This window comes from Heterodontus francisci, chromosome 22, assembly GCF_036365525.1.
Source record: "Heterodontus francisci isolate sHetFra1 chromosome 22, sHetFra1.hap1, whole genome shotgun sequence".
NCBI classification, from domain to species: domain Eukaryota; kingdom Metazoa; phylum Chordata; class Chondrichthyes; order Heterodontiformes; family Heterodontidae; genus Heterodontus; species Heterodontus francisci.
Genome location: NC_090392.1, coordinates 23,243,717 through 23,315,805, shown reverse-complemented (window position 1 = coordinate 23,315,805; position 72,089 = coordinate 23,243,717).

Genomic DNA, 72,089 nt, shown 5'->3' with positions numbered 1-72,089 from the left:
GCCTCTTTCCTCGTTGGACCAGAAATATACTGATCTAGAAACTTCTCCCATTCACACTTCAGAAATTCTTCCCCTTAGATATTAGGATAATTAAAGTCCCAATTCTAATTCGATTTCAATACTCTCTGCAATTTCCCTGACACTCTGGTCCTCTCTATCACTCCTAGTAGTTGCTGTATGATAGAATACGTCAAGTAGTGTGGTGGTTCCTCTATTGTTTCTTTGCTTCAACCAATTAGATTCTGTCCTTGACCCTTCTCGGATTTTCACTCTCTCTCGAGTACTAATATTCTCCTTGATCAATACTGTCACCCTTCCTCAATCCTTTCCTTCTCTATCTTTCCTGAATACCTTGTATCCAGGAATAGTCAATACCCAGTCCTATCTTTTTTGACCCACATCTCCATTATCGCCACACCATCATATTCCCACTTGGCGATCTGTGCCTGTTACTCACCAGCCTTATCCACACTCCACCATTCACATACCTGCACTGTCAACCGCATCTAGATCCTATTGCATTCCATCTTACTATTTGGGCCAGGTAATATATTGCTATTTCTCACTCCAGTATTACCAGTCTCACACAATTCTTCGTGCATCTTGTTTTTTGCTTTTGTAATGTTAAACCTTGTTCCCATCCTCTGCAAACTCTGTTTAAACCTGTCCTTTGAACTGCAGTCCATTAATATAAAGTGGTTACTCATAAATCCACCAAGGAATTCAGCAGTACTTGCACAGAGTAGAATATGTGGAACTCACTGCCAGATAGTGTAATTGAGGCAAATAACAGATGTTTTCAAGAAAAAAATACAAGAATAAATGAGGGAGAAGGGAACAGAATGGTACGTTGATAGGATTAGAGGTTGCAGGTCAAGTGGTATGATGCAGATAAGGAATATTCACACAGATATAGAACAGATGGATGAAGGGTTTGTTTCTGTGTTTTAAATTGCATGTGAATAAGAGGAAATTATTTCCACTGGCAAATAGCGTGGATATCAGAGGGTGCAATTTTAATCGAAGTGAGAAAGGAACATAAGGTTATTCAGGGAATGCATTGCCTGGAATGAAGGTGGAAACTAATTCAATAGCATTTTATGACCAAGAATTGAATGTAAACTTCTAAAGGAAAAATGCAGGTCGAAGGAGGAAGAGCAGGACAGTTGGACTAAATATATGAATCTCGTAAAGAATGTGCAAATGCACGATAGATTACAAGTACTTCATTACCATTGTTACCCGTTGTTAAGACTGAGGTGGGAGGAGTTCACTGTTTTTCTGGATCCACTTATCCAAGGGTCACAACATATGTTTAGATTTTTCCCAGTTGCCAGTATTTTCTTTTAGAGATACAACACTGAAACAGGCCCTTCGGCCCACCGAGTCTGTGCCGACCATCAACCACCCATTTATTCTCATCCCACACGAATCCCATATTCCGAATCATATCCCCATCTGTCCCTATACTTCCCTATCACCTACCTATACTAGGGGCAATTTATAATGGCCAATTCACCTGTCAACCTGCAAGTGTTTTGGCTTGTGGGAGGAAACCGGAGTACCCAACAAAAACCCACGCAGACACAGGGAGAACTTGCAAACTCCATACAGGCAGTACCCAGAACTGAACCCAGGTCGCTGGAGATGTGAGGCTACAGTGCTAACCACTGCGCCACTGTGCCGCCCATGATTTAGGGTCCATATTAAAATAACACCTCATTGGTAATAATCACTGATTACATTGTTATCTCAGTCATGCACGGATTGGCAATGGTTCAAGAAGATTAGAGAATTAAATGTGTGGCTCAATGAGTGATTTGGAAAGGAGGGGCTTTGATTCATGGGGCACTGGGGAAAGAGGGAGCTGTTCCATTGGTATGAGCTCCAGTAAATCCAGGCTGGGATCAATGTCCTGGGGAATCGTATAACTCAGGATCCGGGCAGAGCATTAACATAAAAGGGAGGGGGAGGATTTAGCTGAAGGGAAATTTAGAACTCGAAGGCGAAAAGTCGAGGCAACAGAACAGTGTCGGGATTTGGTTACAGACAGCAGAGTGGAACAGGAAGGGTCAGAGGGTTTAATACTACAAGCTCATCAGGGAATACGTTCCGTGTAAAGATAAATAATAAAACAATAAAATGAAAAGCCCTTTCTCTAAATACGTGAAGCTTTCATAATAAAATAGGTGAACAAGTGGCATAAATAAGATTAATTGTTCAGATCTAATGGCCCTTTAGCTCCCGCGATAGAGCCTGAGTGGTTGAAGGTATCACCAGGCACAGTAGGGCAAAGGGATGGACCATTAACATGGGTGTTAGAGCAAAAGAGAGTTGTGAGTGAAGAGTGGGTTTTAGTAGGGCTGGAGAATTTTACTGATATTGAAAGTCATATGGAAGGATCTCCAAAGACCGTAACTTTACATTCGATGTTTTGGAGGTCTAGAACTAAATGAAGTTCAACAAATATATGCTTGTTGGAGCAGAGGAGCTTGGTTGTGACAGGATGTGGACAGCAGAGTTTTAGCAGAGCTGAGGTTTGCTAATCTTGTAAATGGGATGTCGACCAGTCGGACATTGGATAGAGCGAGTCTGGAGATGACAAGAACAGGGATGGGAGTTTCAGCAGCACGTGGACTGTGGACTTTGACGTTATGGAAGTAGGTGGTCTTTGTGATGAGAGAATATGAGTTCCTGATGCTCATTGTGGTGTCGAACGGGAAGCCAAGGTTACAAACATTATAAATCTGGCTGAAACAAAGGCCAGGAAGTAGATGTAGAGAGTGGAAGATACAGAGTTTGTGCTGTGGACTCGGAGATGGTGGCTGCTGTACTCCCAATGTTTAACTGGAGGAAACTGAATCATAAATATTGCATGTCCTTCAAGCAATCTGAAAACCAGTGGCAGTGTAAGGGTTGGGTGTGGTAATGGAGAGGTAGAAATAGGTGTCGCAGTTTACATGTGGAAGCTGACTCTATGTATTCTGATAATATCTTCAAAGGACAGCATGGAGATGGGAAATAACAGCTGGAGGGCGAGAGTAGATCCTTGGAGGCTCCAAGTGAAAAGTGAGGTTATTGGACTGCGGATAAGAGTAGAACCATACGAGGACAGTACCAGTCAAATGGCGAATGGATCAGAGACATTGAAGGAGAATAGCATGGTCAACGATGTCAAAGATTACAGAGAGATTGAGGAGGTCATGTTGAGGGATTGCGCACCACAGTAACAGTCACAGAAGGTGAGATGTTTCACTTTGTTTGGGACCATTGAGTATTGTAGCAGGGGTGGAAACTGGATTGAAGAGATACAAATATGATATTGTCAGAAGGATGGACACGGATTTGAGAGGAAAGGCAGGTGCAAGATGGGTTTGTAACTTCGTAATAACAGTGGGTTGTCCCTTGACTTTTGAGGAAGGTGTGACAATAGTTGTTTTGAAAGGGGTGGGGAAAAAGGTGACAATAGAGACACATTTCAAATATCTACTAATATGGAGACCAGGAACAGAAGCGGTTATTATTCGAGCGGAAATAAGCTCAAGGCTGCAGGAGGTGGATTTCATGTACTAGACAATTTGCATAGAGATATTCTATGAGTGAAGGAGACAGTAAGGGTACCTGCAAAAGCTGGATGTTTCCCTAACAGTTGAATCCATTTTGGACTCTTTTTAAAGAACATATTCTCTGTATGGATAACTTTTCTAACCATGTGAATTTGTTCTTGATAAAATAAAGTTTTCATGCATTGATCCAATGGTGAATTGTAATGATTGTCAGAACATCCTTGCCTGAGGTCGTTCTTCGTGTGCAGAAGATGTAATATAGTGTCACTGTTCCTTTATGACAAATTAATTTCATGATGTTTGATGTTGTACAGTTGCTGTAACTCCATAAATCCAGCAGGTAAATTGATGTCAGAATATTTCCTCTTGTATAATTTCATGTACACACATTAATCCATATTTAATATTCTGGTAATTATACATCAGTATCCAAAATGATGTTAAAGATAATCAGTCTTCTCATAGTCCTTCACTTACACACGAGAATTTGAGGAATATAAACCTATAAGTCCTGCGCCAGATTGATGTCCGTTACTTGTTATTGACACAATTTCCCATTCAGTGTAAACAAATATTTCACCCCATTCTTCAGCTCCTCTCTGAATTTCCTGTGTGTCAGTCCATAGATACAAGTGTTTGTGCAGGAACTGAGAAGCAACAACATGTATCCAACCTGTTGCATAACATATATCTAATTACTGTAATATTTGTCAGTGTATCTCAAGTTTACCACCGGCCAGTTTAGCGAATAGACAATAAATGTCATCCACAATAGTATGAAAGTGACAGAAATAGTGAAAAGTAAAATCATGGATTTCCTCCGATTCTTCACCTCTGGATCATTCTGATTCTCACTGTTGCTCCGGAGTCTCCTACGAACTCCATTTGCCATTAAAATGTGTCTGATGGTCAAAGCATTGAACAACAGAATTAAAAGGATTGATAATAGAGGGGTGATGATGCTGTCGAAACACATATAAACCCGCCACAAGGGGGAGGTGAGGTAATCAGCTGTTCCAACACAATACCAAGACAGGTTGTCAATTATAAATACAGGTTCACCTCCAAAGTAAAAGGGAAAACTCCAAACACAGCTCACCACAAACAAGATGGCGATAACCACAGTTGCTGTTTTCTCTGTGTTATATTTTGATTGTAGCTTCTGACAGCAAATTTTTACAAAGCGATCAAAAGTGAAGGCAACAGTAAACCAGACAGAACAGTGTACAGCTACAATAATAAAAACAAAATACTGCAGATGCTGGAAATCTGAAACAAAAACAAGAAATGCTGGAATCACTCAGCAGGTCTGGCAGCAACTGTGGAAAGAGAAGCAGAGTTAACGTTTCGGGTCAGTGACCCTTCTTCGGAACTACAGCTACAATATATGTGACAATGTTTACCATGCACACAGGAGTTATAACCAGGAAACTAACTGGAAAGTACATGATATTAATCCGCTGTAATATCACATGGATGATAATCATCATTAGATCCGCCACTGCCATGGCCACCAGATAGTGAGTGATACATTTGGAGAGACCGCACTTTCCTCGAGACAAAATCACAATCGCCACCAAGTTAACTGTATGAAACGGAAAACATGAAATTTACCTAGACAGTGCCACAAAATATTTGTAAAGAACCATTTAGAGACAAAGAAGAAAATATGCATTTTACAGTTCTGAATTAAATGTTTGGTGTTCAATGACATTGACATTACTGAATCTCCCACCATTGAAATTCTGGGGTTACCATTGACAAAAAACTGGATCAGCCACATAAATACTGCAGCTACAAGAGCAGGTCAGAGGCAGGGAGTTCTGCGGCGATTAACTGACCTGCCCCCCCCCCCAATGCCTGCCCACCAACTACAAGGCAGAAGTCAGGATTGTGATGCAATACTTTCCACTTGCCTGGATGGGAGCAACTCCAACAACACTCAAGAAGCTCAACACCATCCAGGACAAAGCAACCCACTTGACTGGCACCTCATCCACCACCTTCAACATTCAATCCCTTCACCACCGACACACAGTGTCAGCAGTGTGTACCATCTGCAAGATGCACTGCAGCAACTCACCAAGGCTCATTTGACAGCTTCCAAACCAGCAACCTAGAAAGACAAGGGCAGCAGATACATGGGAACACCACCACCTGCAAATTCCTCTCCAAGATCCACACCATCCTGACTTGGAGCTATTTCTTCACTGTCACTGGGTCAAAATCCTGGAACTCCCTTCCTAACAGCACTGTGGGTGAACCGACACGCCAAGGACTGTGGCATTTCAGGAAGGAAGCTCACCACCTCAAGGATACTTAGGGATGGGCAATAAATGCTAGCCTAGCCAACGATGCCCACATCCCATGAACGAATAAAAAAAAAAAGTGGAAACGTCCTTCTAACATCCACTCTTATTGGGTGCTGGAAGTTGCCAAGTTGGAACCGGCTCTTCCATGTTCCTTGACAGTGACCGCTACCTAACCTGAACCCACCCAACTCGATGACATGTCGGGGTCAGGTTGGGTCACTCTTCCGAGTCTGGCATTCAGCCTCGGGCTGGGTCGGACACAGTGACAGCCAGGACGCCAAGGTGGGGTATGTGCATTTGGACTCCGCACTGGTCTGCAGTGAACGATTTCATCCAAGGTCGAGCACAACCCCTTTAATTTAAATAACTTTCTTCCGGTGGTCGGGTTGGGCGTGGAAAACATTCGAAGGACTCAGGTCAGATGTAGTTCTGTTTGGCTCGAGTCGGGTTTCGTTTGCAGACACAAGCAGGCCTTTAGCGACCGCAGGCTTTCTGACAGGCCTGAAAATGCACCAAGTATTTCATTGTGCTGAACCAACAGCCTTTTTCTGTACGCTGCCCCGTCAAAGTCTTCATCTGAGTCCTCTGCAGCAGAACACGTATGTGACCTCGCCCTCCAGTGCATTGGTACCTGTGCTACCCTTTCCCTTGTGGCTGGTGTCTCACCACATTCAGATCTCACCTATGATCAATATCTGAGTTAATGGCTGTGAATGTGATATTGACTGACAATATTTCAATGTCATCAGTTTCCTGCTGCACTTGGACTTAACGCGCCCATAACATTGTCTGGCCAGGTGACAGTTCTTGGGTAGCTAAAAGGAGAAAAGCACAAGGGTAGGAGATTGAGAAGGAAAGCAAGTGGTGCATATTTACACTATCTGCGGCTTGTAAATCAGAAGAGATTGTGGGATGAGGGGGAAGTGGGATGTCAGAAGGTGGATTAAGTCGGAACATCTGCTATTATTTCAGCCCCATCTCTGGCCATGACTTTAGTTCTGGCTACCCCAATAATTGCAAGCACTGTCTCCTCCGTCAAGGTGAAGACATACAGCCGAGCCTATACCCGCCGGTTCGGTGCTGCAGTCCCCAGTTATACCCCACCTTGCCATGCAAGATAGAGGGAAGTGTTTCAGTGAGTGTGGTGCAATGTACCTGTCATTGATGAATAGCTGGCAGTGTGTGCAAGCTGTCAGGTGTGAATGTGAGGCTTGAAACTGTGTGTGAGGGTGAGGTGAAGTTTATGAAAGGTAGAAGTCTTTGATCAAGAATTTTGTTGAGTGAGTGCAGGGTGGTGGTGAATGGAGGAGTGTGTGAGGCTTGTTTTGAACGCTGGACTTTGGAGCATGACTGTTTTAAAAACTTGTTTTAATTTTGTTTAAAATGGAATTAGAGAAATCAGGTGACCTTACATCAATGCCACTTAAAGACAAGGATCTTGGTTACCAGGACAACAAAGAACCTAGAAAAAAGACCTTTATCTAAACAAGCAGAGGCATCTTAACATACAAAGATAGATTTGTTAAAGGGATACTGGCAAGTTCCTTTAGTACCCCAAGCTAAAGAAATATCAGCTTTTGTCACACCAGACGATCTTTACCAGCGCCGAGTGATACCATTCGGGCCACAAAAAATGCTTTGGCAACGTTTGAGAGACTAATGAGACAAGTGGTAGTCAGTGTTCCTAACTATAGTTTATTCTGATGATGTGCTGGTATACAGTTTATTCTTGGAAGGAACACTTAAACCAGCTAGAAACTCGGTTTTAAAAAATTACAAGAAGCTCATTTAGTGGTAAATCTGGCTAGAAGTGAATTTGCAGAAGAGAGAGTGACCCACCTTGGGCATATAGTAGGCAAGGACAAGTGTTGCCAAGAAAGGTGAAAGTACAAGCCTTGGTGGAGTTCACTACCCCAAAGGCATTTAAACGGTCATTGGATAGACATATGGATGAAAATGGAATAGTGGAGGTCGGATGGGTTCACAGGTCGGCGCAACATCGAGGGCCGAAGGGCCTGTACTGCGCTGTAATGTTCTAATATAATAAAGTAACTGAATTTAAAGAACTGCTTATTGGTGTCATTGACATCTGCAGCAAAAGAAGATAAAATGTGAAAGGAATTGTTGATCTCAGAAAGAGAAATGGATACGGAGGTTAAAAAAAAAGTACTGACTTTTTTTCTGGAGAATTTTGACATCCAGAACAGCAGTGTCCACGAAAATAATCATCTGCAGACCAACTCTGCCCTGTTGGGTTACAGTCTGGACAACATGGAGAGTACACTCTCACCCTGTTGGGTTATAGTCTGGACAACACGCAGAGTGTACTCTCACCCTGTTGGGTTATAGTCTGGACAACACGCAGAGTGTACTCTCACCCTGTTGGGTTATAGTCTGGACAACACGGAGAGTGTACTCTCACCCTGTTGGGTTACAGTCTGCACAACATGGAGAGTGTACTCCCACCTTGTTGGGCTATATTCTGTACAACATGGAGAGTGTACTCTCACCCTGTTGGATTATAGTCAGTACAACACGGAGAGTGCACTCTCACCCTGTTGGGTTATGGTCTGTTCAACATGGAGGGTGCGCTCCCACGCTATTGGGTTATAGTCTGTACAACATGGAGAGTGCACTCTCACCCTATTGGGTTATGGTCTGTCCAATATGGAGAGAGCACTCTCACCCTGTTGGGTTACGGTCTGTTCAACATGGAGAGTGCACTCCCACGCGATTGGGTTATAGTCTGTAAAACATGGAGAGTGCACTCTCACCCTGTTGGGTTATAGTCTGTACAACATGGAGGGTGCACTCCCACCTTATTGGGACTGGTCTGTTAAATATGGAGAGTGCACTCTCACCTTGTTGGGTTATGGTCTGCACAACATGGGGAGTGCACCCTCACCCTGTTGGGTTATGATTTGTCCAACATGGAGAGTGCACTCTCATCGTGTTGTGTTGTGGACTGCACAACATGGGGAGTGCAGTCTGAAGGTATTAGTTTATTGTCTGTACAACATGGAGAACGCAGTCTCGCCCTGTTAGTTTTTGATCTGTATAACATGGAGAGGGCACTCTCATTCTGTTGCGTTATAGTTTGTACAACATGAAGCGTTCACACTTGCCCTTTTGGGTTCTGTTCATTGCAACATGAAGCGATCACGCTTGCCCTTTTGGGTTCTGTTCATTATAACATGGAGAGTGCACTCTCACCCTCTTTTTAAACATTTACTGGGCAAATTGCAGAATGTAAAAGTCATGTTGGCTAGATTGTGCATTGTAACAAAAATCCATTCCTTCCACTTCCAATCTGAAACAAAATCGATGATAAACTCAAATCCACACGGACAAGAGAAATATCTGCACTAACTACACATCAAAACATGAAAAAAGTTAGAATACAATAATTCCTAGTTTCCCCATGTTTCACGTGTAACCCCCATGAAAAATATCAGCACATTTAAAATTGCGAATTTAGTTTTGATCTGAAGTCCGTGCAGATTCTCAGGAAGAATTTCTATTGTATACATAAAAGGGAATTGTAGTTTCAATGTTTTCTGTGGTAAAAATTCAAAAATTGTTCCAATTCTAATTGAGAAATCACATCAGGGAAACAAGAAAATCATTTGGCATTTAAATCACACTAATAACACGAAAATTATAACATTGATGTTCAACATTCACTGTATTACTTCACTGTCTGACCAGGAATACTGATGTCTGCAAGAATCGGGCAGGAAATGAGCTCGACCCGAGAAATCACAGGGTATTCCACTTCTTGTGCGAAACACCAATGTAGAGACTTCTTCAGAGGGACACTTATTAATAGCACAGAGCAACCTCCATGGGGACAGTCGTCTCAGGAATGTCTGCAGGGATATTAGTTACATTCTACTGAGCAACCTTACGAATGAAACATTGTTGGTTGTGTGTGATGCAATATAGTCTTCAGAGGATATGGAAAAAAAGATAATTTTAGAAATTCCTTTTAACTTCCTTCAAAGCACGATTTGCAAATTATTTTGTTAAGATCACAGGTGTTGATGAGGTAGAACAATCTCAGGAACAATAACACTGGTGTTGATGAGGATGAACACTCTCAGGAACGATAGTCCTGGTGTTGATGTGGATGAACAATCTCAGGAACAATAGCCCTGGTGTTGATGTGGATGAACAATCTCAGGAACAATAACTATGGTGTTGATGTGGATGAACAATCTCAGGAACAATAGCCCTGGTGTTGATGTGGATGAACAGTCACAGGAACAATAGCCCTGGTGTTGATGTGGATGAACAATCTCAGGAAAAATAACTATGGTGTTGATGTGGATGAACAATCTCAGGAACAATAGCCCTGCTGTTGATGTAAATGAACAGTCTCAGCAACAATAGTCCTGGTGTTGATGTGGATGAACAGTCTCAGGAACAATAACCCTGGTGTTGATGTGGATGAACAGTCTCAGGAACAATAGCCCTGCTGTTAATGTAAATGAACAGTCTCAGCAACAATAGTCCTGGTGTTGATGTGGATGAACAGACACAGGAAAAATAACCCTGGTGTTGATGTGGATGAACAGTCTCAGCAACAATAACACTGGTGTTGATGTGGATGAACAGTCTCAGAAACAATACTCCTGGTGTTGATGTGGATGAACAGTCTCAGCAACAATAGCCCTGGTGTTGATGTGGACGAACAGTATCAGCAACAATAGCCCTGGTGTTGAAGAGGATAAACATTCTCAGGAACAATAGCCCTGGTGTAGATGTGGATGAACAGTCTCAGGAACAACAGCCCTGGTGTTGATGTGGATGAACAGACTCAGGAACAATAACCCTGGTGTTGATGTCGATAAACATTCTCAGGAACAATAACCCTGGTGTTGATGGGGATAAACATTCTCAGGAACAATAGACCTGGTGTCGATGTGGATGAACAGTCTCTGGAACATTAACACTGGTGATGATGTGGATAAACATTCACAGGAACAATAACCCTGGTGTTTATGTGAATGAACAGTCTCAGGAACATTAGCCCTGGTGTTGATGTGGATGAACAGTCTCAGGAACAATAGCCCTGGTGTTGATGTGGATGAACAATCTCAGGAACAATAGTCCTGGTGTTGATGTGGATGAACAGTCTCAGGAACAAAAGCCCTGGTGTTGATGTGGATGAACAGTCTCAGGAACAATAGCCATGTTGTTGATGTGGATGAACAGTCTCAGGAACAATAGCCCAGGTGTTGATGTGGATGAACAATCTCAGGAACAATAGTCCTGGCGTTGAAGCGGATGAACATTCTCTGGAACAATAGTCATGGTGTTGATGTAGATGAACAGTCTCAGCAACAATAGCCCTGGTGTTGATGAGGATAAACATTCTCAGGAACAATATCCCTGGTGTAGATGAGGATGAACAGTCTCAGGAACAATAGCCCTGGTGTTGATGTGGATGAACAGACTCAGGAACAATAACCCTGGTGTTGATGTGGATAAACATTGGAAGGAACAATGTCCCTGGTGTTGATGTGGATGAACATTCTCAGGAACAATAGTCCTGGTGTTGATGTGGATGAACATTCTCCGGAACAATAGCCCTGGTGTTGATGTGGATGAACAGTCTCAGAAACAATACTCCTGGTGTTGATGTGGATGAACAGTCTCAGCAACAATAGCCCTGGTGTTGAAGAGGATAAACATTCTCAGGAACAATAGCCCTGGTGTAGATGTGGATGAACAGACTCAGGAACAATAACCCTGGTCTTGATGTCGATAAACATTCTCAGCAACAATAGCCCCGGTGTTGATGTGGACGAACAGTATCAGCAACAATAGCCCTGGTGTTGAAGAGGATAAACATTCTCAGGAACAATAGCCCTGGTGTAGATGTGGATGAACAGACTCAGGAACAATAACCCTGGTGTTGATGTCGATAAACATTCTCAGGAACAATAACCCTGGTGTTGATGGGGATAAACATTCTCAGGAACAATAGACCTGGTGTCGATGTGGATGAACAGTCTCTGGAACATTAACACTGGTGAAGATGTGGATAAACATTCACAGGAACAATAACCCTGGTGTTTATGTGAATGAACAGTCTCAGGAACATTAGCCCTGGTGTTGATGTGGATGAACAGTCTCAGGAACAATAGCCCTGGTGTTGATGTGGATGAACAATCTCAGGAACAATAGTCCTGGTGTTGATGTGGATGAACATTCTCAGGAACAATAACTCTGGTGTTGATGTGGATAAACATTCTCAGGGACAATAGCCCTGGTGTTGATGTGGATGAACAGTCTCAGGAACAATAGCCCAGGTGTTGATGTGGATGAACAATCTCAGGAACAATAGTCCTGGCGTTGAAGTGGATGAACATTCTCTGGAACAATAGTCATGGTGTTGATGTAGATGAACAGTCTCAGCAACAATAGCCCTGGTGTTGATGAGGATAAACATTCTCAGGAACAATATCCCAGGTGTAGATGTGGATGAACAGTCTCAGAAACAATAGCCCTGGTGTTGATGAGGATAAACATTCTGAGGAACAATAGCCCTGGTATCGATGTCGAAAAACATTCTCAGGAACAATAGCCCTGGTGTTGATGAGGATAAACATTCTCAGGAACAATAGCCCTGGTGTTGATGTTGATGAACAGTCACAGGAACAGTAGCCCTGATGTTGACGTTGATGAACTATCTCAGGAACAATAGCCCTGGTGTTGATGAGGATAAACATTCTCAGGAACAATAGCCCTGGTGTTGATGTGGATAAACATTCTCAGGGACAATAGCCCTGGTGTTGATGTGGATGAACAGTCTCAGGAACAATAGCCCAGGTGTTGATGTGGATGAACAATCTCAGGAACAATAGTCCTGGCGTTGAAGTGGATGAACATTCTCTGGAACAATAGTCATGGTGTTGATGTAGATGAACAGTCTCAGCAACAATAGCCCTGGTGTTGATGAGGAAAGACATTCTCAGGAACAATATCCCTGGTGTAGATGTGGAAGAACAGTCTCAGGAACAATAGCCCTGGTGTTGATGTGGATGAACAATCTCAGGAACAATAGCCCTGGTGTTGATGTTGATGAACAGTCTCAGGAACAATAGCCCAGGTGTTGACGTTGATGAACTATCTCAGGAACAATAGCCATGGTGTTGATGAGGATAAACATTCTCAGGAACAATAACTCTGGTGTTGATGTGGATAAACATTCTCAGGGACAATAGCCCTAGTGTTGATGTGGATGAACAGTCTCAGGAACAATAGCCCAGGTGTTGATGTGGATGAACAATCTCAGGAACAATAGTCCTGGCGTTGAAGTGGATGAACATTCTCTGGAACAATAGTCATGGTGTTGATGTAGATGAACAGTCTCAGCAACAATAGCCCTGGTGTTGTTGAGGATAAACATTCTCAGGAACAATATCCCAGTTGTAGATGTGGATGAACAGTCTCAGGAACAATAGCCCTGGTGTTGATGAGGATAAACATTCTGAGGAACAATAGCCCTGGTATCGATGTCGAAAAACATTCTCAGGAACAATAGCCCTGGTGTTGATGAGGATAAACATTCTCAGGAACAATAGCCCTGGTGTTGATGTTGATGAACAGTCACAGGAACAGTAGCCCTGATGTTGACGTTGATGAACTATCTCAGGAACAATAGCCCTGCTGTTGATGAGGATAAACATTCTCAGGAACAATAGCCCTGGTGTTGATGTGGATAAACATTCTCAGGGACAATAGCCCTGGTGTTGATGTGGATGAACAGTCTCAGGAACAATAGCCCAGGTGTTGATGTGGATGAACAATCTCAGGAACAATAGTCCTGGCGTTGAAGTGGATGAACATTCTCTGGAACAATAGTCATGGTGTTGATGTAGATGAACAGTCTCAGCAACAATAGCCCTGGTGTTGATGAGGAAAGACATTCTCAGGAACAATATCCCTGGTGTAGATGTGGATGAACAGTCTCAGGAACAATAGCCCTGGTGTTGATGTGGATGAACATTCTCCGGAACAATAGCCCTGGTGTTGATGTGGATGAACAATCTCAGGAACAATAGCCCTGGTGTTGATGTTGATGAACAATCTCAGGAACAATAGCCCTGGTGTTGACGTTGATGAACTATCTCAGGAACAATAGCCCTGGTGTTGATGAGGATAAACATTCTCAGGAACAATAACTCTGGTGTTGATGTGGATAAACATTCTCAGGGACAATAGCCCTGGTGTTGATGTGGATGAACAGTCTCAGGAACAATAGCCCAGGTGTTGATGTGGATGAACAATCTCAGGAACAATAGTCCTGGCGTTGAAGTGGATGAACATTCTCTGGAACAATAGTCATGGTGTTGATGTAGATGAACAGTCTCAGCAACAATAGCCCTGGTGTTGATGAGGATAAACATTCTCAGGAACAATATCCCAGGTGTAGATGTGGATGAACAGTCTCAGGAACAATAGCCCTGGTGTTGATGAGGATAAACATTCTGAGGAACAATAGCCCTGGTATCGATGTCGAAAAACATTCTCAGGAACAATAGCCCTGGTGTTGATGAGGATAAACATTCTCAGGAACAATAGCCCTGGTGTTGATGTTGATGAACAGTCACAGGAACAGTAGCCCTGATGTTGACGTTGATGAACTATCTCAGGAACAATAGCCCTGGTGTTGATGAGGATAAACATTCTCAGGAACAATAGCCCTGGTGTTGATGTGGATAAACATTCTCAGGGACAATAGCCCTGGTGTTGATGTGGATGAACAGTCTCAGGAACAATAGCCCAGGTGTTGATGTGGATGAACAATCTCAGGAACAATAGTCCTGGCGTTGAAGTGGATGAACATTCTCTGGAACAATAGTCATGGTGTTGATGTAGATGAACAGTCTCAGCAACAATAGCCCTGGTGTTGATGAGGAAAGACATTCTCAGGAACAATATCCCTGGTGTAGATGTGGATAAACATTCTCAGGGACAATAGCCCTGGTGTTGATGTAGATGAACAGTCTCAGGAACAATAGCCCAGGTGTTGATGTGGATGAACAATCTCAGGAACAATAGTCCTGACGTTGAAGTGGATGAACATTCTCTGGAACAATAGTCATGGTGTTGATGTAGATGAACAGTCTCAGCAACAATAGCCCTGGTGTTGATGAGGAAAGACATTCTCAGGAACAATATCCCTGGTGTAGATGTGGATGAACAGTCTCAGGAACAATAGCCCTGGTGTTGATGTGGATGAACATTCTCCGGAACAATAGCCCTGGTGTTGATGTGGATGAACAATCTCAGGAACAATAGCCCTGGTGTTGATGTTGATGAACAATCTCAGGAACAATAGCCCTGGTGTTGACGTTGATGAACTATCTCAGGAACAATAGCCCTGGTGTTGATGAGGATAAACATTCTCAGGAACAATAACTCTGGTGTTGATGTGGATAAACATTCTCAGGGACAATAGCCCTGGTGTTGATGTGGATGAACAGTCTCAGGAACAATAGCCCAGGTGTTGATGTGGATGAACAATCTCAGGAACAATAGTCCTGGCGTTGAAGTGGATGAACATTCTCTGGAACAATAGTCATGGTGTTGATGTAGATGAACAGTCTCAGCAACAATAGCCCTGGTGTTGATGAGGATAAACATTCTCAGGAACAATATCCCAGGTGTAGATGTGGATGAACAGTCTCAGGAACAATAGCCCTGGTGTTGATGAGGATAAACATTCTGAGGAACAATAGCCCTGGTATCGATGTCGAAAAACATTCTCAGGAACAATAGCCCTGGTGTTGATGAGGATAAACATTCTCAGGAACAATAGCCCTGGTGTTGATGTTGATGAACAGTCACAGGAACAGTAGCCCTGATGTTGACGTTGATGAACTATCTCAGGAACAATAGCCCTGGTGTTGATGAGGATAAACATTCTCAGGAACAATAGCCCTGGTGTTGATGTGGATAAACATTCTCAGGGACAATAGCCCTGGTGTTGATGTGGATGAACAGTCTCAGGAACAATAGCCCAGGTGTTGATGTGGATGAACAATCTCAGGAACAATAGTCCTGGCGTTGAAGTGGATGAACATTCTCTGGAACAATAGTCATGGTGTTGATGTAGATGAACAGTCTCAGGAACAATAGCCCAGGTGTTGATGAGGAAAGACATTCTCAGGAACAATATCCCTGGTGTAGATGTGGATGAACAGTCTCAGGAACAATAGCCCTGGTGTTGATGTGGATGAACATTCTCAGGAACAATAGTCCTGGTGTTGATGTGGATGAACAGTCTCAGGAACAATTGCCCTGATGTTGATCTGGATGAACATTCTCAGGAACAATCGCCCTGGTATTGATGTGGAAAAACATTCTCAGGAACAATAGCCCTGGTGTTGATGAGGATAAACATTCTCAGGAACAATAGCCCTGGTGTTGATGTTGAGGAACAGTCACAGGAACAATAGCCCTGATGTTGACGTGGATGGACATTCTCAGGAACAATAGCCCTGGTGTTGATGTGGATGAACAGTCTCAGGAACAATAGCCCTGATGTTGGTGTGGGTGAACATTCTCAGGAAAAGTAGCTCTGGTGTTGATGTGGATGAACAATCTCAGGAACACCAGCCCTTGCGTTGATGTGGATGAACAATCTCAGGAACAAGAGCCCTGGTGTTGATGTTGATGAACAGTCTCATGAAAAATAGCCATGGTGTTGATGTGGATGAACAATCTCAGGAACAATAGCCCTGGCGTCGATGTTAATGAACATTCTCAGGAACAATAGCCCTGGTGTTGATGTGGATGAACAATCTCAGGAACAATAGCCCTGGTGTTGATGTTGATGAACAGTCTCAGGAACAATAGCCCTGGTGTTGATGTGGATGAACAATCTCTGCAACAAGATCCCAGGTGTTGATGTTGATGAACAGTCTCAGGAACATTAGTCCTGGTGTTGATGAGGATATACATTCTCAGGAACAATAGCCCACGTGTTGATGTTGATGAACAGTCTCAGGGACAATAGCCCTGGTGTTGATGTGGATGAACAATCTCAGGAACAATAGCCCTGGTGTTGATGTGGATGAACATTCTCAAGAACAATAGCCCTTGTGTTGATGTGGACGAAGATTCTCAGGAACAATAACCCTGTTGTTGATGTGGATAAACATTCTCAGGAAAAATAACCCTGGTATTGATGAGGACAAACATTCTCAGGAACAATAACACTGGTGTTGATGTGGATGAACTGTCTCAGCAACAATAACCCTGGTGTTGATGTGGATGAACAGTCTTAGCTACAACAGCCCTGGTGTTGATGTGGATGAACAGTCTTAGCAACAATAGTCCTGGTGTTGATGTGGATGCACAGTCTCAGGAACAATAGCCCTCGTGTTGATGTTGACGAACAATCTCAGGGACAATAACACTGGTGTTGATGTGGATGAACAATCTCAGGAACAATAGTCCTGGTGTTGATGTGGATGAACAGTCTCAGGAATAATAGTCCAGGTGTTGATGTAGATGAACAGTCTCAGCAACAATAGCCCTGGTGTTGATGAGGATAAACATTCTCAGGAACAATAGCCCTTGTGTTGATGTGGACGATGATTCTTAGGAACAATACCCCTGGTGTTGATGTGGATTAGCATTGTCAGGAACAATAGCCCTGGTGTTGATGTGGATGAACATTCTCAGGAACAATAGCCCTGGTGTTGATGTGGATGAACATTCTCAGGAACAATAGCCCTTGTGTTGATGTGGACGAAGATTCTCAGGAACAATAACCCTGGTGTTGATGTGGATAAACATTCTCAGGAACAATAACCCTGGTATTGATGAGGATAAACATTCTCAGGAACAATAACACTGGTGTTGATGTGGATAAACAATTAAAGGAACAATAGACCTGGTGTTGATGTGGATGAACAGTCTCAGGAACAATAGACCTGGTGTTGATGTGCATGAACAGTCTCAGGAACAATAACCCTGGTGTTGATGTGGATAAACAGTCACAGGAACAATAATCCTGGTGTAGATGTGGATGAACAGTCTCAGGAACAATAGACCTGGCGTTGATGTGGATGAACAGTATCTGGAACAATAGCCCTGGTGTTGATGTGGATGAACAGTCTCAGGAACAATAGCCCTGGTGTTGATGTGGATGAACAGTATCAGGAAAAATAGCCCTGGTGGTGATGTGGATGAACAGTCTCAGGAACAATAGCCCTGGTGTTGATGTTGACGAACAATCTGAGGGACAATGACACTGGTGTTGATGTGGATGAACAATCTCAGGAACAATAGTCCTGGTGTTGATGTGGATGAACATTCTCAGGAACAATAGCCCTGGTGTAGATGTGGATGAACAGTCTCAGGAACAACAGCCCTGGTGTTGATGTGGATGAACAGACTCAGGAATAATAACCCTGGTGTTGATGTGGATTAGCATTGTCAGGAACAATAGCCCTGGTGTTGATGTGGATGAACATTCTCAGGAACAATAGCCATGGTGTTGATGAGGATGAACATTCTCCGGAACAATAGCCCTTGTGTTGATGTGGATGAAGATACTCAGGATCTATAACCCTGGTGCTGATGTGGATAAACATTCTCAGGAACAATAACCCTGGTGTTGATGGGGATAAACATTCTCAGGAACAATAGACCTGGTGTTGATGTGGATGAACAGTCTCTGCAACAATAACACTGGTGTTGATGTGGATGAACAGTCTCAGGAACAATAGCACTGGTGTTGATGTGGATGAACAGTCTCAGGAACAATAGCCCTGGTGTTGATGTGGATGAACAGTCTCAGGAACAAATAGCCCAGGTGTTGATGTTGATGAACAATCTCAGGAACAATAGTCCAGGCGTTGAAGTGGATGAACATTCTCTGGAACAATAGTCATGGTGTTGTTGTAGATGAACAGTCTCAGCAACAATAGCCCTGGTGTTGATGAGTATAAACATTCTCAGGAACAATATCCCTGGTGTAGATGTGGATGAACAGTCTCAGGAACAATAGCCCTGGTGTTGATGTGGATGAACAGACTCAGGAACAATAACCCTGGTGTTGATGTGGATAAACATTGGAAGGAACAATAGCCCTGGTGTTGATGTGGATGATCATTCTCAGGAACAATAGTCCTGGTGTTGATGTGGATGATCATTCTCCGGAACAATAGCCCTGGTGTTGATGTGGATGAACAATCTCAGGAACAATAGCCCTGGTGTTGATGTTGATGAACAATCTCAGGAACAATAGCCCTGGTGTTGATGTTGATGAACTATCTCAGGAACAATAGCCCTGGTGTTGATGAGGATAAACATTCTCAGGAACAATAGCCCTGGTGTTGATGTGGATAAACATTCTCAGGGACAATACCCCTGGTGTTGATGAGGATAAACATTCTGAGGAACAATAGCCCTGGTGTTGATGTGGATGAACAGTCTCAGGAACAATTGCCCTGATGTTGATCTGGATGAACATTCTCAGGAACAATAGCCCTGGTATTGATGTGGAAAAACATTCTCAGGAACAATAGCCCTGGTGTTGATGATGATAAACATTCTCAGGAACAATAGCCCTGGTGTTGATGTGGATGAACAGTCACAGGAACAATAGCCCTGATGTTGACGTGGATGGACATTCTCAGGAACAATAGCCCTGGTGTTGATGTGGATGAACAGTCTCAGGAATAATAGCCCTGATGTTGGTGTGGGTGAACATTCTCAGGAAAAATAGCTCTGGTGTTGATGTGGATGAACAATCTCAGGAACACCAGCCCTTGTGTTGATGTGGATGAACAATCTCAGGAACAAGAGCCCTGGTGTAGATGTGGATGAACAGTCTCAGGAACAACAGCCCTGGTGTTGATGTGGATGAACAGACACAGGAATAATAACCCTGGTGTTGATGTGGATTAGCATTGTCAGGAACAATAGCCCTGGTGTTGATGTGGATGAACATTCTCAGGAACAATAGCCATGGTGTTGATGAGGATGAACATTCTCCGGAACAATAGCCCTTGTGTTGATGTGGATGAAGATACTCAGGATCTATAACCCTGGTGCTGATGTGGATAAACATTCTCAGGAACAATAACCCTGGTGTTGATGTCGATAAACATTCTCAGGAACAATAACCCTGGTGTTGATGGGGATAAACATTCTCAGGAACAATAGACCTGGTGTCGATGTGGATGAACAGTCTCTGCAACAATAACACTGGTGTTGATGTGGATGAACAGTCTCAGGAACAATAGCACTGGTGTTGATGTGGATGAACAGTCTCAGGAACAATAGCCCTGGTGTTGATGTGGATGAACAGTCTCAGGAACAAATAGCCCAGGTGTTGATGTGGATGAACAATCTCAGGAACAATAGTCCAGGCGTTGAAGTGGATGAACATTCTCTGGAACAATAGTCATGGTGTTGTTGTAGATGAACAGTCTCAGCAACAATAGCCCTGGTGTTGATGAGTATAAACATTCTCAGGAACAATATCCCCGGTGTAGATGTGGATGAACAGTCTCAGGAACAATAGCCCTGGTGTTGATGTGGATGAACAGACTCAGGAACAATAACCCTGGTGTTGATGTGGATAAACATTGGAAGGAACAATAGCCCTGGTGTTGATGTGGATGAACATTCTCAGGAACAATAGTCCTGGTGTTGATGTGGATGAACATTCTCCGGAACAATAGCCCTGGTGTTGATGTGGATGAACAATCTCAGGAACAATAGCCCTGGTGTTGATGTTGATGAACAATCTCAGGAACAATAGCCCTGGTGTTGATGTTGATGAACTATATCAGGAACAATAGCCCTGGTGTTGATGAGGATAAACATTCTCAGGAACAATAGCCCTGGTGTTGATGTGGATAAACATTCTCAGGGACAATACCCCTGGTGTTGATGAGGATAAACATTCTGAGGAACAATAGCCCTGGTGTTGATGTGGATGAACAGTCTCAGGAACAATTGCCCTGATGTTGATCTGGATGAACATTCTCTGGAACAATAGACCTGGTATTGATGTGGAAAAACATTCTCAGGAACAATAGCCCTGGTGTTGATGATGATAAACATTCTCAGGAACAATAGCCCTGGTGTTGATGTGGATGAACAGTCACAGGAACAATAGCCCTGATGTTGACGTGGATGGACATTCTCAGGAACAATAGCCCTGGTGTTGATGTGGATGAACAGTCTCAGGAATAATAGCCCTGATGTTGGTGTGGGTGAACATTCTCAGGAAAAATAGCTCTGGTGTTGATGTGGATGAACAATCTCAGGAACACCAGCCCTTGTGTTGATGTGGATGAACAATCTCAGGAACAAGAGCCCTGGTGTTGATGTTGATGAACAGTCTCAGGAAAAATAGCCATGGTGTTGATGTGGATGAACAATCTCAGGAACAATAGCCCTGGCGTCTATGTTAATGAACATTCTCACCAACAATAGCCCTGGTGTTGATGTGGATGAACAATCTCAGGAACAATAGCCCTGGTGTTGATGTTGATGAACAGTCTCAGGAACATTAGTCCTGGTGTTGATGAGGATATACATTCTCAGGAACAATAGCCCACGTGTTGATGTTAATGAACATTCTCAGGAACAATAGCCCTGGTGTTGATGTTGATGAACAGTCTCAGGAACAATAGCCCTGGTGTTGATGTGGATGAACAATCTCAGGAACAATAGCCCTGGTGTTGATGTTGAGGAACAGTCTCAGGAACATTAGTCCTGGTGTTGATGAGGATATACATTCTCAGGAACAATAGCCCACGTGTTGATGTTGATGATCAGTCTCAGGGACAATAGCCCTGGTGTTGATGTGGATGAACAATCTCAGGAAAAACAGCTCTGGTGTTGATGTGAATGAACAGTCTCAGGAACAATAACCCTGGTGTTGATGTGGATGAACAATCTCATCAACAATAGCCCTGGTGTTGATGTGGATGAACAGTCTTAGCAACAATAGCCCTGGTGTTGATGTGGATGAACAATCTCAGCAACAATAACACTGGTATTGATGTTGATGAACAGTCTCAGCAACAATAGGCCTGGTGTTGATGTGGATGAACAGTCTCAGCAACAGTAGCCCTGGTGTTGATGTGGATGAACAGTCTCAGCAACAATAACCCTGGTGTTGATGTGAATGACGATTCTCAGGAACAATGACCCTGGTGTTGATGTGGATAAACATTCTCAGGAACAATAGACCTGGTGTTGATGTGGATGAACAGTCTCAGGAATAATAGTCCAGGTGTTGATGTAGATGAACAGTCTCAGCAAAAATAGCACTGGAGTTGATGAGGATAAAAATTCTCAGGAACAATCGCCCTGGTGTAGATGTGGATGAACTGACTCAGGAACAGTAGCCCTTGTGTTGATGTGGATGAACAGACTCAGGAACAATAACACTTTTTGTTGATGTGCATAAACATTGTCAGGAACAATAGCCCTGGTGTTGATGTGGATGAACATTCACAGGAACAATAGCCCTTGTGTTGATGTGGATGAAGATTCTCAGGAACAATAGCCCTTGTGTTGATGTGGATGAAGATTCTCAGGAACAATAACCCTGGTGTTGATGGGGATAAACATTCTCAGGAACGATAGTCCTGGTGTTGATGTGGATGAACAGTCTCAGGAACAATAACACTGGTGATGATGTGGATAAACATTCACAGGAACAATAGCCCTGGTGTTGATGTGAATGAACAGTCCCAGGAACAATAGCCCTGGTGTTGATGTGGATGAACAGTCTCAGGAACAATCGCCCTGGTGTTGATGTGGATGAACAATGAGAGGAACAATAGTCCTGCTGTTGATGTGGATAAACAATCTCAGGAACAATAGCCCTGGTGTTGATGTGGATGAACAGTCGCAGGAACAATAGCCCTGGTGTTGATGTGGATGAACAGTCTCAGGAACAGTAGCCCTGGTGTTGAAGTGGATGAACAATCTCAGGAACAATAACACTTTTGTTGATGTGGATGAACAATCTCTGGAACAATAGTCCTGGTGTTGATGTGGATGAACATTCTCAGGAACAATAGTCATGGTGTTGATGTAGTTGAACAGTCTCAGCAACAATAGCCCTGGTGTTGATGAGGATAAACATTCTCAGGAACAATAGATCTGGTGTAGATGTGGATGAGCAGTCTCAGGAACAATAGCCCTGGTGTTGATGTGGATGAACAGACTCAGGAACAATAACCCTGGTGTTGATGTGGATAAACATTGCAAGGAAAATAGCCCTGGTGTTGATGAGGATAAAGATTCTCAGGAACAATAGCCCTGGTGTTGATGTGGATAAACATTCTCAGGGACAATAGCCCTGGCGTTGATGAGGATAAACATTCTGAGGAACAATAGCCCTGGTGTTGATGTGGATGAACAGTCTCAGGAACAATTGCCCTGATGTTGATGTGGATGAACATTCTCAGGAACAATAGCCCTGGTATTGATGTGGATAAACATTCTCAGGAACAATAGCCCTGGTGTTGATGAGGATAAACATTCTCAGGAATTATAGCCCTGGTGTTGATGTGGATGAACAGTCACAGGAACAATATCACTGATGTTGACATGGATGGACAATCTCAGGAACAATAGCCCTGGTGTTGATGTGGATGAATAGTCTCAGGAACAATATCCCTGTGGTTGATGTGGATGAACAATCTCAGGAACACCAGCCCTGGTGTTGATGTGGATGAACAATCTCAGGAACACCAGCCCTGGTGTTGATGTGGATGAACAATCTCAGGAACAAGAGCTTTGGTGTTGATGTTGATGAACAGTGTCAGGAAAAATAGCCATTGTGTTGATGTGGATGAACAATCTCAGCAACAATAGCCCTGTTGTCGATGTTGATGAACATTCTCAGGAACAATAGCCCTCGTGTTGATGTGGATGAACAATCTCAGGAACAATAGCGCTGGTGTTGATGTTGATGAACAGTCTCAGGAACAATAGCCCTGGTGTTGATGTGGATGAACAATCTCAGCAACAAGAGCTCAGGTGTTAATGTGGATGAACAGTCTCAGCAACAAGAGCCCTGGTGTTGTTGTGGATGAACAGTCTCAGGAACAATTGCCCTGATGTTGATGTGGATGAACATTCTCAGGAACAATAGCCCTGGCATTGATGTGGATAAACATTCTCAGGAACAATAGCCCTGGTGTTGATGAGGATAAACATTCTCAGGAAAAATAGCCCTGGTGTTGATGTGGATGAACAGTCACATGAACAATAGCCCTGATGTTGACGTGGATGGACAATCTCAGGAAGAATAGCCCTTTTGTTGATGTGGATGAACAGTCTCAGGAACAATAGCCCTGATGTTGATGTGGATGAACATTCTCAGGAACAATAGCCCTGGTGTTGATGTGGATGAACAATCTCAGGAACACCAGCCCTGGTGTTGATGTGGATGAACAATCTCAGGAACAATAGCCCTGGTGTTGATGTGGATGAACAATCTCAGGAACAATAGCCCTGGTGTTGATGTTGATGAACATTCTCAGGAACAATAGTCCTGGTGTTGAAGTGGATGAACAATCTCAGGAACAATAGCCCTGGTGTTGATGTTGATGAACAGTCTCAGGAACAATAGCCCTGGTGTTGATGTGGATGAACAATCTCAGCAACAAGAGCCCAGGCGTTGATGTTGATGTACAGACTCAGGGACATTAGTCCTGGTGTTGATGAGGATATACATTATCAGGAACAATAGCCCAGGTGTTGATGTTGATGCACAGTCTCAGGGACAATAGCCCTGGTGTTGATGTGGGTGAACAATTTCTGGCAAAACAGCCCTGGTGTTGATGTGGATGAACAGTCTCAGAAAGAATGCTCCTGGTGTTGATGTGCATGAACAGTCTCAGCAACAATAACCCTGGTGTTGATGTGGATGAACAGTCTCAGCAACAACAGCCCTGGTGTTGATGTGGATGAACAGTCTCAGCAACAATAGGCCTGGAGTTGATCTGGATGAACAGTCTCAGCAAGAGTAGCTCTGGTGTTGATGTGGATGTACAGTCTCAGCAACAATAGCCCTGGTGTTGATGTGAATGAAGATTCTCAGGAACAATGACACTGGTGTTGATGTGGATAAACATTCTCAGGAACAATAGACCTGGTGTTGATGTGGATGAACAGTCTCAGGAAAAACAGCACTGGTGTTGATGTGGATGAACAGTCTCAGAAAGAATGCTCCTGGTGTTGATGTGGATAAACATTCTCAGGAACAATAACCCTGGTGTTGATGTGGATAAACATTCTCAGGAACAATAACCCTTTTTTTGATGTGGATGAACAGTCTCAGGAACAATCGCCCTGGTGTTGATGTGGATGAACAATCTCAGGAACAATAGTCCTGTGTTGATGTGGATGAACAGTCTCAGGATCAATAACCCTGGTGTTGATGTGGATAAACATTCTCAGGAACAATACCCCTTGTTTTGATGTGGATGAACAGTCTCAGGAACCATCGCCCCGGTGTTGATGTGGATGAACAATCTCAGGAACAATAGTCCTGTGTTGATGTGGATGAACAGTCTCAGGAACAATAGCCCTGGTGTTGATGCGGATAAACATTCTCAGGAACAATAGCACTGGTGTTGATGTGGATGAACAATCTCAGGAACAATAGCCCTGGTGTTGATGAGGATAAACATTATCAGGAACAATAGCCCGTGTGTTGATGTGGATGAACAATCTCAGGAACACCAGCCCTGGTGTTGATGTGGATAAACATTCTCAGGAACAATAGCCCTGGTGTTGATGTGGATAAACATTCTCAGGAACAATAGCCCTGGTGTTGATGTGGATGAACATTCTCAGGAACAATAGCCTGGTGTTGATGTGGATGAGCAATCTCAGGAACAATAACCATGGTGTTGATGTGGATAAACATTCTCAGGAACAATAACCCTGGTGTTGATGTGGATGAAAAGTCTCAGGAACAATAGCCCTGGTGTTGATGTGGATGAACAGTCTAAGGAACAATAGCCCTCGTTTTGATGTGGATGAACAATCTCAGGAACAATAGTCCTGGTAAAGATTTGGATGAACAGTCTCAGGAACAAGAGCACCTGGTGTTGATGTGGATAAACATTCTCAGGAAATATAGCACTGGTGTTGATGTGGATGAACAATCTCAGGAACCATAGCCCAGGTGTTGATGTGGATGAACAATCTCAGGAACACCAGCCCTGGTGTTGATGTGGATAAACATTCTCAGGAACAATAGCCCTGGTGTTGATGTGGATGAACAGTCTCAGGAACAAAAGCCCTGATGTTGATGTGGATGGACAATCTCTGGAACAATAGCCCTGGTGTTGATGTGGATGAACATTCTCAGGAACAATAGCCTGGTGTTGATGTGGATGAGCAATCTCGGGAACAATAACCATGGTGTTGATGTGGATAAACATTCTCAGGAACAATAACCCTGGTGTTGATGTGGATGAAAAGACTCAGGAACAATAGCCCTGGTGTTGATGTGGATGAACAGTCTAAGGAACAATAGCCCTCGTTTTGATGTGGATGAACAATCTCAGGAACAATAGTCCTGGTAAAGATTTGGATGAACAGTCTCAGGAACAAGAGCACCTGGTGTTGATGTGGATAAACATTCTCAGGAAATATAGCACTGGTGTTGATGTGGATGAACAATCTCAGGAACCATAGCCCAGGTGTTGATGTGGATGAACAACCTCAGGAACAATAGCCCTGGTGTTGATGAGGATAAACATTCTCAGGAACAATAGCCAGTGTGTTGATGTGGATAAACATTCTCAGGAACAATAGCACTGGTGTTGATGTTGATGAACAGTGTCAGGAAAAATAGCCATGGTGTTGATGTTGATGAACATTCTCAGGAACAATAGCCCTGGTGTTGATGTGGATGAACAATCTCAGGAACAATAGCCCTCGTGATGATGTTGATGAACAGTCTCAGGAACAATCGCCCTGGTGTTGATGTGGATGAACAATCTCAGCAACAAGAGCCCAGGTGTTGATGCTGATGTACAGACTCAGGAACATTAGTCCTGGTGTTGATGAGGATATACATTCTCAGGAACAATAGCCCAGGTGTTGATGTTGATGTACAGAATCAGGGACAATAGCCCTGGTGTTGATGTGGGTGAACAATTTCTGGCAAAACAGCCCTGGTGTTGATGTGGATGAACAGTCTCAGAAAGAATGCTCCTGGTGTTGATGTGCATTAACAGTCTCAGCAACAATAACCCTGGTGTTGATGTGGATGAACAGTCTCAGCAACAACAGCCCTGGTGTTGATGTGGATGAACAGTCTTAGCAACAATAGTCCTGGTGTTGATGTGGATGCACAGTCTCAGGAACAATAGCCCTGGTCTTGATGTGGATGAACAATCTCAGCAACAATAACACTGGTGTTGATGCGGATGAACAGTCTCAGCAACAATAGGCCTGGAGTTGATCTGGATGAACAGTATCAGCAAGACTAGCACTGGTGTTGATGTGGATGTACAGTCTCAGCAACAATAGCCCTGGTGTTGATGTGAATGAAGATTCTCAGGAACAATGACACAGGTGTTGATGTGGAAAAACATTCTCAGGAACAATAGACCTGTTGTTGATGTGGATGAACAGTCTCAGGAAAAACAGCCCTGGTGTTGATGTGGATGAACAGTCTCAGAAGGAATGCTCCTGGTGTTGATGTGGATAAGCATTCTCAGGAACAATAACCCTGGTGTTGATGTGGATAAACATTCTCAGGAACAATAGACCTGGTGTTGATGTGGATGAACAGTCTCAGGATCAATAACCCTGGTGTTGATGTGGATAAACATTCTCAGGAACAATAACCCTTGTTTTGATGTGGATGAATAGTCTCAGGAACAATCGCCCTGGTGCTGATGTGGATGAACAATCTCAGGAACAATAGTCTTGTGTTGATGTGGATGAACAGTCTCAGGAACAATAGCCCTGGTATTGATGTGGATAAACATTCTCAGGAACAATAGCACTGGTGTTGATGTGGATGAACAATCTCAGGAACAATAGAACTGGTGTTGATGTGGATGAACAATCGCAGGAACAATAGCCCTGCTGTTGATGAGGATAAACATTATCAGGAACAATAGCCCGTGTGTTGATGTGGGTACACATTCTCAGGAACAATAGCCCTGGTGTTGATGAGGATAAACATTCTCAGGAACAATAGCCCTGGTGTGGATGAGGATATACATTCTCAGCAAATATAACCCAGGTGTTGATGTTGATGAACAGTCTCAGAAGCAATAGCCCTGGTGTTGATGTGGATGAACAAGCTCAGGAACAACAGTACTGGTGTTGATGAGGATGAACAGTCTCAGAAACAATACTCCTGGTGTTGATGTGGATGAACAGTCTCAGGAACAATAACCCTGCTTTTGATGATTATAAACATTCTCAGGAACAATAGCCCTGGTGTTGATGAAGATGAACAGTCTCAGGAACAATATCCCTGGTGTTGATGTGGATGAACAATCTCAGGAACAATAGCCCTGGTGTTGATGTGGATAAACATTCTCAGGAACAATAGCCCTGGTGTTGATGCGGATAAACATTCTCAGGAACAATAGCCCTGGTGTTGATGTGGATGAACAGTCTCAGGAACAAAAGCCCTGATGTTGATGTGGATGGACAATCTCTGGAACAATAGCCCTGGTGTTGATGTGGATGAAGAGTCTCAGGAACAATAGCCCTGAAGTTGATGTGGATGAACATTCTCAGGAACAATAGCCCTGGTGTTGATGTGGATGAGCAATGTCAGGAACAATAACCATGGTGTTGATGTTGATAAACATTCTCAGGAACAATAACCCTGGTGTTGATGTGGATGAAAAGTCTCAGAAACAATAGCCCTCGTTTTGATGTGGATGAACAATCTCAGGAACAATAGTCCTGGTGTTGATTTGGATGAACAGTCTCAGGAACAATAGCCCTGGTGTTGATGTGGATAAACATTCTCAGGAAATATATCACTGGTGTTGTTGTGGATGAACAATCTCAGGAACCATAGCCCAGGTTTTGATGTGGATGAACAACCTCAGGATCAACAGCCCTGGTGTTGATGAGGATAAACATTCTCAGGAACAATAGCCAGTGTGTTGATGTGGATAAACATTCTCAGGAACATTAGCCATGTTGCTGCTGTTGATGAACAGTCTCAGGAACAATAGCCCTGGTGTTGATGAGGACATACATTCTCAGGAACAACAGACCAGGTGTTGATGTTGATGAACAGACTCAGGAACAATAGCCCTGGTGATGATGTGTATGATCAATCTCAGGACCAATAGCCCTGGTGTTGATGTGGATGAACAGTCTCAGAAACGATACTCCTGGTGTTGATGTGGATGAACATGCTCAAGAACAATAGCAGTGGTGTTGAAGTGGATGAACAATCTCAGGAACAATAGAACTGGTGTTGTTGTGGATGAACCATCTCAGGACAATAGCCCTGGTGTTGATGAAGAAAAACATTCTCAGGAACAATAGCCCTGGTGTTGATGAGGAGAAACAGTCACAGGAACAATAGCACTGGTGTTGATGTGGATGAACAGTCTCAGGAACAATAGCCATGATGTTGATGTGGATGGAAAATCTCAGGAACAATTGCCCTGGTGTTGATGTGGATGAACAGTATGAGGAACAATAGCCCTGATGTTGATGTGGATGAACATTCACAGAAACAATAGCCCTGGTGTTGATGTGGAAGAACAATCTCAGGAACAATAGCCCTGGTGTTGATGTTGATGATCAGTCTCAGGAACAATAAACATGGTGTTGATGTGGATGAACAATCTCAGGAAACATAGCCCTGGTGTTGATGTGGATGAAGAATCTCAGGAACAAAAGCCCTGGTGTTGATGTGGATGAACAATCTCAGGAACAATAGCCCTGGTGTTGATGTTCATGAACAGTCTCAGGAACAATAGCCTTGGTGTTGATGTCGATGAACATTCTCAGGATCAAGCGCCAAGGTGTTGATGTTGAAGTACAGTCTCAGGAACATTAGTCCTGGTGTTGATGAGGATATACATTCTCAGGAACAATAGCCCAGATGTTGAAGTTGCGGAACAGTCTTAGGAACAGTAGCCCTGGTGTTGATGTGGATGAAAAACCTCAGGAACAACAGCCCTGGTGTTGATGTGGATGAACAGTCTCAGGAAAAATAGCCCTGGTGTTGATGCGGATGAAGATTCTCAGGATCAATAGCCCTGGTGTTGATGTGGAAGAACAATCTCAGGAACAGTAGCCCTGGTGTTGATGTGGATGTACATTCTCAGGAACAATAGCCCTGGTGTTGATGTGGATGAACAATCTCAGGAACAATAGCCCTGGTGTTGATGAGGATGAACAATCTCAGGAACAATTGCCCTGGTTTTGATGTGGATGAGCAATCTCAGGAACAAAAGCCCTGTTGTTGATGTGGATGAACAATCACAGGAACAATTACCCTGGTGTTGATGTGGATGAACAGTCTCAGGAACAATAGCCCTGGTGTTGATGATGGTAAACATTCTCAGGAACAATAGCCCTGGTGTTGATGTGGATGAACAGTCTCAGGAACAATAGCCCTGGCGTTGATGTAGATGAACAATCTCAGGAACAATAGCCCTGGTGTTGATGTGGATGAACAGTCTCAGGAAAAATAGGCCTGGTGTTGAAGTGGATGAAAAGTCTCTGGAACAATAACCCTGGTGTTGATGTGGATAAACATTCTCAGGAACAATAGACCTGGTGTTGATGTGGATGAACAGTCTCAGGATCAATAACCCTGGTGTTGATGTGGATAAACATTCTCAGGAACAATAACCCTTGTTTTGATGTGGATGAATAGTCTCAGGAACAATCGCCCTGGTGCTGATGTGGATGAACAATCTCAGGAACAATAGTCTTGTGTTGATGTGGATGAACAGTCTCAGGAACAATAGCCCTGGTATTGATGTGGATAAACATTCTCAGGAACAATAGCACTGGTGTTGATGTGGATGAACAATCTCAGGAACAATAGAACTGGTGTTGATGTGGATGAACAATCGCAGGAACAATAGCCCTGCTGTTGATGAGGATAAACATTATCAGGAACAATAGCCCGTGTGTTGATGTGGGTACACATTCTCAGGAACAATAGCCCTGGTGTTGATGAGGATAAACATTCTCAGGAACAATAGCCCTGGTGTGGATGAGGATATACATTCTCAGCAAATATAACCCAGGTGTTGATGTTGATGAACAGTCTCAGAAGCAATAGCCCTGGTGTTGATGTGGATGAACAAGCTCAGGAACAACAGTACTGGTGTTGATGAGGATGAACAGTCTCAGAAACAATACTCCTGGTGTTGATGTGGATGAACAGTCTCAGGAACAATAACCCTGCTTTTGATGATTATAAACATTCTCAGGAACAATAGCCCTGGTGTTGATGAAGATGAACAGTCTCAGGAACAATAGCCCTGGTGTTGATGTGGATGAACAATCTCAGGAACAATAGCCCTGGTGTTGATGTGGATAAACATTCTCAGGAACAATAGCCCTGGTGTTGATGCGGATAAACATTCTCAGGAACAATAGCCCTGGTGTTGATGTGGATGAACAGTCTCAGGAACAAAAGCCCTGATGTTGATGTGGATGGACAATCTCTGGAACAATAGCCCTGGTGTTGATGTGGATGAAGAGTCTCAGGAACAATAGCCCTGAAGTTGATGTGGATGAACATTCTCAGGAACAATAGCCCTGGTGTTGATGTGGATGAGCAATGTCAGGAACAATAACCATGGTGTTGATGTTGATAAACATTCTCAGGAACAATAACCCTGGTGTTGATGTGGATGAAAAGTCTCAGAAACAATAGCCCTCGTTTTGATGTGGATGAACAATCTCAGGAACAATAGTCCTGGTGTTGATTTGGATGAACAGTCTCAGGAACAATAGCCCTGGTGTTGATGTGGATAAACATTCTCAGGAAATATATCACTGGTGTTGTTGTGGATGAACAATCTCAGGAACCATAGCCCAGGTTTTGATGTGGATGAACAACCTCAGGATCAACAGCCCTGGTGTTGATGAGGATAAACATTCTCAGGAACAATAGCCAGTGTGTTGATGTGGATAAACATTCTCAGGAACATTAGCCATGTTGCTGCTGTTGATGAACAGTCTCAGGAACAATAGCCCTGGTGTTGATGAGGACATACATTCTCAGGAACAACAGACCAGGTGTTGATGTTGATGAACAGACTCAGGAACAATAGCCCTGGTGATGATGTGTATGATCAATCTCAGGACCAATAGCCCTGGTGTTGATGTGGATGAACAGTCTCAGAAACGATACTCCTGGTGTTGATGTGGATGAACATGCTCAAGAACAATAGCAGTGGTGTTGAAGTGGATGAACAATCTCAGGAACAATAGAACTGGTGTTGTTGTGGATGAACCATCTCAGGACAATAGCCCTGGTGTTGATGAAGAAAAACATTCTCAGGAACAATAGCCCTGGTGTTGATGAGGAGAAACAGTCACAGGAACAATAGCACTGGTGTTGATGTGGATGAACAGTCTCAGGAACAATAGCCATGATGTTGATGTGGATGGAAAATCTCAGGAACAATTGCCCTGGTGTTGATGTGGATGAACAGTATGAGGAACAATAGCCCTGATGTTGATGTGGATGAACATTCTCAGAAACAATAGCCCTGGTGTTGATGTGGAAGAACAATCTCAGGAACAATAGCCCTGGTGTTGATGTTGATGATCAGTCTCAGGAACAATAAACATGGTGTTGATGTGGATGAACAATCTCAGGAAACATAGCCCTGGTGTTGATGTGGATGAAGAATCTCAGGAACAAAAGCCCTGGTGTTGATGTGGATGAACAATCTCAGGAACAATAGCCCTGGTGTTGATGTTCATGAACAGTCTCAGGAACAATAGCCATGGTGTTGATGTCGATGAACATTCTCAGGATCAAGCGCCAAGGTGTTGATGTTGAAGTACAGTCTCAGGAACATTAGTCCTGGTGTTGATGAGGATATACATTCTCAGGAACAATAGCCCAGATGTTGAAGTTGCGGAACAGTCTTAGGAACAGTAGCCCTGGTGTTGATGTGGATGAAAAACCTCAGGAACAACAGCCCTGGTGTTGATGTGGATGAACAGTCTCAGGAAAAATAGCCCTGGTGTTGATGCGGATGAAGATTCTCAGGATCAATAGCCCTGGTGTTGATGTGGAAGAACAATCTCAGGAACAGTAGCCCTGGTGTTGATGTGGATGTACATTCTCAGGAACAATAGCCCTGGTGTTGATGTGGATGAACAATCTCAGGAACAATAGCCCTGGTGTTGATGAGGATGAACAATCTCAGGAACAATTGCCCTGGTTTTGATGTGGATGAGCAATCTCAGGAACAAAAGCCCTGTTGTTGATGTGGATGAACAATCACAGGAACAATTACCCTGGTGTTGATGTGGATGAACAGTCTCAGGAACAATAGCCCTGGTGTTGATGATGGTAAACATTCTCAGGAACAATAGCCCTGGTGTTGATGTGGATGAACAGTCTCAGGAACAATAGCCCTGGCGTTGATGTAGATGAACAATCTCAGGAACAATAGCCCTGGTGTTGATGTGGATGAACAGTCTCAGGAAAAATAGGCCTGGTGTTGAAGTGGATGAAAAGTCTCTGGAACAATAGCCCTGGTGTTGATGTGGATGAACAGACTCAGGAACAATAACCCTGGTGTTGTTGTGGAGAAACATTGTCAGGAACAATAGCCCTGGTGTTGATGCGATGAACATTCTCAGGAACAATAGCCCTACTGTTGATGTGGATGAACATTCTCAGGAAAAATAGCCCCGCTGTTGATGTGGATGAACAATCTCAGGAACAATAGCCCTGGTGTTGATGTGGATGAACAATCTCAGGAACAATAGCACTGGTGTTGCTGTTGATGATCAGTCTCAGGAACATTTGACCTGGAGTTGATGAGGATAAACATTCTCAGGAACAATAGCCCTGGTATTGATTTGGATGAACAGTCTCAAGAACAATAACCCTGGTGTTGATGTTGATGATCAGTCTCAGGAACAATAGCCCTGGCGTTGATGTGGATGAACAATCTCAGGAACAATCGCCCTGGTGTTGATGTTGATGAACATTCTCAGGAACAATAGCCCTTTTGTTGATGTGGATGAACAATCTCCGGAACAATAGCCCTGGTGTTGATGTTGATGAACAGTCTCAGGAACAATAGTCCTGGTGACGATGTCGATGAACATTCTCAGGAACAAGAGCCAAGGTGTTGATGTTGATGTACAGTCTCAGGAACATGAGTCCTGGTGTTGATGAGGATATACATTCTCAGGAACAATAGCCCAGGTGTTGATGTTGATGATCAGTCTCAGGAACAATAGCCCTGGTGTTGATGTGGATGAACAATCTCAGGAAAAATAGCCCTGGTGTTGATGTTGATGAACATTCTCAGGAACAATAGCCCTGCTGTTGATATGGATGAACAATCTCAGGAACAATAGCCCTGGTGTTGATGTGGATGAACAGACTCAGGAACAATAACCCTGGTGTTGATGTGGAGAAACATTGTCAGGAACAATAGCCCTGGTGTAGATGCGGATGAACATTCTCAGGAACAATAGCCCAACTGTTGATGTGGATGAACATTCTCAGGAACAATAGCCCTGCTGTTGATGTGGATGAACAATCTCAGGAACAAAAGCCCTGGTGTTGATGTGGATGAACAATCTCAGGAACAATAGCACTGGTGTTGCTGTTGATGCACTATCTCAGGAACAATAGCCCTGGTTTTGATGTGAATGAACAGCCTCAGGAACAATTCCCGTGGTGTTGATGTGGATGAACAATCTCAGGAACATTTGTCCTGGAGTTGACGAGGATAAACATTCTCAGGAACAATAGCCCTGGTATTGATGTGGATGAACAGTCTCAGGAACAATAACCCTGGTGTTGATGTTGATTATAAGTCTCAGGAACAATAGCCCTGGTGTTGATGTGGATGAACAATCTCAGGAACAATCGCCCTGGTGTTGATGTTGATGAACAGTCTCAGGAACAATAGTCCTGGTGTCGATGTCGATGAACATTCTCAGGAACAAGAGCCAAGGTGTTGATGTTGATGTACAGTCTCAGGAACATGAGTCCTGGTGTTGATGAGGATATACATTCTCAGGAACAATAGCCCTGGTGTTGATGTTGATGATCAGTCTCAGGAACAATAGCCCTGGTGTTGATGTGGATGAACAATCTCAGGAAAAATAGCCCTGGTGTTGATGTTGATGAACATTCTCAGGAATAATAGCCCTGCTGTTGATGTGGACGAACAATCTCAGGAACAATAGCCCTGGTGTTGATGTTGATGAACAGTCTCAGGAACAATAGCCCTGGAGTTGATGTCGATGAACATTCTCAGGATCAAGAGCCAAGGTGTTGATGTTGATGTACAGTCTCAGGAACATTAGACCTTTTGTTGATGAGGATATACATTCTCAGGAACAATAGCCCAGGTGTTGATGTTGAGGAACAGTCTTAGGAACAGTAGCCCTGGTGTTGATGTGGATGAAAAACCTCAGGAGCAACAGCCCTGGTGTTGATGTGGATGAACAGTCTCAGGAAAAATAGCCCTGGTGTGGATGTGGAGGAATAATCTCAGGAACAATAGCCCTGGTGTTGATGCGGATGAACAGTCTCTGGAACAATAGCCCTGGTGTTGATGTGGATGAACAATCTCAGGAACAATAGCCCTGGTGTTGATGTGGATGAACAGACTCAAGAACAATAACCCTGGTGTTGATGTGGATAAACATTGCAAGGAAAATAGCCCTGGTGTTGATGAGGATAAAGATTCTCAGGAACAATAGCCCTGGTGTTGATGTGGATAAACATTCTCAGGGACAATAGCCCTGGCGTTGATGAGGATAAACATTCTGAGGAACAATAGCCCTGGTGTTGATGTGGATGAACAGTCTCAGGAACAATTGCCCTGATGTTGATGTGGATGAACATTCTCAGGAACAATAGCCCTGGTATTGATGTGGATAAACATTCTCAGGAACAATAGCCCTGGTGTTGATGAGGATAAACATTCTCAGGAATTATAGCCCTGGTGTTGATGTGGATGAACTGTCACAGGAACCATATCCCTGATGTTGACATGGATGGACAATCTCAGGAACAATAGCCCTTGTGTTGATGTGGATGAATAGTCTCAGGAACAATATCCCTGATGCTGATGTGGATGAACATTCTCAGGAACAATAGCCCTGGGGTTGTTGTGGATGAACAATCTCAGGAACAAGAGCCCTGGTGTTGATGTGGATGAACAATCTCAGGAACAAGAGCCCTGGTGTTGATGTTGATGAACATTCTCAGGAACAATAGTCCTGGTGTTGATGTGGATGAACAATCTCAGGAACAATAGCCCTGGTGTTGATGTTGATGAACAGTCTCAGGAACAATAGCCCTGGTGTTGATGTGGATGAACAATCTCAGCAACAAGAGCCCAGGCGTTGATGTTGATGTACAGACTCAGGAACATTAGTCCTGGTGTTGATGAGGATATACATTCTCAGGAACAATAGCCCAGGTGTTGATGTTGATGCACAGTCTCAGGGACAATAGCCCTGGTGTTGATGTGGGTGAACAATTTCTGGCAAAACAGCCCTGGTGTTGATGTGGATGAACAGTCTCAGAAAGAATGCTCCTGGAGTTGACGTGCATGAACAGTCTCAGCAACAATAACCCTGGTGTTGATGTGGATGAACAGTCTCAGCAACAACAGCCCTGGTGTTGATGTGGATGAACAGTCTCAGCAACAATAGGCCTGGAGTTGATCTGGATGAACAGTCTCAGCAAGAGTAGCTCTGGTGTTGATGTGGATGTACAGTCTCAGCAACAATAGCCCTGGTGTTGATGTGAATGAAGATTCTCAGGAACAATGACACTGGTGTTGATGTGGATAAACATTCTCAGGAACAATAGACCTGGTGTTGATGTGGATGAACAGTCTCAGGAAAAACAGCACTGGTGTTGATGTGGATGAACAGTCTCAGAAAGAATGCTCCTGGTGTTGATGTGGATAAACATTCTCCGGAACAATAACCCTGGTGTTGATGTGGATAAACATTCTCAGGAACAATAACCCTTGTTTTGATGTAGATGAACAGTCTCAGGAACAATCGCCCTGGTGTTGATGTGGATGAACAATCTCAGGAACAATAGTCCAGTGTTGATGTGGATGAACAGTCTCAGGATCAATAACCCTGGTGTTGATGTGGAGAAACATTCTCAGGAACAATACCCCTTGATTTGATGTGGATGAACTGTCTCAGGAACCATCGCCCTGGTGTTGATGTGGATGAACAATCTCAGGAACAATAGTCCTGTGTTGATGTGGATGAACAGTCTCAGGAACAATAGCCCTGGTGTTGATGCGGATAAACATTCTCAGGAACAATAGCACTGGTGTTGATGTGGATGAACAATCTCAGGAACAATAGCCCTGGTGTTGATGAGGATAAACATTATCAGGAACAATAGCCCGTGTGTTGATGTGGGTACACATTCTCAGGAACAATAGCCCTGGTGTGGATGAGGATATACATTCTCAGGAAAAATAGCCCAGGTGTTGATGTTGATGAACAGTCTCAGGAGCAATAGCCCTGGTGTTGATGTGGATGAACAATCTCAGGAACAATCGCCCTGGTGTTGATGCGGATGAACAATCTCAGGAACAATAGTCCTGTGTTGATGTGGATGAACATTCTCAGGAACAATAGCCCTGGTGTTGATGTGGATGAACAGTCTCAGGAACAAAAGCCCTGATGTTGATGTGGATGGACAATCTCTGGAACAATAGCCCTGGTGTTGATGTGGACGAACATTCTCAGGAACAATAGCCTGGTGTTGATGTGGATGAGCAATCTCAGGAACAATAGCCCTGGTGTTGATGTGGATGAACAGTCTGAGGAACAATAACCCTGGTGTTGATGTGGATGAACAGTCTCAGCAACAACAGCCCTGGTGTTGATGTGGATGAACAGTCTTAGCAACAATAGTCCTGGTGTTGATGTGGATGCACAGTCTCAGGAACAATAGCCCTGGTGTTGATGTGGATGAGCAATCTCAGGAACAATAGCCCTGGTGTTGATGTGGATAAACATTCTCAGGAACAATAGCCCTGGTGTTGATGCGGATAAACATTCTCAGGAACAATAGCCCTGGTGTTGATGTGGATGAACAGTCTCAGGAACAAAAGCCCTGATGTTGATGTGGATGGACAATCTCTGGAACAATAGCCCTGGTGTTGATGTGGATGAACATTCTCAGGAACAATAGCCTGGTGTTGATGTGGATGAGCAATCTCAGGAACAATAGTCCTGGTTTTGATGATTATAAACATTCTCAGGAACAATAGCCCTGGTGTTGATGTGGATGAACAGTCTCAGGAACAATAGCCCTGGTGTTGATGTGGATGTGCAATCTCAGGAACAATAGCCCTGGTGTTGATGTGGATAAACATTCTCAGGAACAATAGCCCTGGTGTTGATGCGGATAAACATTCTCAGGAACAATAGCCCTGGTGTTGATGTGGATGAACGGTCTCAGGAACAAAAGCCCTGATGTTGATGTGGATGGACAATCTCTGGAACAATAGCCCTGGTGTTGATGTGGATGAACATTCTCAGGAACAATAGCCTGGTGTTGATGTGGATGAGCAATCTCAGGAACAATAACCCTGGTGTTGATGTGGATAAACATTCTCAGGAACAATAAGCCTGGTGTTGATGTGGATGAAAAGTCTCAGGAACAATAGCCCTGGTGTTGATGTGGATGAACAGTCTAAGGAACAATAGCCCTCGTTTTGATGTGGATGAACAATCTCAGGAACAATAGTCCTGGTAAAGATTTGGATGAACAGTCTCAGGAACAAGAGCACCTGGTGTTGATGTGGATAAACATTCTCAGGAAATATAGCACTGGTGTTGATGTGGATGAACAATCTCAGGAACCATAGCCCAGGTGTTGATGTGGATGAACAACCTCAGGAACAATAGCCCTGGTGTTGATGAGCATAAACATTCTCAGGAACAATAGCCAGTGTGTTGATGTGGATAAACATTCTCAGGAACAATAGCACTGGTGTTGATGTTGATGAACAGTGTCAGGAAAAATAGCCATGGTGTTGATGTGGATGAACAATCCAAGCAACAATAGCCCTGGTGTCGATGTTGATGAACATTCTAAGGAACAATAGCCCTGGTGTTGATGTGGATGAACAATCTCAGGAATAATAGCCCTCGTGTTGATGCTGATGTACAGACTCAGGAACATTAGTCCTGGTGTTGATGAGGATATACATTCTCAGGAACAATAGCCCAGGTGTTGATGTTGATGTACAGTCTCAGGGACAATAGCCCTGGTGTTGATGTGGGTGAACAATTTTGGCAAAACAGCCCTGGTGTTGATGTGGATGAACAGTCTCAGAAAGAATGCTCCTGGTGTTGATGTGCATGAACAGTCTCAGCAACAATAACCCTGGTGTTGATGTGGATGAACAGTCTCAGCAACAACAGCCCTGGTGTTGATGTGGATGAACAGTCTTAGCAACAATAGTCCTGGTGATGATGTGGATGCACAGTCTCAGGAACAATTGCCCTGGTCTTGATGTGGATGAACAATCTCAGCAACAATAACACTGGTGTTGATGCGGATGAACTGTCTCAGCAACAATAGGCCTGGAGTTGATCTGGATGAACAGTATTAGCAAGACTAGCTCTGGTGTTGATGTGGATGTACAGTCTCAGCAACAATAGCCCTGGTGTTGATGTGAATGAAGATTCTCAGGAACAATGACACTGGTGTTGATGTGGAAAAACATTCTCAGGAACAATAGACCTGGTGTTGATGTGGATGAACAGTCTCAGGAAAAACAGCCCTAGTGTTGATGTGGATGAACAGTCTCAGGAACAATAACCCTGGTGTTGATGTGGATAAACATTCTCAGGAACTATAACCCTGGTGTTGATGTGGATAAACATTCTCAGGAGCAATAGACCTGGTGTTGATGTGGATGAACAATCTCAGGATCAATAGCCCTGGTGTTGATGTGGATAAACATTCTCAGGAACAATAACCCTTGTTTTGATGTGGATGAATAGTCTCAGGAACAATCGCCCTGGTGCGGATGTGGATGAACAAACTCAGGAACAATAGTCTTGTGTTGATGTGGATGAACAGTCTCAGGAACAATAGCCCTGGTATTGATGTGGATAAACATTCTCAGGAACAATAGCACTGGTGTTGATGTGGATGAACAATCTCAGGAACAATAGAACTGGTGTTGATGTGGATGAACAATCGCAGGAACAATAGCCCTGCTGTTGATGAGGATAAACATTATCAGGAGCAATAGCCCGTGTGTTGATGTGGGTACACATTCTCAGGAACAATAGCCCTGGTGTTGATGAGGATAAACATTCTCAGGAACAATAGCCCTGGTGTGGATGAGGATATACATTCTCAGCAAAAATAACCCAGGTGTTGATGTTGATGAACAGTCTCAGGAGCAATAGCCCTGGTGTTGATGTGGATGAACAAGCTCAGGAACAACAGTACTGGTGTTGATGTGGATGAACAGTCTCAGAAACAATACTCCTGGTGTTGATGTGGATGAACAGTCTCAGGAACAATAACCCTGCTTTTGATGATTATAAACATTCTCAGGAACAATAGCCCTGGTGTTGATGAAGATGAACAGTCTCAGGAACAATAGCCCTGGTGTTGAAGTGGATAAACATTCTCAGGAACAATAGCCCTGGTGTTGATGCGGATAAACATTCTCAGGAACAATAGCCCTGGTGTTGATGTGGATGAACAGTCTCAGGAACAAAAGCCCTGATGTTGATGTGGATGGACAATCTCTGGAACAATAGCCCTCGTGTTGATGTGGATGAAGAGTCTCAGGAACAATAGCCCTGCAGTTGATGTGGATGAACATTCTCAGGAACAATAGCCCTGGTGTTGATGTGGATGAGCAATGTCAGGAACAATAACCATGGTGTTGATGTGGATGAACAGTCTCAGGAACAATAGCCCTGGTGTTGATGTGGATGAACAGTCTAAGGAACAATAGCCCTCGTTTTGATGTGGATGAACATTCTCAGGAACAATAGTCCTGGTGTTGATTTGGATGAACAGTCTCAGGAACAATAGCCCTGGTGTTGATGTGGATAAACATTCTCAGGAACATTAGCCATGGTGCTGATGTTGATGAACAGTCTCAGGAACAATAGCCCTGGTGTTGATGAGGACATACATTCTCAGGAACAACAGACCAGGTGTTGATGTTGATGAACAGACTCAGGAACAATAGCCCTGGTGATGATGTGGATGATCAATCTCAGGAACAATAGCCCTGGTGTTGATGTGGATGAACAGTCTCAGAAACGATACTCCTGGTGTTGATGTGGATGAACATGCTCAAGAACAATAGCAGTGGTGTTGATGTGGATGAACAATCTCAGGAACAATAGAACTGGTGTTGTTGTGGATGAACCATCTCAGGACAATAGCCCTGGTGTTGATGAAGAAAAACATTCTCAGGAACAATAGCCCTGGTGTTGATGAGGAGAAACAGTCACAGGAACAATAGCACTGGTGTTGATGTGGATGGAAAATCTCAGGAACAATTGCCCTGGTGTTGATGTGGATGAACAGGATCAGGAACAATAGCCCTGATGTTGATGTGGATGAACATTCTCAGGAACAATAGCCCTGGTGTTGATGTGGAAGAACAATCTCAGGAACAATAGCCCTGGTGTTGATGTTGATGATCAGTCTCAGGAACAATAAACATGGTGTTGATGTGGATGAACAATCTCAGGAAAAATAGCCCTGGTGTTGACGTGGATGAAGAATCTCAGGAACAAAAGCCCTGGTGTTGATGTGGATGAACAATCTCAGGAACAATAGCCCTGGTGTTGATGTTCATGAACAGTCTCAGGAACAATAGCCCTGGTGTTGATGTCGATGAACATTCTCAGGATCAAGCGCCAAGGTGTTGATGTTGATGTACAGTCTCAGGAACATTAGTCCTGGTGTTGATGAGGATATACATTCTCAGGAACAATAGCCCAGGTGTTGAAGTTGCGGAACAGTCTTAGGAACAGTAGCCCTGGTGTTGATGTGGATGAAAAACCTCAGGAACAACAGCCCTGGTGTTGATGTGGATGAACAGTCTCAGGAAAAATAGCCCTGGTGTTGATGCGGATGAAGATTCTCAGGATCAGTAGCCCTGCTGTTGATGTGGATGAACAATCTCAGGAACAATAGCCCTGGTGTTGATGTGGATGAACATTCTCAGGAACAATAGCCCTGGTGTTGATGTGGATGAACAAACTCAGGAACAATAGCCCTGGTGTTGATGAGGATGAACAATGTCAGGAACAATTGCCCTGGTTTTGATGTGGATGAACAATCTCAGGAACAATAGCACTGGTGTTGCTGATGATGCACTATCTCAGGAACAATAGCCCTGGTTTTGATGTGAATGAACAGCCTCAGGAACAATTCCCGTGGTGTTGATGTGGATGAACAGTCTCAGTAACAGTAGCCCTGGTCTTGATGATGGTAAACATTCTCAGGAACAATAGCCCTGGTGTTGATGTGGATGAACAGTCTCAGGAACAATAGCCCTGGTGTTGATGTGGATGAACAATCTCAGGAACAATAGCCCTGGTGTTGATGTGGATGAACATTCTCAGGAACAATAGCCCTGGTGTTGATGTGGATGAACAAACTCAGGAACAATAGCCCTGGTGTTGATGAGGATGAACAATCTCAGGAACAATTGCCCTGGTTTTGATGTGGATGTGCAATCTCAGGAACAAAAGCCCTGTTGTTGATGTGGATGAACAATCACAGTAACAATTACCCTGGTGTTGATGTGGATGAACAGTCTCAGGAACAATAGCCCTGGTGTTGATGATGGTAAACATTCTCAGGAACAATAGCCCTGGTGTTGATGTGGATGAACAGTCTCAGGAACAATAGCCCTGGTGTTGATGTAGATGAACAATCTCAGGAACAATAGCCCTGGTGTTGATGTGGATGAACAGTCTCAGGAAAAATAGGCCAGGTGTTGAAGTGGATGAAAAGTCTCTGGAACAATAGCCCTGGTGTTGATGTGGATGAACAGACTCAGGAACAATAACCCTGGTGTTGTTGTGGAGAAACATTGTCAGTAACAATACCAATGGTGTTGATGCGATGAACATTCTCAGGAACAATAGCCCTACTGTTGATGTGGATGAACATTCTCAGGAACAATAGCCCTGCTGTTGATGTGGATGAACAATCTCAGGAACAATAGCCCTGGTGTTGATGTGGATGAACAATCTCAGGAACAATAGCACTGGTGTTGCTGTTGATGATCAGTCTCAGGAACATTTGTCCTGGAGTTGATGAGGATAAACATTCTCAGGAACAATAGCCCTGGTATTGATGTGGATGAACAGTCTCAGGAACAATAACCCTGGTGTTGATGTTGATGATCAGTCTCAGGAACAATAGCCCTGGTGTTGATGTGGATGAACAATCTCAGGAACAATCGCCCTGGTGTTGATGTTGATGAACAGTCTCAGGAACAATAGTCCTGGTGTCGATGTCGATGAACATTCTCAGGAACAAGAGCCAAGGTGTTGATGTTGATGTACAGTCTCAGGAACATGAGTCCTGGTGTTGATGAGGATATACATTCTCAGGAACAATAGCCCAGGTGTTGATGTTGATGATCAGTATCAGGAACAATAGCCCTGGTGTTGATGTGGATGAACAATCTCAGGAAAAATAGCCCTGGTGTTGATGTTGATGAACATTCTCAGGAACAATAGCCCTGCTGTTGATATGGATGAACAATCTCAGGAACAATAGCCCTGGTGTTGATGTGGATGAACAGACTCAGGAACAATAACCCTGGTGTTGATGTGGAGAAACATTGTCAGGAACAATAGCCCTGGTGTAGATGCGGATGAACATTCTCAGGAACAATAGCCCAACTGTTGATGTGGATGAACATTCTCAGGAACAATAGCCCTGCTGTTGATGTGGATGAACAATCTCAGGAACAAAAGCCCTGGTGTTGATGTGGATGAACAATCTCAGGAACAATAGCACTGGTGTTGCTGATGATGCACTATCTCAGGAACAATAGCCCTGGTTTTGATGTGAATGAACAGCCTCAGGAACAATTCCCGTGGTGTTGATGTGGATGAACAATCTCAGGAACATTTGTCCTGGAGTTGATGAGGATAAACATTCTCAGGAACAATAGCCCTGGTATTGATGTGGATGAACAGTCTCAGGAACAATAACCCTGGTGTTGATGTTGATGATCAGTCTCAGGAACAATAGCCATGGTGTTGATGTGGATGAACAATCTCAGGAACAATCGCCCTGGTGTTGATGTTGATGAACAGTCTCAGGAACAATAGTCCTGGTGTCGATGTCGATGAACATTCTCAGGAACAAGAGCCAAGGTATTGATGTTGATGTACAGTCTCAGGAACATGAGTCCTGGTGTTGATGAGGATATACATTCTCAGGAACAATAGCCCAGGTGTTGATGTTGATGATCAGTCTCAGGAACAATAGCCCTGGTGTTGATGTGGATGAACAATCTCAGGAAAAATAGCCCTGGTGTTGATGTTGATGAACATTCTCAGGAACAATAGCCCTGCTGTTGATGTGGATGAACAATCTCAGGAACAATAGCCCTGCTGTTGATGTGGATGAAAAACCTCAGGAGCAACAGCCCTGGTGTTGATGTGGATGAACAGTCTCAGGAAAAATAGCCCTGGTGTGGATGTGGATGAACAATCTCAGGAACAATAGCCCTGGTGTTGAAGCGGATGAACAGTCTCTGGAACAATAGCCCTGGTGTTGATGTGGATGAACAATCTCAGGAACAATAGCCCTGGTGTTGAAGTGGATGAGCATTCTCAGGAACAATAGCCCTGGTGTTGATGTGGATGAAGAATCTCAGGAACAATAGCCCTGGTGTTGATGAGGATGAACAATCTCAGGAACAATAGCCCTGGTTTTGATGTGGATGAGCAATCTCAGGAACAATAGCCCTGTTGTTGATGTGGATGAACAATCACAGGAACAATTACCCTGGTGTTGATGTGGATGAACAGTCTCAGTAACAATAGCCCTGGTCTTGATGATGGTAAACATTCTCAGGAACAATAGCCCTGGTGTTGATGTGGATGAACAGTCTCAGGAACAATAGCCCTGGTGTTGATGTGGATGAACAATCTCAGGAACAATAGCCCCTGTGTTGATGTGGATGAACAGTTTCAGGAACAATAGCCCTGGTGTTGAAGTGGATGAACATTCTCTGGAACAATTGCCCTGGTGTTGATGTGGATGAACAGACTCAGGAACAATAACCCTGGTGTTGATGTGGAGAAACATTGTCAGGAACAATACCCCTGGTTTTGATGCGGATGAACAATCTCAGGGACAATAGCCCAACTGTTGATGTGGATGAACATTCTCAGGAACAATAGGCCTGCTGTTGATGTGGATGAACAATCTCAGGAACAATAGCCCTGGTGTTGATGTGGATGAACAATCTCAGGAACAATAGCACTGGTGTTGCTGTTGATGAACAGCCTCAGGAACAATTCCCCTGGTGTTGATGTGGATGAACAATCTCAGGAACATTAGTCCTGGTGTTGATGAGGATAAACATTCTCAGGAACAATAGCCCTGGTATTGATGTTGATGATCAGTCTCAGGAACAATAGCCCTGGTGTTGATGTGGATGAACAATCTCAGGAACAATAGCCCTGGTGTTGATGTTGATGAACAGTCTCAGGAACAATAGTTCTGGTGTCGATGTCGATGAACATTCTCAGGAACAAGAGCCAAGGTGTTGATGTTGATGTACAGTCTCAGGAACATGAGTCCTGGTGTTGATGAGGATAAACATTCTCAGGAACAATAGCCCTGGTATTGATGTTGATGAACAGTCTCAGGAACAATAACTCTGGTGTTGATGTTGATGATCAGTCTCAGGAACAATAGCCCTGGTGTTGATGTGGATGAACAATCTCAGGAACAATAGCCCTGGTGTTGATGTTGATGAACAGTCTCAGGAACAATAGTCCTGGTGTCGATGTCGATGAACATTCACAGGAACAAGAGCCACGGTGTTGATGTTGATGTACAGTCTCAGGAACATGAGTCCTGGCGTTGATGAGGATATACATTCTCAGGAACAATAGACCAGGTGTTGATGCTGAGGAACAGTCTCAGGAACAATAGCCCTGGTGTTGATGTGGATGAACAATCTCAGGAACAACAGCCCTGGTGATGTTGTGGATGAACAGTCTCAGGAACAATAGCCCGGGTGTTGATGTGGATAAACAGTCTCTGGAACAATAGCCCTGGTGTTGATGTGGATGAACAATCTCAGGAACAAAAGCCCTGGTGTTGATGTGGATGAACATTCTCAGCAACAATTGCCCTGGTGTTGTTGTGGATGAACAATCTCAGGAACAATAGCCCTGGTGTTGATGAGGATGAACAATCTCAGTAACAATAGCCCTGGTGTTGATGTGGATGACTAATCACAGGAACAATTACCCTGGTTTTGATGTGGATGAACAGTCTCAGGAACAATAGCCCTGGTGTTGATGATGGTAAACATTCTCAGGAACAATAGCCCTGGTGTTGATGTGGATTAACAGTCTCAGGAACAATAGCCCTGGGTTGATGTGGATGAACAATCTCAGGAACAATAGCCCTGGTGTTGATGTGGATGAACAGTCTCAGGAAAAATAGCCCTGGTGTTGATGAGGATAAACATTCTCAGGAACAATAGCCCTGGTGTTGAAGTGGATGAACAGTCTCAGTAACAATTGCCCCGGTGTTGATGTGGATGAACTGACTCAGGAACAATAACACTGCTGTTGATGTGGATGAACATTCTCAGTAATAATAGCCCTGGTGTTGATGATGGAAAACATTCTCAGGAACAATAGCCCTGGTGTTGATGTGGATGAACAGTCTCAGGAACAATAGCCCCTGTGTTGATGTGGATGAACAGTCTCAGGAACAATAGCCCTGGTGTTGAAGTGGATGAACAGACACTGGAACAATTGCCCTGGTGTTGATGTGGATGAACAGACTCAGGAACAATAACTCTGGTGTTGATGTGGAGAAACATTGTCAGGAACAATAGCCCTGGTGTTGATGCTGATGAACAATCTCAGGAACAATAGCCCTGGTGTTGATGTTGATGAACAGTCTCAGGAACAATAGCCCTGGAGTTGATGTCGATGAACATTCTCAGGATCAAGAGCCAAGGTGTTGATGTTGATGTACAGTCTCAGGAACATTAGTCCTGGTGTTGATGAGGATATACATTCTCAGGAACAATAGCCCAGGTGTTGATGTTGAGGAACAGTCTTAGGAACAGTAGCAATGGTGTTGATGTGGATGAAAAACCTCAGGAACAATAGCCCTGGAGTTGATGTGGATGAACAGTCTCAGGAAAAATAGCCCTGGTGTGGATGTGGATGAACAATCTCAGGAACAATAGCCCTGGTGTTGATGCGGATGAACAGTCTCAGGAACAATAGCCCTGGTGTTGATGTGGATGAACAATCTCAGGAACAATAGCCCTGGTGTTGAAGTGGATGAGCATTCTCAGGAACAATAGCCCTGGTGTTGATGTGGATGAAGAATCTCAGGAACAATAGCCCTGGTGTTGATGAGGATGAACAATCTCAGGAACAATAGCCCTGGTTTTGATGTGGATGAGCAATCTCAGGAACAATAGCCCTGTTGTTGATGTGGATGAACAATCACAGGAACAATTACCCTGGTGTTGATGTGGATGAACAGTCTCAGTAACAATAGCCCTGGTCTTGATGATGGTAAACATTCTCAGGAACAATAGCCCTGGTGTTGATGTGGATGAACAATCTCAGGAAGAATAGCCCCTGTGTTGATGTGGATGAACAGTTTCAGGAACAATAGCCCTGGTGTTGAAGTGGATGAACATTCTCTGGAACAATTGCCCTGGTGTTGATGTGGATGAACAGACTCAGGAACAATAGCCCTGGTGTTGATGCGGATGAACAGTCTCAGGAACAATAGCCCTGGTGTTGATGTGGATGAACAATCTCAGGAACAATAGCCCTGGTGTTGAAGTGGATGAGCATTCTCAGGAACAATAGCACTGGTGTTGCTGATGATGCACTATCTCAGGAACAATAGCCCTGGTTTTGATGTGAATGAACAGCCTCAGGAACAATTCCCGTGGTGTTGATGTGGATGAACAATCTCAGGAACATTTGTCCTGGAGTTGATGAGGATAAACATTCTCAGGAACAATAGCCCTGGTATTGATGTGGATGAACAGTCTCAGGAACAATAACCCTGGTGTTGATGTTGATGATCATTCTCAGGAACAATAGCCCTGGTGTTGATGTGGATGAACAATCTCAGGAACAATCGCCCTGGTGTTGATGTTGATGAACAGTCTCAGGAACAATAGTCCTGGTGTCGATGTCGATGAACATTCTCAGGAACAAGAGCCAAGGTGTTGATGTTGATGTACAGTCCCAGGAACATGAGTCCTGGTGTTGATGAGGATATACATTCTCAGGAACAATAGCCCAGGTGTTGATGTTGATGATCAGTCTCAGGAACAATAGCCCTGGTGTTGATGTGGATGAACAATCTCAGGAAAAATAGCCCTGGTGTTGATGTTGATGAACATTCTCAGGAACAATAGCCCTGCTGTTGATGTGGATGAACAATCTCAGGAACAATAGCCCTGCTGTTGATGTGGATGAAAAACCTCAGGAGCAACAGCCCTGGTGTTGATGTGGATGAACAGTCTCAGGAAAAATAGCCCTGGTGTGGATGTGGATGAACAATCTCAGGAACAATAGCCCTGGTGTTGAAGCGGATGAACAGTCTCTGGAACAATAGCCCTGGTGTTGATGTGGATGAACAATCTCAGGAACAATAGCCCTGGTGTTGAAGTGGATGAGCATTCTCAGGAACAATAGCCCTGGTGTTGATGTGGATGAAGAATCTCAGGAACAATAGCCCTGGTGTTGATGAGGATGAACAATCTCAGGAACAATAGCCCTGGTTTTGATGTGGATGAGCAATCTCAGGAACAATAGCCCTGTTGTTGATGTGGATGAACAATCACAGGAACAATTACCCTGGTGTTGATGTGGATGAACAGTCTCAGTAACAATAGCCCTGGTCTTGATGATGGTAAACATTCTCAGGAACAATAGCCCTGGTGTTGATGTGGATGAACAGTCTCAGGAACAATAGCCCTGGTGTTGATGTGGATGAACAATCTCAGGAACAATAGCCCCTGTGTTGATGTGGATGAACAGTTTCAGGAACAATAGCCCTGGTGTTGAAGTGGATGAACATTCTCTGGAACAATTGCCCTGGTGTTGATGTGGATGAACAGACTCAGGAACAATAACCCTGGTGTTGATGTGGAGAAACATTGTCAGGAACAATACCCCTGGTTTTGATGCGGATGAACAATCTCAGGAACAATAGCCCAACTGTTGATGTGGATGAACATTCTCAGGAACAATAGGCCTGCTGTTGATGTGGATGAACAATCTCAGGAACAATAGCCCTGGTGTTGATGTGGATGAACAATCTCAGGAACAATAGCACTGGTGTTGCTGTTGATGAACAGCCTCAGGAACATTAGTCCTGGTGTTGATGAGGATAAACATTCTCAGGAACAATAGCCCTGGTATTGATGTTGATGATCAGTCTCAGGAACAATAGCCCTGGTGTTGATGTGGATGAACAATCTCAGGAACAATAGCCCTGGTGTTGATGTTGATGAACAGTCTCAGGAACAATAGTCCTGGTGTCGATGTCGATGAACATTCTCAGGAACAAGAGCCAAGGTGTTGATGTTGATGTACAGTCTCAGGAACATGAGTCCTGGTGTTGATGAGGATAAACATTCTCAGGAACAATAGCCCTGGTATTGATGTTGATGAACAGTCTCAGGAACAATAACTCTGGTGTTGATGTTGATGATCAGTCTCAGGAACAATAGCCCTGGTGTTGATGTGGATGAACAATCTCAGGAACAATAGCCCTGGTGTTGATGTTGATGAACAGTCTCAGGAACAATAGTCCTGGTGTCGATAGAACATAGAACATAGAACATAGAACATACAGCACAGAACAGGCCCTTCGGCCCACAATGTTGTGCCGATCCTTTGTCCTCTGTCAAGGACAATTTAATCTATACCCCATCATTCTCCTTTAACCATATACCTATCCAAAAGCCTTTTGAAAGTCCCTAAAGTTTCTGACTCAACAACTTCCCCGGGCAAGGCATTCCATGCCTCGACCACTCTCTGGGTAAAGAACCTTCCCCTGACATCCCCCTTATATCTCCCACCCTTCACCTTAAATTTATGACCCCTTGTAACGCTTTGCTCCACCCGGGGAAAAAGTTTCTGACTGTCTACCCTATCTATTCCCCTGATCATCTTATAAACCTCTATCATGTCACCCCTCATCCTTCTCCTTTCTAATGAGAAGAGGCCTAGAATGTTCAGCCTTTCCTCGTAAGACTTATTCTCCATTCCAGGCAACATCCTGGTAAATCTCCTCTGCACCCTCTCCAAGGCTTCCACATCCTTCCTAAAATGAGGCGACCAGAACTGCACACAGTACTCCAAATGAGGCCTTACCAAGGTCCTGTACAGCTGCATCATCACCTCACGGCTCTTAAATTCAATCCCTCTGCTAATGAACGCTAACACCCCATATGCCTTCTTCACAGCCCTATCCACTTGAGTTGCAACTTTCAATGATCTATGCACATAGACCCCAAGGTCTCTCTGCTCCTCCACATGCCCAAGAACCCTACCGTTAACCCAGTATTTGGCATTCATGTTTGTCCTTCCAAAATGGACGACCTCACACTTTTCAGGGTTAAACTCCATCTGCCACTTTTCAGCCCAGCACTGCAACCTATCCAAGTCCCTTTGCAGACGACAATAGCCCTCCTCGGTATCCACGACTCCACCAACCTTTGTATCATCTGCAAATTTACTGACCCACCCTTCGACTTCCTCATCCAAGTCGTTAATAAAAATCACAAACAGGAGAGGACCAAGAACTGATCCCTGCGGCACGCCACTGGTAACTGGGCTCCAGGCTGAGTATTTACCATCTAAGACCACTCTCTGCCTTCTATCAGTTAGCCAATTCTTAATCCAACTGGCCACATTCCCCACTATCCCATGCCTCCTGACTTTCTCCATAAGTCTACCATGGGGGACCTTATCAAATGCCTTACTAAAATCCATGTACACCACATCCACTGGTTTACCCTCATCCACTTGCTTGGTCACCTGCTCAAAGAATTCAATCAGGCTTGTGAGGCAAGACCTACCCCTCACAAAACCGTGCTGACTGTCCCGAATCAAGCAGTGTGTTTCCAGATGCTCAGAAATCCTATCCCTCAGCACCTTTTCCATCAACTTGCCTACCACCGAAGTAAGACTAACTGGCCTGTAATTCCCAGGGTTGTTCCTATTCCCTTTCTTGAACAGGGGCACAACATTTGCCACCCTCCAATCACCTGGTACCACCCCCGTCAGCAGAGAAGATGAAAAGATCATTGCCAGCGGCTCTGCAATTTCATCCCTTGCTTCCCATAACATCCTTGGATATACCCCGTCAGGCCCGGGAGACTTGTCTATCTTCAAGTTATTCAAAAACCCCAACACATCTTCCCTCCTAACGAGCACTTCCTCGAGCTTACCAGTCTGTTTCACACCGTCCTCTTCAGTAATACACCCCTTCTCATTCGTAAATACCGAAGAGAAGTACTCATTAAAAACCTCACTTATCTCTTCCGACTCAACACACAGTCTCCCGCTATTGTCCTTGACCGGACCTATGGTCCCCCTAGTCATCCTCATATTTCTGACATACGCGTAAAAGGCCTTGGGGTTTTCTTTTATCCTACCCGCCAAGCATTTTTCATGCCCTCTCTTAGCTCTCCTAATCCCTTTCTTCAGATCCTTCCTGGCCATCTTGTATCCCTCCAGAGCTATGCCTGTGCCCTTTTTCCTCAACTTTATATACGCATCCTTCTTCTTCCTAACAAGACTCTCAACCTCTCTTGTCAACCACGGTTCCCTCACATGACCATCCCTTCCCTGTCTGACAGGGACATGCTTATCAATGGCCCCTACTATCTGCTCCTTGAAAAAGTTCCACATTTCGACCGTGCCCTTCCCTGCCAGCATATGCTCCCAACTTATGCTCCTCAGTTCCTGCCTGACAGCATCATATCTACCCTTCCCCCAATTGTAAACCTTGCCCTGTTGCACATACCTATCCCTCTCCATTACCACAGTGAATGCTACAGAATTGTGATCACTATCTCCAAAGTGCTCGCCCACCAACAGCTCTATCACTTGCCCTGGTTCATTACCTAGTACCAAATCCAATATTGCCTCCCCTCTGGTCGGGCAGTCTACATACTGAGTCAGAAAAGCTTCCTGGACATACTGCACAAACACTACCCCATCCAAACTATTCGATCTAAAGAGTTGCCAATCAATATTTGGGAAGTTGAAATCCCCCATAATTACTACCCTGTGACTTCTGCTCCTTTCCAAAATCTGTTTCCCAATCTGCTCTTCCACCTCCCTGCTGCTATTGGGGGGCCTATAGAAAACTCCCATCAAGGTGACTGCTCCTTTCCTGTTCCTGACCTCAACCCACAGTGCCTCAGTCGGCAGATCCTCCTCGAAAATTCTTTCAGCAGTTGTTACACTATTTCTAACTAACAATGCCACCCCCCCACCTCTTTTACCACCATTCCTAATCTTATGAAAACATCTATAACCAGGTACCTCCAAAAACCATTCCTCCCCCTCACCTATCCACGTTTCAGTGATGGCCACAACATCGTAGTCCCAAGTGCCCATCCACGCCTTCAATTCACTCACCTTATTCCTGATGCTTCTTGCGTTGAAGTATACGCACTTTAACCCTTCTCCGTGCCCATCTGTCCTCTGTGACAGTGCTACCTTCCCCAATACCTCACTACACTCTTTGTCTTTCTGAGTGGACCCACTGGTCCCTGGATTACAAGTCCGGTTCCCATCCCCCTCCCAAACTAGTTTAAACCCTCCCGAACAGTACTAGCAAACCTCCCTCCCAGGATATTGGTGCCCCTCTGGTTCAGATGCAGCCCGTCCTGTTTGAACAGGTCCCATCTTCCCCAGAATGCAGTCCAATTATCCAAGAACTGGAAGCCCTCCCTCCTACACCATTCCTGCAGCCACGTGTTCAGCTGTGCTCTCTCCCTATTCCTAGCCTCACTATCACGTGGCGCCGGCAACAAACCAGAGATAACAACTCTGTCCGTCCGAGCTTTCAGCTTCCAGCCTAACTCCCTAAACTCACTTCTAACATCTGTGCCACCCTTCCTTCCTACGTCGTTGGTGCCAATGTGCACCACGACCTCTGGCTGCTCCCCCTCCCCTTTAAGGATCCTGAAGACGCGATCACAAACATCACGGACCCTGGCACCAGGGAGGCAACAAACCATCCGTGCGTCTCGCCTGCGCCCACAGAACCGCCTGTCCGTACTCCTCACCATCGAGTCCCCGATGACTAGTGCTCTCCCATTCTCCCTCCTTCCCTTCTGAGCCACAGTGCAGGACCCCGTGCCAGAGGCCCGGTCACTGCAGCCTGCCCCCGATAGGCCGTCCCCCCCAACAGTATCTAAAACTGTATACTTGTTGTTGAGGGGAACGACCACAGGAGATCCCTGCACTGACCTCTTCCCACCTCTAACTGTTACCCAGCTGCCTTTGATTTGTGGAGTAACGACCTCCGTGTAGCTTCTATCTATCAACCCCTCAGCTTCCCGAATGATCCTCAGTTCATCCAGCTCCAGCTCCAATTCCCTAACACGGTCTGATAGGAGCTGGAGACGGATGCACTTCCAGCAGGTGAAGTCGGCAGGGCCACCGGAGGTTTCCCTCACCTCGAACATTCTGCAGGAGGAGCACTGCACTCCCCTGGCTGCCATTTCTTTTATTCAATTACCCCTTAGTTAAGTACAACTATAGATATTAACAAAAACAGTAAATAGCTTACCTGCTCCGCACCTTTAAGGAAAATACCTACCCAGGAGTCCTCGCTGCCGACCAGCTTCCGGTTCCTCCGGCGCCAAAAGAAACTCAAAGACAAGGAAAACAGTAAGTAAAACAGTAAGTACTTACTTTTAAAACACAGCTCCAGATGCCTTCACTCACCCACCGAAGAGTCGCTACCTTCTCCTGCTGCTCCGCCGGGAAATGAGCCGATGTCGATGAACATTCTCAGGAACAAGAGCCAAGGTGTTGATGTTGATGTACAGTCTCAGGATAATGAGTCCTGGCGTTGATGAGGATATACATTCTCAGGAACAATAGACCAGGTGTTGATGCTGAGGAACAGTCTCAGGAACAATAGCCCTGGTGTTGATGTGGATGAACAATCTCAGGAACAACAGCCCTGGTGATGTTGTGGATGAACAGTCTCAGGAACAATAGCCCGGGTGTTGATGTGGATAAACAGTCTCAGGAACAATAGCCCTGGTGTTGATGTGGATGAACAATCTCAGGAACAAAAGCCCTGGTGTTGATGTGGATGAACATTCTCAGCAACAATAGCCCTGGTGTTGTTGTGGATGAACAATCTCAGGAACAATAGCCCTGGTGTTGATGAGGATGAACAATCTCAGTAACAATAGCCCTGGTGTTGATGTGGATGACTAATCACAGGAACAATTACCCTGGTTTTGATGTGGATGAACAGTCTCAGGAACAATAGCCCTGGTGTTGATGATGGTAAACATTCTCAGGAACAATAGCCCTGGTGTTGATGTGGATTAACAGTCTCAGGAACAATAGCCCTGGGTTGATGTGGATGAACAATCTCAGGAACAATAGCCCTGGTGTTGATGTGGATGAACAGTCTCAGGAAAAATAGCCCTCGTGTTGATGAGGATAAACATTCTCAGGAACAATAGCCCTGGTGTTGAAGTGGATGAACAGTCTCAGTAACAATTGCCCCGGTGTTGATGTGGATGAACTGACTCAGGAACAATAACACTGCTGTTGATGTGGATGAACATTCTCAGTAATAATAGCCCTGGTGTTGATGATGGAAAACATTCTCAGGAACAATAGCCCTGGTGTTGATGTGGATGAACAGTCTCAGGAACAATAGCCCCTGTGTTGATGTGGATGAACAGTCTCAGGAACAATAGCCCTGGTGTTGAAGTGGATGAACAGACACTGGAACAATTGCCCTGGTGTTGATGTGGATGAACAGACTCAGGAACAATAACTCTGGTGTTGATGTGGAGAAACATTGTCAGGAACAATAGCCCTGGTGTTGATGCTGATGAACAATCTCAGGAACAATAGCCCTGGTGTTGATGTTGATGAACAGTCTCAGGAACAATAGCCCTGGAGTTGATGTCGATGAACATTCTCAGGATCAAGAGCCAAGGTGTTGATGTTGATGTACAGTCTCAGGAACATTAGTCCTGGTGTTGATGAGGATATACATTCTCAGGAACAATAACTCTGGTGTTGATGTGGAGAAACATTGTCAGGAACAATAGCCCAGGTGTTGATGTTGAGGAACAGTCTTAGGAACAGTAGCCATGGTGTTGATGTGGATGAAAAACCTCAGGAACAATAGCCCTGGAGTTGATGTGGATGAACAGTCTCAGGAAAAATAGCCCTGGTGTGGATGTGGATGAACAATCTCAGGAACAATAGCCCTGGTGTTGATGCGGATGAACAGTCTCAGGAACAATAGCCCTGGTGTTGATGTGGATGAACAATCTCAGGAACAATAGCCCTGGTGTTGAAGTGGATGAGCATTCTCAGGAACAATAGCCCTGGTGTTGATGTGGATGAAGAATCTCAGGAACAATAGCCCTGGTGTTGATGAGGATGAACAATCTCAGGAACAATAGCCCTGGTTTTGATGTGGATGAGCAATCTCAGGAACAATAGCCCTGTTGTTGATGTGGATGAACAATCACAGGAACAATTACCCTGGTGTTGATGTGGATGAACAGTCTCAGTAACAATAGCCCTGGTCTTGATGATGGTAAACATTCTCAGGAACAATAGCCCTGGTGTTGATGTGGATGAACAATCTCAGGAACAATAGCCCCTGTGTTGATGTGGATGAACAGTTTCAGGAACAATAGCCCTGGTGTTGAAGTGGATGAACATTCTCTGGAACAATTGCCCTGGTGTTGATGTGGATGAACAGACTCAGGAACAATAGCCCTGGTGTTGATGCGGATGAACAGTCTCAGGAACAATAGCCCTGGTGTTGATGTGGATGAACAATCTCAGGAACAATAGCCCTGGTGTTGAAGTGGATGAGCATTCTCAGGAACAATAGCCCTGGTGTTGATGTGGATGAAGAATCTCAGGAACAATAGCCCTGGTGTTGATGACTATGAACAATCTCAGGAACAATAGCCCTGGTTTTGATGTGGATGAGCAATCTCAGGAACAATAGCCCTGTTGTTGATGTGGATGAACAATCACAGGAACAATTACCCTGGTGTTGATGTGGATGAACAGTCTCAGTAACAATAGCCCAGGTCTTGATGATGGTAAACATTCTCAGGAACAATAGCCCTGGTGTTGATGTGGATGAACAGTCTCAGGAACAATAACACTGCTGTTGATGTTGATGAACATTCTCAGTAATAATAGCCCTGGTGTTGATGATGGAAAACATTCTCAGGAACAATAGCCCTGGTGTTGATGTGGATGAACAGTCTCAGGAACAATAGCCCCTTTGTTGATGTGGATGAACAGTCTCAGGAACAATAGCCCTGGTGTTGAAGTGGATGAACAGTCTCTGGAACAATTGCCCTGGTGTTGATGTGGATGAACAGACTCAGGAACAATAACCCTGGTGTTGATGTGGAGAAACATTGTCAGGAACAATAGCCCTGGTGTTGATGCTGATGAACAATCTCAGGAACAATAGCCCTGGTGTTGATGTTGATGAATAGTCTCAGGAACAATAGCCCTGGAGTTGATGTCGATGAACATTCTCAGGATCAAGAGCCAAGGTGTTGATGTTGATGTACAGTCTCAGGAACATTAGTCCTGGTGTTGATGAGGATATACATTCTCAGGAACAATAGCCCAGGTGTTGATGTTGAGGAACAGTCTTAGGAACAGTAGCCCTGGTGTTGATGTGGATGAAAAACCTCAGGAACAATAGCCCTGGAGTTGATGTGGATGAACAGTCTCAGGAAAAATAGCCCTGGTGTGGATGTGGATGAACAATCTCAGGAACAATAGCCCTGGTGTTGATGCGGATGAACAGTCTCAGGAACAATAGCCCTGGTGTTGATGTGGATGAACAATCTCAGGAACAATAGCCCTGGTGTTGAAGTGGATGAGCATTCTCAGGAACAATAGCCCTGGTGTTGATGTGGATGAAGAATCTCAGGAACAATAGCCCTGGTGTTGATGAGGATGAACAATCTCAGGAACAATAGCCCTGGTTTTGATGTGGATGAGCAATCTCAGGAACAATAGCCCTGTTGTTGATGTGGATGAACAATCACAGGAACAATTACCCTGGTGTTGATGTGGATGAACAGTCTCAGTAACAATAGCCCTGGTCTTGATGATGGTAAACATTCTCAGGAACAATAGCCCTGGTGTTGATGTGGATGAACAATCTCAGGAACAATAGCCCCTGTGTTGATGTGGATGAACAGTTTCAGGAACAATAGCCCTGGTGTTGAAGTGGATGAACATTCTCTGGAACAATTGCCCTGGTGTTGATGTGGATGAACAGACTCAGGAACAATAGCCCTGGTGTTGATGCGGATGAACAGTCTCAGGAACAATAGCCCTGGTGTTGATGTGGATGAACAATCTCAGGAACAATAGCCCTGGTGTTGAAGTGGATGAGCATTCTCAGGAACAATAGCCCTGGTGTTGATGTGGATGAAGAATCTCAGGAACAATAGCCCTGGTGTTGATGAGGATGAACAATCTCAGGAACAATAGCCCTGGATTTGATGTGGATGAGCAATCTCAGGAACAATAGCCCTGTTGTTGATGTGGATGAACAATCACAGGAACAATTACCCTGGTGTTGATGTGGATGAACAGTCTCAGTAACAATAGCCCAGGTCTTGATGATGGTAAACATTCTCAGGAACAATAGCCCTGGTGTTGATGTGGATGAACAGTCTCAGGAACAATAACACTGCTGTTGATGTGGATGAACATTCTCAGTAATAATAGCCCTGGTGTTGATGATGGAAAACATTCTCAGGAACAATAGCCCTGATGTTGATGTGGATGAACAGTCTCAGGAACAATAGCCCCTTTGTTGATGTGGATGGACAGTCTCAGGAACAATAGCCCTGGTGTTGAAGTGGATGAACAGTCTCTGGAACAATTGCCCTGGTGTTGATGTGGATGAACAGACTCAGGAACAATAACCCTGGTGTTGATGTGGAGAAACATTGTCAGGAACAATAGCCCTGGTGTTGATGCTGATGAACAATCTCAGGATCAAGAGCCAAGGTGTTGATGTTGATGTACAGTCTCAGGAACATTAGTCCTGGTGTTGATGAGGATATACATTCTCAGGAACAATAGCCTAGGTGTTGATGTTGAGGAACAGTCTTAGGAACAGTAGCCCTGGTGTTGATGTGGATGAAAAACCTCAGGAACAACAGCCCTGGTGTTGATGTGGATGAACAGTCTCAGGAAAAATAGCCCTGGTGTGGATGTGGATGAACAATCTCAGGAACAATAGCCCTGGTGTTGATGCGGATGAACAGTCTCAGGAACAATAGCCCTGGTGTTGATGTGGATGAACAATCTCAGGAACAATAGCCCTGGTGTTGAAGTGGATGAGCATTCTCAGGAACAATAGCCCTGGTGTTGATGTGGATGAAGAATCTCAGGAACAATAGCCCTGGTGTTGATGAGGATGAACAATCTCAGGAACAATAGCCCTGGTTTTGATGTGGATGAGCAATCTCAGGAACAATAGCCCTGTTGTTGATGTGGATGAACAATCACAGGAAAAATTACCCTGGTGTTGATGTGGATGAACAGTCTCAGTAACAAGAGCCCTGGTCTTGATGATGGTAAACATTCTCAGGAACAATAGCCCTGGTGTTGATGTGGATGAACAATCTCAGGAACAACAGCCCCTGTGTTGATGTGGATGAACAGTTTCAGGAACAATAGCCCTGGTGTTGAAGTGGATGAACATTCTCTGGAACAATTGCCCTGGTGTTGATGTGGATGAACAGACTCAGGAACAATAACCCTGGTGTTGATGTGGAGCAACATTGTCAGGAACAATACCCCTGGTTTTGATGTGGATGAACAATCTCAGGAACAATAGCCCTGGTGTTGATGTGGATGAACAGTCTCAGGAAAAATAGCCCTGGTGTTGATGAGGATAAACATTCTCAGGAACAATAGCCCTGGTGTTGAAGTGGATGAACAGTCTCAGTAACAATTGCCCCGGTGTTGATGTGGATGAACTGACTCAGGAACAATAACACTGCTGTTGATGTGGATGAACATTCTCAGTAACTATAGCCCTGGTGTTGATGTGGATGAAGAATCTCAGGAACAATAGCCCTGGTGTTGATGAGGATGAACAATCTCAGGAACAATAGCCCTGGTTTTGATGTGGATGAGCAATCTCAGGAACAATAGCGCTGCTGTTGATGTGGATGAACAATCACAGGAACAATTACCCTGGTGTTGATGTGGATGAACAGTCTCAGTAACAATAGCCCTGGTCTTGATGATGGTAAACATTCTCAGGAACAATAGCCCTGGTGTTGATGTGGATGAACAGTCTCAGGAAAAATAGCCCTGGTGTTGATGTGGATGAACAATCTCAGGAACAATAGCCCCTGTGTTGATGTGGATGAACAGTTTCAGGAACAATAGCCCTGGTGTTGAAGTGGATGAACATTCTCTGGAACAATTGCCCTGGTATTGATGTGGATGAACAGACTCAGGAACAATAACCCTGGTGTTGATGTGGAGAAACATTGTCAGGAACAATACCCCTGGTTTTGATGCGGATGAACAATCTCAGGAACAATAGCCCAACTGTTGATGTGGATGAACATTCTCAGGAACAATAGGCCTGCTGTTGATGTGGATGAACAATCTCAGGAACAATAGCCCTGGTGTTGATGTGGTTGAACAATCTCAGGAACAATAGCACTGGTGTTGATGAGGATAAACATTCTCAGGAACAATAGCCCTGGTATTGATGTTGATGATCAGTCTCAGGAACAATAGCCCTGGTGTTGATGTGGATGAACAATCTCAGGAACAATAGCCCTGGTGTTGATGTTGATGAACAGTCTCAGGAAAAATAGTCCTGGTATCGATGTCGATGAACATTCTCAGGAACAAGAGCCAAGGTGTTGATGTTGATGTACAGTCTCAGGAACATGAGTCCTGGTGTTGATGAGGATAAACATTCTCAGGAACAATAGCCCTGGTATTGATGTTGATGAACAGTCTCAGGAACAATAACCCTGGTGTTAATGTTGATGATCAGTCTCAGGAGCAATAGCCCTGGTGTTGATGTGGATGAACAATCTCAGGAACAATAGCCCTGGTGTTGATGTTGATGAACAGTCTCAGGAACAATAGTCCTGGTGTCGATGTCGATGAACATTCTCAGGAACAAGAGCCAAGGTGTTGATGTTGATGTACAGTCTCAGGAACAATAGTCCTGGCGTTGATGAGGATATACATTCTCAGGAACAATAGACCAGGTGTTGATGCTGAGGAACAGTCTCAGGAACAATAGCCCTGGTGTTGATGTGGATGAACAATCTCAGGAACAACAGCCCTGGTGATGTTGTGGATGAACAGTCTCAGGAACAATAGCCCGGGTGTTGATGTGGATAAACAGTCTCAGGAACAATAGCCCTGGTGTTGATGTGGATGAACAATCTCAGGAACTAAAGCCCTGGTGTTGATGTGGATGAACATTCTCAGCAACAATAGCCCTGGTGTTGATGTGGATGAACAATCTCAGGAACAATAGCCCTGGTGTTGATGAGGATGAACAATCTCAGTAACAATAGCCCTGGTGTTGATGTGGATGAATAATCACAGGAACAATTACCCTGATTTTGATGTGGATGAACAGTCTCAGGAACAATAGCCCTGGTGTTGATGATGGTAAACATTCTCAGGAACAATAGCCCTGGTGTTGATGTGGATTAACAGTCTCAGGAACAATAGCCCTGGGTTGATGTGGATGAACAATCTCAGGAACAATAGCCCTGGTGTTGATGTGGATGAACAGTCTCAGGAAAAATAGCCCTGGTGTTGATGAGGATAAACATTCTCAGGAACAATAGCCCTGGTGTTGAAGTGGATGAACAGTCTCAGTAACAATTGCCCCGGTGTTGATGTGGATGAACTGACTCAGGAACAATAACACTGCTGTTGATGTGGATGAACATTCTCAGTAATAATAGCCCTGGTGTTGATGATGGAAAACATTCTCAGGAACAATAGCCCTGGTGTTGATGTGGATGCACAGTCTCAGGAACAATAACCCCTGTGTTGATGTGGATGAACAGTCTCAGGAACAATAGCCCTGGTGTTGAAGTGGATGAACAGTCTCTGGAACAATTGCCCTGGTGTTGATGTGGATGAACAGACTCAGGAACAATAACCCTGGTGTTGATGTGGAGAAACATTGTCAGGAACAATAGCCCTGGTGTTGATGCTGATGAACAATCTCAGGAACAATAGCCCTGGTGTTGATGTTGATGAACAGTCTCAGGAACAATAGCCCTGGAGTTGATGTCGATGAACATTCTCAGGATCAAGAGCCAAGGTGTTGATGTTGATGTACAGTCTCAGGAACATTAGTCCTGGTGTTGATGAGGATATACATTCTCAGGAACAATAGCCCAGGTGTTGATGTTGAGGAACAGTCTTAGGAACAGTAGCCCTGGTGTTGATGTGGATGAAAAACCTCAGGAACAACAGCCCTGGTGTTGATGTGGATGAACAGTCTCAGGAAAAATAGCCCTGGTGTGGATGTGGATGAACAATCTCAGGAACAATAGCCCTGGTGTTGATGCGGATGAACAGTCTCAGGAACAATAGCCCTGGTGTTGATGTGGATGAACAGTCTCAGGAACAATAGCCCTGGTGTTGATGTGGATGAAGAATCTCAGGAACAATAGCCCTGGTGTTGATGAGGATGAACAATCTCAGGAACAATAGCCCTGGTTTTGATGTGGATGAGCAATCTCAGGAACAATTACCCTGGTGTTGATGTGGATGAACAGTCTCAGTAACAATAGCCCTGGTCTTGATGATGGTAAACATTCTCAGGAACAATAGCCCTGGTGTTGATGTGGATGAACAATCTCAGGAACAATAGCCCCTGTGTTGATGTGAATGAACAGTTTCAGGAACAATAGCCCTGTTGTTGAAGTGGATGAACATTCTCTGGAACAATTGCCCTGGTGTTGATGTGGATGAACAGACTCAGGAAAAATAGCCCTGGTGTTGATGCGGATGAACAGTCACAGGAACAACAGCCCTGGTGTTGATGTGGATGAACAATCTCAGGAACAATAGCCCTGGTGTTGAAGTGGATGAGCATTCTCAGGAACAATAGCCCTGTTGTTGATGTGGATGAAGAATCTCAGGAACAATAGCCCTGGTGTTGATGAGGATGAACAATCTCAGGAACAATAGCCCTGGTTTTGATGTGGATGAGCAATCTCAGGAACAATAGACCTGTTGTTAATGTGGATGAACAATCACAGGAACAATTACCCTGGTGTTGATGTGGATGAACAGTCTCAGTAACAATAGCCCTGGTCTTGATGATGGTAAACATTCTCAGGAACAATAGCCCTGGTGTTGATGTGGATGAACAGTCTCAGGAACAATAACACTGCTGTTGATGTGGATGAACATTCTCAGTAATAATAGCCCTGGTGTTGATGATGGAAAACATTCTCAGGAACAATAGCCCTGGTGTTGATGTGGATGAACAGTCTCAGGAACAATAGCCCCTTTGTTGATGTGGATGAACAGTCTCAGGAACAATAGCCCTGGTGTTGAAGTGGATGAACAGTCTCTGGAACAATTGCCCTGGTGTTGATGTGGATGAACAGACTCAGGAACAATAACCCTGGTGTTGATGTGGAGAAACATTGCCAGGAACAATAGCCCTGGTGTTGATGCTGATGAACAATCTCAGGAACAATAGCCCTGGTGTTGATGTTGATGAACAGTCTCAGGAACAATAGCCCTGGAGTTGATGTCGATGAACATTCTCAGGATCAAGAGCCAAGGTGTTGATGTTGATGTACAGTCTCAGGAACATTAGTCCTGGTGTTGATGAGGATATACATTCTCAGGAACAATAGCCCAGGTGTTGATGTTGAGGAACAGTCTTAGGAACAGTAGCCCTGGTGTTGATGCGGATGAAAAACCTCAGGAACAACAGCCCTGGTGTTGATGTGGATGAACAGTCTCAGGAAAAATAGCCCTGGTGTGCATGTGGATGAACAATCTCAGGAACAATAGCCCTGGTGTTGATGCGGATGAACAGTCTCAGGAACAATAGCCCTGGTGTTGATGTGGATGAAGAATCTCAGGAACAATAGCCCTGGTGTTGATGAGGATGAACAATCTCAGAAACAATAGCCCTGGTTTTGATGTGGATGAGCAATCTCTGGAAAAATAGCCCTGGTGTTGATGTGGATGAACAATCTCAGGAACAAAAGCCCTGGTGTTGATGTGGATATACATTCTCAGGAACAATAGCCCAGGTGTTGATGTTGAGGAACAGTCTCAGGAACAATAGCACTGGTGTTGATGTGGATGAACAATCTCAGGAACAACAGCCATGGTTATGATGTGGATGAACAGTCTCAGGAACAATAGCCCGGGTGTTGATGTGGATAGACAGTCTCAGGAACAATAGCCCTGGTGTTGATGTGGATGAACAATCTCAGGAACAAAAGCCCTGGTGTTGATGTGGATGAACAATCTCAGGAACAATAGCCCAGGTGTTGAAGTGGATGAGCATTCACAGGAACAATAGCCCTGGTGTTGATGTGGATGAAGAATCTCAGGAACAATAGCCCTGGTGTTGATGAGGATGAACAATCTCAGGAACAATAGCCCTGGTTTTGATGTGGATGAGCAATCTCAGGAACAATAGCCCTGTTGTTGATGTGGATGAACAATCACAGGAACAATTACCCTGGTGTTGATGTGGATGAACAGTCTCAGTAACAATAGCCCTGGTCTTGATGATGGTAAACATTCTCAGGAACAATAGCCCTGGTGTTGATGTGGATGAACAATCTCAGGAACAATAGCCCTGGTGTTGAAGTGGATGAACATTCTCTGGAACAATTGCCCTGGTGTTGATGTGGATGAACAGACTCAGGAACAATAACCCTGGTGTTGATGTGGAGAAACTTTGTCAGGAACAACACCCCTGGTTTTGATGTGGATGAACAATCTCAGGAACAATAGCCCTGGTGTTGATGTGGATGAACAGTCTCAGGAAAAATAGCCCTGGTGTTGATGAGGATAAACATTCTCAGGAACAATAGCCCTGGTATTGAAGTGGATGAACAGTCTCAGTAACAATTGCCCCGGTGTTGATGTGGATGAACTGACTCAGGAACAATAACACTGCTGTTGATGAGGATGAACATTCTCAGTAACAATAGCCCTGGTGTTGATGATGGAAAACATTCTCACGAACAATAGCCCTGGTGTTGATGTGGATGAACAGTCTCAGGAACAATAGCCCCTGTGTTGATGTGGATGAACAGTCTCAGGAACAATAGCCCCTGTGTTGATGTGGATGAACAGTTTCAGGAACAATAGCCCTGGTGTTGAAGTGGATGAACATTCTCTGGAACAATTGCTCTGGTGTTGATGTGGATGAACAGACTCAGGAACAATAACCCTGGTGTTGATGTGGAGAAACATTGTCAGGAACAATACCCCTTGTTTTGATGCGGATGAACAATCTCAGGAACAATAGCCCAACTGTTGATGTGGATGAACATTCTCAGGAACAATAGGCCTGCTGTTGATGTGGATGAACAATCTCAGGAACAATAGCCCTGGTGTTGATGTGGATGAACAATCTCAGGAACAATAGCACTGGTGTTGCTGTTGATGAACATTCTCAGGAACAATAGGCCTGCTGCTGATGTGGATGAACAATCTCAGGAACAATAGCCCTGGTTTTGATGTGGATGAACAGCCTCAGGTACAATTCCCCTGGTGTTGATGTGGATGAACAATCTCAGGAACATTAGTCCTGGTGTTGATGAGGATAAGCCTTCTCAGGAACAATAGCCCTGGTATTGATGTTGATGATCAGTCTCAGGAACAATAGCCCTGTTGTTGATGTGGATGAACAATCTCAGGAACAATAGCCCTGGTGTTGATGTTGATGAACAGTCTCAGGAACAATAGTCCTGGTGTCGATGTCGATGAACATTCTCAGGAACAAGAGCCAAGGTGTTGATGTTGATGTACAGTCTCAGGAACATGAGTCCTGGTGTTGATGAGGATAAACATTCTCAGGAACAATAGCCCTGGTATTGATGTTGATGAACAGTCTCAGGAACAATAACCCTGGTGTTGATGTTGATGATCATTCTCAGGAACAATAGCCCTGGTGTTGATGTGGATGAACAATCTCAGCAACAATAGCCCTGGTGTTGATGTTGATGAACAGTCTCAGGAACAATAGTCCTGGTGTCGATGTCGATGAACATTCTCAGGAACAAGAGCCAAGGTGTTGATGTTGATGTACAGTCTCAGGAACATGAGTCCTGGCGTTGATGAGGATATACATTCTCAGGAACAATAGACCAGGTGTTGATGTTGAGCAACAGTCTCAGGAACAATAGCCCTGGTGTTGATGTGGATGAACAATCTCAGGAACAACAGCCCTGGTGATGATGTGGATGAACAGTCTCAGGAACAATAGCCCGGGTGTTGATGTGGATAAACAGTCTCAGGAACAATAGCCCTGGTGTTGATGTGGATGAACAATCTCAGGAACAAAAGCCCTGGTGTTGATGTGGATGAACATTCTCAGGAACAATAGCCCTGGTGTTGATGAGGATGAACAATCTCAGGAACAATAGCCCTGGTGTTGATGAGGATGAACAATCTCAGTAACAATAGCCCTGGTGTTGATGTGGATGAATAATCACAGGAACATTTACCCTGGTTTTGATGTCGATGAACATTCTCAGGATCAAGAGCCAAGGGCGGCACAGTGGCGCAGTGGTTAGCACCGCAGCCTCACAGCTCCAGGGACCCGGGTTCGATTCCAGGTACTGCCTGTGTGGAGTTTGCAAGTTCTCCCTGTGTCTGCGTGGGTTTTCTCCGGGTGCTCCGGTTTCCTCCCACAAGCCAAAAGACTTGCAGGTTGATAGGTAAATTGGCCATTATAAATTGTCACTAGTGTAGGTAGGTGGTAGGGAAATATAAGGACAGGTGGGGATGTTTGGTAGGAATATGGGATTAGTGTAGGATTAGTATAAATGGGTGGTTGATGTTCGGCACAGACTCGGTGGGCCGAAGGGCCTGTTTCAGTGCTGTATCTCTAATCTAAGGTGTTGATGTTGATGTACAGTCTCAGGAACATTAGTCCTGGTGTTGATGAGGATATACATTCTCAGGAACAATAGCCCAGGTGTTGATGTTGAGGAACAGTCTTAGGAACAGTAGCCCTGGTGTTGATGTGGATGAAAAACCTCAGGAACAACAGCCCTGGTGTTGATGTGGATGAACAGTCTCAGGAAAAATAGCCCTGGTGTGGATGTGGATGAACAATCTCAGGAACAATAGCACTGGTGTTGCTGTTGATGCACTACTCAGGAACAATAGCCCTGGTTTTGATGTGGATGAACAGCCTCAGGAACAATTCCCCTGGTGTTGATGTGGATGAACAATCTCAGGAACATTAGTCCTGGTGTTGATGAGGATAAACATTCTCAGGAACAATAGCCCTGGTATTGATGTTGATGATCAGTCTCAGGAACAATAGCCCTGGTGTTGATGTGGATGAACAATCTCAGGAACAATAGCCCTGGTGTTGATGTTGATGAACAGTCTCAGGAACAATAGTCCTGGTGTCGATGTCGATGAACATTCTCAGCAACAAGAGCCAAGGTGTTGATGTTGATGTACAGTCTCAGGAACATGAGTCCTGGTGTTGATGAGGATAAACATTCTCAGGAACAATAGCCCTGGTATTGATGTTGATGAACAGTCTCAGGAACAATAACCCTGGTGTTGATGTTGATGATCAGTCTCAGGAACAATAGCCCTGGTGTTGATGTGGATGAACAATCTCAGGAACAAGAGCCAAGGTGTTGATGTTGATGTACAGTCTCAGGAACATGAGTCCTGGCGTTGATGAGGATATACATTCTCAGGAACAATAGACCAGGTGTTGATGTTGAGGAACAGTCTCAGGAACAATAGCCCTGGTGTTGATGTGGATGAACAATCTCAGGAACAACAGCCCTGGTGATGATGTGGATGAACAGTCTCAGGAACAATAGCCCGGGTGTTGATGTGGATAAACAGTCTCAGGAACAATAGCCCTGGTGTTGATGTGGATGAACAATCTCAGGAACAAAAGCCCTGGTGTTGATGTGGATGAACATTCTCAGGAACAATAGCCCTGGTGTTGATGTGGATGAACAATCTCAGGAACAATAGCCCTGGTGTTGATGAGGATGAACAATCTCAGTAACAATAGCCCTGGTGTTGATGTGGATGAATAATCACAGAAACAATTACCCTGGTTTTGATGTGGATGAACAGTCTCAGGAACAATAGCCCTGGTGTTGATGATGGTAAACATTCTCAGGAACAATAGCCCTGGTGTTGATGTGGATTAACAGTCTCAGGAACAATAGCCCTGGGTTGATGTGGATGAACAATCTCAGGAACAATAGCCCTGGTGTTGATGTGGATGAACAGTCTCAGGAAAAATAGCCCTGGTGTTGATGAGGATAAACATTCTCAGGAACAATAGCCCTGGTGTTGAAGTGGATGAACAGTCTCAGTAACAATTGCCCCGGTGTTGATGTGGATGAACTGACTCAGGAACAATAACACTGCTGTTGATGTGGATGAACATTCTCAGTAACAATAGCCCTGGTGTTGATGATGGAAAACATTCTCAGGAACAATTGCCCTTGTGTTGATGTGGATGAACAGTCTCAGGAACAATAGCCCATGTGTTGATGTGGATGAACAGTCTCAGGAACAATAGCCCTGGTGTTGAAGTGGATGAACAGTCTCTGGAACAATTGCCCTGGTGTTGATGTGGATGAACAGACTCAGGAACAATAACCCTGGTGTTGATGTGGAGAAACATTGTCAGGAACAATAGCCCTGGTGTTGATGCGGATGAACAATCTCAGGAACAATAGCCCTGGTGTTGATGTTGATGAACAGTCTCAGGAACAATAGCCAAGGTGTTGATGTTGATGTACAGTCTCAGGAACATTAGTCCTGGTGTTGATGAGGATATACATTCTCAGGAACAATAGCCCAGGTGTTGATGTTGAGGAACAGTCTTAGGAACAGTAGCCCTGGTGTTGATGTGGATGAAAAACCTCAGGAACAACAGCCCTGGTGTTGATGTGGATGAACAGTCTCAGGAAAAATAGCCCTGGTGTGGATGTGGATGAACAATCTCAGGAACAATAGCCTTGGTGTTGATGCGGATGAACAGTCTCAGGAACAATAGCCCTGATGCTGATGTGGATGAACAATCTCAGGAACAATAGCCCTGGTGTTGAAGTGGATGAACATTCTCAGGAACAATAGCCCTGGTGTTGATGTGGATGAAGAATCTCAGGAACAATAGCCCTGGTGTTGATGAGGATGAACAATCTCAGGAACAATAGCCCTGGTTTTGATGTGGATGAGCAATCTCAGGAACAATAGCCCTGGTGTTGATGTGGATGAACAATCACAGGAACAATTACCCTGGTGTTGATGTGGATGAACAGTCTCAGGAAAAATAGCCCTGGTGTTGATGAGGATAAACATTCTCAGGAACAATAGCCCTGGTGTTGAAGTGGATGAACAGTCTCAGTAACAATTGCCCCGGTGTTGATGTGGATGAACTGACTCAGGAACAATAACACTGCTGTTGATGTGGATGAACATTCTCAGTAACAATAGCCCTGGTGTTGATGATGGAAAACATTCTCAGGAACAATAGCCCTTGTGTTGATGTGGATGAACAGTCTCAGGAAAAATAGCCCCTGTGTTGATGTTGATGTACAGTCTCAGGAACATTAGTCCTGGTGTTGATGAGGATATACATTCTCAGGAACAATAGCCCAGGTGTTGATGTTGAGGAACAGTCTTAGGAACAGTAGCCCTGGTGTTGATGTGGATGAAAAACCTCAGGAACAACAGCCCTGGTGTTGATGTGGATGAACAGTCTCAGGAAAAATAGCCCTGGTGTGGATGTGGATGAACAATCTCAGGAACAATAGCACTGGTGTTGCTGTTGATGCACTACTCAGGAACAATAGCCCTGGTTTTGATGTGGATGAACAGCCTCAGGAACAATTCCCCTGGTGTTGATGTGGATGAACAATCTCAGGAACATTAGTCCTGGTGTTGATGAGGATAAACATTCTCAGGAACAATAGCCCTGGTATTGATGTTGATGATCAGTCTCAGGAACAATAGCCCTGGTGTTGATGTGGATGAACAATCTCAGGAACAATAGCCCTGGTGTTGATGTTGATGAACAGTCTCAGGAACAATAGTCCTGGTGTCGATGTCGATGAACATTCTCAGGAACAAGAGCCAAGGTGTTGATGTTGATGTACAGTCTCAGGAACATGAGTCCTGGTGTTGATGAGGATAAACATTCTCAGGAACAATAGCCCTGGTATTGATGTTGATGAACAGTCTCAGGAACAATAACCCTGGTGTTGATGTTGATGATCAGTCTCAGGAACAATAGCCCTGGTGTTGATGTGGATGAACAATCTCAGGAACAATAGCCCTGGTGTTGATGTTGATGAACAGTCTCAGGAACAATAGTCCTGGTGTCGATGTCGATGAACATTCTCAGGAACAAGAGCCAAAGTGTTGATGTTGATGTACAGTCTCAGGAACATGAGTCCTGGCGTTGATGAGGATATACATTCTCAGGAACAATAGACCAGGTGTTGATGTTGAGGAACAGTCTCAGGAACAATAGCCCTGGTGTTGATGTGGATGAACAATCTCAGGAACAACAGCCCTGGTGATGATGTGGATGAACAGTCTCAGGAACAATAGCCCGGGTGTTGATGTGGATAAACAGTCTCAGGAACAATAGCCCTGGTGTTGATGTGGATGAACAATCTCAGGAACAAAAGCCCTGGTGTTGATGTGGATGAACATTCTCAGGAACAATAGCCCTGGTGTTGATGTGGATGAACAATCTCAGCAACAATAGCCCTGGTGTTGATGAGGATGAACAATCTCAGTAACAATAGCCCTGGTGTTGATGTGGATGAATAATCACAGGAACAATTACCCTGGTTTTGATGTGGATGAACAGTCTCAGGAACAATAGCCCTGGTGTTGATGATGGTAAACATTCTCAGGAACAATAGCCCTGGTGTTGATGTGGATTAACAGTCTCAGGAACAATAGCCTTGGGTTGATGTGGATGAACAATCTCAGGAACAATAGCCCTGGTGTTGATGTGGATGAACAGTCTCAGGAAAAATAGCCCTGGTGTTGATGAGGATAAACATTCTCAGGAACAATAGCCCTGGTGTTGAAGTGGATGAACAGTCTCAGTAACAATTGCCCCGGTGTTGATGTGGATGAACTGACTCAGGAACAATAACACTGCTGTTGATGTGGATGAACATTCTCAGTAACAATAGCCCTGGTGTTGATGATGGAAAACATTCTCAGGAACAATAGCCCTTGTGTTGATGTGGATGAACAGTCTCAGGAACAATAGCCCCTGTGTTGATGTGGATGAACAGTCTCAGGAACAATAGCCCTGGTGTTGAAGTGGATGAACAGTCTCTGGAACAATTGCCCTGGTGTTGATGTGGATGAACAGACTCAGGAACAATAACCCTGGTGTTGATGTGGAGAAACATTGTCAGGAACAATAGCCCTGGTGTTGATGCGGATGAACAATCTCAGGAACAATAGCCCTGGTGTTGATGTTGATGAACAGTCTCAGGAACAATAGCCCTGGAGTTGATGTCGATGAACATTCTCAGGATCAAGAGCCAAGGTGTTGATGTTGATGTACAGTCTCAGGAACATTAGTCCTGGTGTTGATGAGGATATACATTCTCAGGAACAATAGCCCAGGTGTTGATGTTGAGGAACAGTCTTAGGAACAGTAGCCCTGGTGTTGATGTGGATGAAAAACCTCAGGAACAACAGCCCTGGTGTTGATGTGGATGAACAGTCTCAGGAAAAATAGCCCTGGTGTGGATGTGGATGAACAATCTCAGGAACAATAGCCCTGGTGTTGAAGTGGATGAGCATTCTCAGGAACAATAGCCCTGGTGTTGATGTGGATGAAGAATCTCAGGAACAATAGCCCTGGTGTTGATGAGGATGAACAATCTCAGGAACAATAGCCCTGGTTTTGATGTGGATGAGCAATCTCAGGAACAATAGCCCTGGTGTTGATGTGGATGAACAATCACAGGAACAATTACCCTGGTGTTGATGTGGATGAACAGTCTCAGGAAAAATAGCCCTGGTGTTGATGAGGATAAACATTCTCAGGAACAATAGCCCTGGTGTTGAAGTGGATGAACAGTCTCAGTAACAATTGCCCCGGTGTTGATGTGGATGAACTGACTCAGGAACAATAACACTGCTGTTGATGTGGATGAACATTCTCAGTAACAATAGCCCTGGTGTTGAT